We start from the raw sequence: 71,780 nt of genomic DNA on the forward strand, positions 1-71,780 counted from the left end.
AACTGCACAAGAGTGGATAAATCATTCACATTTGATAGCATTCCAAACTTGGTGAACATATCTTGGGCCCATATTTTGTAGGTTTGGTCTTTTGGTGAAAAGGTCACATGATGAAGTGAGTTTGAACTTTGAAGCTTCAATTTGCAACCACTAAAGACATGTTTAGGATCTAAGCACAGCATTTGAGTCATCCTTCTTGAAGTGCCTTAGAATCATGTTCTATTATGTTCCTCTTTTTCTTTGCTGGTGATTTTTTTTTTGGTACAACAGCGACTCACACACAACGAATGTGGGTGCAACCCATAAAATTAGAGAGGATAAGAGAATACAAGGATGTCGGAACTACGGAGTGGTTGTCCCAAATAAAACCCTTAGAATGCTGGGCCGCAAAGGAAGCCACCTAATTAGCCACACTGTTTGCTTCTCTTTAAACATGAGTGGCTCGATAGAAGGTGCACTCACCCAAGAGTCGACGGATATCATGGATCAGTCGCATCCTGCTGCCAGGATCTCTTGAATTCTGAATGTACTCGATCACTGTAGCATAATCTTCCTCAAGGATGATACGATCCGTGCCTAGCACTCGCCTTGCGTAGGAGACACCCTTCCATGCAGCTCTGGCCTCCGCCCCGACCACAGTCCGTTCAAAGATCCATCGACCTCTGGCCACCACAAGTCTGGCCTCCTAATCTCTAATGACAAACCCAGCACCTCTGCTGCTTCCTATCTTGCTGACACTATCATTGAAGTTCACCTTGAGAAAGCCAGAGGGTGGGAGCTCTCAGAAAATGGATATAGTCCTGGGCGCTACAAGAGCGGAATGAGAGCTCCAGATTTTCCTTACCAGCCCAAGGGATGACAAAGTGGCTATATCAAGGATCTCCGCCGCATGAGTGAGAGCCTGGTCCACCACCAACCTCTGATGCGCACCTCTGTTCTCAAAGACTCGGGCATTCCTACCTAGCCGGTAGTGATAAGCCAGATAAACTGTCCTAATCCCCTGCTCCACCCTGGCTGGCCTCCGAAAAGAAGTCCATAGGAAGGTCAGGAAGTCCTCAGTCGACACCCACTTTCATAGCGGACCGACGGAAGTTGCCACATACTCCCAAATCTGACTAGCCTGCTGGCATCTAAACAGAACATGGAAAATAGACTCCTCCACATCCAAACAAGTCCAACAGTCCGAAGGTACACCCACCCTCCATCGAGCCGGCACTTCTCTGGTAGACAAGGATCTCCAAGCCACTTTCCACACAAATAGGGCCACCCGGGGGTGGGTGCGCATCTGTCAGATCCACCCCCCCTCAAATTGTTTAGCCGGTGTCCTCCTAACCAGCTCCATGAGGTCCTTGGTCCTCACCTCCGACCTGCCCATCCAGCCCCATACCCTCCTGTCCTCAGCACCACCCACGGAGAGCGGCAGCGCCAAAACCTGCTCAGCCAACTGCTCGCCAAAGGCTCATCGAATGATAGACTCATCCCATCTCCTCGCACCTAGAACCATCAGGTCACCTATAGTAAGGCCTTTTAGGCTTTAGCCCACCAGGGTCAACCAAGCTAGGTCGGCCACCGGCGTAATGGTATATCTGCCACCCAACGATCACCCAATGCTGGTGATCTCTTCACATTGTAAGCTACTGAGTGCAATTTATCTGCCAATTTTTGGTTAGCAGAAGCATATTATTTCCTTTCCAAGAACCTGTTTTATCGGTCATAGTTTTTCGATTGGTGCGTGCGTGTGTGTTAGGGGTGGGGGGTGATTCAAAAAAATATGTATTTCTTTGTATACTTTGTGATGTGATGAGCTGGATCCCTCATATCCACTAGAATGATTCTCAGAATACTTTGGCAACGCCGAGATATTCTGTTCCTTTGTTTGCTTGCATCTCTGTACGTGAAACAGTATATTGTCCGGTTCGAGCATGAGCCTATTTTATCATTTTAGCTTGGCATTACTTTGTATAGGTATTTATACAAAGAAAGTGTAGGATTACGCTGGACTAACTGATGGTCGTATGTTTTGCAGCTCCTGAAGTATCTGATCCCAGTTATCGAGAAGAAGAAACCACCACGTTCTCTGAGGAGAGCTCACTCCATGCAGTGGTACGATGAGTGCTCCAGACATAATAATTTATAGTGATCCTTTTTTTCCCCCTCTTATAGCTAGAAGAAGGGGACAAGGGCATATTTAGCACTTGTTTTCCTCCACCAGCAATCTTTGCCGACTGTTTCAGAAGAATACATTTGCGTGTACAAAACTCACAGCAGCGCAAACAAAATAGTTAGAGATGGTGGCATTTTAGATTGGACATGGGAAGATGGTTGCCGTTCCAAGTTTTTTAGCAGGAAAAGTGCAACGGCATAGATTACAGTGATCATATCTCTGTTGGGTTGACCTATGTATTTTTTCTTTTTTTTGTCAGTTATAAACGTTGCCACATAACGATACAAGTTCGAGCCTACTACTTATATATGTTTCTTTTTTTTTCAGCTGGTTCTCTCTTATCTTTGCTGATGAGACAGTTATGACCTGGACTATTTCCTTGTCATCATCCCAGTGTTTTAGCTATATATGTATTTTTCCCTTTTCTGTTTATGCTGATGAACGTCTTGTCATCTGGAATTTTTCCAGATTGGGTTTACGCAGGTCTGTGAGTCCAGCACCCGATCATGTGTTCATTCTTGCATGCCGAGATCTATATTGTTCTCCCTCGATTTCAGTTCCAGGCCCATAAATTTTAATTGATGATGGCTTTAGTCATGGACGGTGCTCTCAACTACCTAAATTGACTCATCGAATTCCCAGCAGCATCACGTTTCGAGACTGATGCCGTATGCGTTGCATGGACCAAATGACAGAGAGATACAAACAAAAACTCTATCACGCCTCGCTGGACAACGTCTTCGTCCTTTGTCTGGGAGACTGCTCTCTGAATTATTTTGGAGTTAATAAACGAGTAACCGCTCCCTGACCAAGGCGATTACTTTAGAATTTGCTTAGATTAAATTCATTCCAACCACTAAAAGCTATTCACTTTAAACTTCGGTTCCCAATATCGATGCCCGACTTTGCCTTTTACCGATTCCCTCTCGCTTTTTAACTGCTCGGTTTTCGGAGCCTTCTCTAACTCCAACGCCAAAGTCTGGCGACAGGCAACTTTCGCTCGTACAGAAAGCTTTCGTCTCGACACCGTCGGCTGATTCACGAGAAAGTAGGAGTATCTATAATTCAGACATCAGAGGCTCATACTTCCCCTGTTGTACCACAATCCAGCAGCATGGGAGGAGCTCTCTCCATTTCCTTCCTCTTAATTCTCTCGCTTCTACTCTTCCTCCTCGCTCGGCCCTCTCAAGCCATGAATGCCGTTGTCATGGACGGCGTCGCCGAGTGGAAAGGCCTCACGGTTCGAGTTGGAGACTCTCTTGGTGAGTGCACGACCGTCATTGTTGAGCAATGCGCATCCCATTCTTCCTTTATTTCTCCGCGACTAATTTCACAGCTCCTCTCTGCTTCTTACCCCACTCTAGTGTTCAGGCACAAACACCATCTCCAAAATCTTTACCTCTTCCACAATAGAAGGGCGTTCGATCGCTGCAGCTTCTCCCAGGCTGCCCTCATCTACGACGGCAGCAACTCCACCCGTTTCACGGTACTCTCTTCTACTCTACTGTTAATACTCAACTCATATTACCTACTCATGTCATGTCCTCTCTCACACACACGCGCACAGTGGCATGCTGCCCGCCCAGGCTATTACTACTTCTCCCCTAGGGACAGCTCTGGAAGGAGATGTGAGAAGGGCGAGAAGCTCCTCGTGAGGGTGATAACCCCTGACCTCGCCCCCAGCTTCCCTCCAACAGTCGTCGCCCCGTTCCCCATTGCCCTGCCGCCCACCGCGGGCGGGGATTTGCCCTCCCACGGTTGGCCCATTAGCTCCCCGAGTTCTACCCCCACGCCCGCGCCGGAGGCTGCTTCTCCTTCTTTTTCCGGCCCATTGGAGCCGAGCAACGGTCACGCCCCCGCGAACGCTCCATTGCCGGACTCCGGCGGTGGGATTCCGTTCATCAGTAGCAATCCGGCGGTTCCTCTTCCCAGCGACGAGACGGATTCGGCTACCATTCTCCCTCTGCCCTCCCCTGGGAATGCGAACCAGGTGCGTTGTCTTCCTTCACCTTCCATCAACTTATTCCCCCCCCCCCCCCCCCCTCCTCTCCGAAAAATGATGATTGAGAAAATGAGTAGTCCTTTTACTCTTTTTTTTATTTCTTTCGCCATCTTTTTTTGTGTGCGTGCGTGCGTGTGCGTGCGTGTTTTTATTTTAATTGGCTGCAGGTGGTGGGACAGGGGTCTCTTCTCCGAGCTGGGACATCCTGGCTAATGGTGGTGATGATGCTCTTCTTTGGGCTCGCGGCAGAGAGCTATTTCCCTTTGGGGACTTGCTTTTAAACTGCTGACAGCCAAACTACTCTGTACAAATACTAGAACAACCTTCGTGGAGATGTTAATTTGCAGCTGTTGCTCGCTTTTGTTCTAATTTTCAAGTTTAAGATCTTGTTTAAGGAAGATCAAACATTTGATCATAATAGAAAACTGTCGTGGATCAGCTGGGTGTCTTATTTTTCTGATACACATGAGGTCCATCAGGATGGCCTAGTTCATAACTCATATATTTTTCAGAATATCTGTGACTTTTGGAATTTCCTGCACTCTAAATTTTGAGGATTTAATTCTTCAGGACCTTGGCTAATGTTGAAATAGCATCCTAATTGGTTGCAGCGATGCAATCAGGCCACCCTTACTTCTGAAAAAGACTTGTTTCTTTATCTAAAAATATAAGCTTGGACTCTGATTCAGGACCAATTCGATCATTTATGAGGTGTTGGAAATCTTGTTCCTTGAGTAGAACCTTTCTCTAGATTTCCCTATCCAATTGTGCAGTTGGCATGCATGAAGCTTCCCTTTCATAATTAAGCATGCTTTCATTCTCGCAGTTGAAACTTCCCAGCTCACCCCTCTCCAAAACATATGAAGGGGAAGGCTTCGAGGACCACGCACTTAGAAATGTTGATGAGTCAGTTTCATGGATTTTTATCCTTTCTTATAGATCCTCCCTCTCACTACCTTTCTTATAGAAATGATCAAAAGCTTGTCCCCCCCCCCCCCCCAAAAAAAAAAAAAAAACTTGGGAAAAGGTTTTCCCACTTTCTCTGATTGCAGTATTGTTTCAAATGGAAAGGGTTTAAAGTCATTATATATGCGACCGCTGCCCAGGTTAAAGCAGGAATGGGGGTCAGAGGGTTAACTTCCCTGGTTTTCTTGATCCATCCATTGCCTTTCCTGCATACTTCTTAGATTCTCAATTTTTTCTATAAGATAAACTAGTTCTTGCACTTCACCATTGCTTGATTTTGCATCAGTTTTATTTACAAACTTGAGGAACCATTGTAATGACTTACCACCATCCATGCACCAATCAGCTACAGCATCCTGTACCAAAAGTGTGCGATTGAACTGGACTTCACATGAAGAGGACCAATTACCTTCCTCAGGTTCAACCACACTTCATGCTTAGTTTCTAGTCTATTGAATAATGAACTTTCAATTGAGGAGTGGTCAGATTCTTGCATGGTCTCAACAAGATAAAGTAAAAGAAAAGGAGAAAGCAAAAGATTTCTTTTGTGGAAAAAGAGAGAGAGAGAGAGAAATTGCCTTGTGATTGGTTTGAAAAAAAAAATTAAGGGAACAGGAAAGCATGTAGATTTAGCGCCCTTAAGAGAAAAGCAAAAGTAGATAGAAAAGAGTACGGTATCCAAGAGTTACTTCAGAAAAGTTGGCTTCGACTTAGAAAAGGTGGGACTTCTTGAAATCATCTTCAAAAATTATACATTGCCAAAAGCGATAAAATTAAAATATAGCCTTATCATCCAAATTAGCTATTTGGAAACATCAATAATATTTCAGTCGTCTCAAAGAATTGCGAATAACACCATTTAGAATTTGGTCTTCTTATGAGAGAGAGAGGAAGGAGGAGGAGGAGGAGGCCGGCGAAGAGAGAGGGAGAGAGTTAATATCCTGCTGTCTCTGAAAAATTAAGCAAATTACTAGCCATCTACATCATTAAGAGCAAGACTATGAAAACTATTTTGATCTATACATTCATCAAATATACTGGAATCGAGATGCTCAAGTTCTCCGGAGGCACCCAATCTTTGAAAGGATCTAAGTATATTGCAACTTTTGTTTTGTATAATTATTATATCTTACCGTACTATACGCCATACAGTATAATCTAGAAAAGGTATATGTGTATGCCTATGAGTTATTGTCCATTTATTTTCCCTACCAACCAGCACTTGATGCGCACCGTCCTTGAAAAAAGGTTATAGTCTATGTGTCCAATTTAGAGCCACTAGCTAGATTGTACAAGATAATAAAATGAATTTATATGAGCTCCAAAAATAAATTGTTTTTTCAGTAAAGCATCTTGCAAGCACTAGATCAGGCCTAAAAGCAAATTGAATTGATTCAAGTCATGTATTTATGTCTAATACATATTAGATTTTAGATGCTAGTTTATTAAGTATAGCATTTATTTAATATGTGTGTATGCATATGGGTATAAATACCAAAAATCCAATAATCTTGCTCCATGCATTAAAGTCTGTTAAAAGTGACACAATTTAGTGATCTTTGTTCGATAATTTTATATGGCATCTGGCCAAAAAGCCTACTTGTACATAATAGCGCAAGGATAACTACTCATCCTAGCAATAGAAATTTTACTTTTATTAGTTACCACATACATTAATTAGGGTGTTTATTCTCGTGCTAAACATGATTCTACATATATTCACTCCTAAATCTACATAAATCACCGAGCATAGAATAACTATTCATGCATAGAAAAACTAGCACACGTACTTATCCTATCTCTATTCACCAACTAATTGTTTGATTATATGTCAATCACCTGAAAAAACAAAAAAGGATATTGTTACACCCGCAAATAATACAGTATTATACCCTTATTTTTCCCATGCCTGGAGTTACATTGCTCTCTACATTTTTAGCACGACTTCAAATCATGTGCTACATGTTATGATATAATATTTTATTAGAAATTATAATTAACCAAAATAATATTTTTAGAAAAATAGATAAAGTCCGGCAAAATAAATTTTTATCAAAAAATGTAATTATTATTGAACATGGATATAGATGGAAGTTCATTATTGCTTCCAAATAATATGATCATGGGGATATGTAGACCGTCATCATGTCTAGCTCTAGTATGATAGATTTAGAAATAGTGGTTTTTAAATTTGTTCATTGTATCTAAATGACCATCGCCTGATCTGTGTCACTAAAATATTAAAAATACCAGTCGTTAATATGTATCCGCTTTACTACTACCTGAAGTCTAAAGCCTAAGCATCCATTCATTGAGAAAACCAAATAGACGGTCAAGATTCGAAACATCACGGGTACAGTGATTTCACGGGAACCTTCTTTGGACGGTTGGGGATTCAGCAATCAATGCTCCCCACCGAAGAAACAAACAAGCGAACTTTTAGAAACAAAAGAGATGCAAAAAAAAAAAAAAAAAAAAATCCCCCCTGGCCCTCTCCGTCCGAAAGAATCTCTCACGGCAAGAAGAGAAACCACCCCGGCTTCGCCGTCTCTTCCCCCGATCACGGCCAAAACCCTAGTTTCTCTGCTGGAGAAGAGGAGATAGAAACCCCATAACGGCCTTGTAATCCCGATCTCCGCTTCGAACCATTGGAATCCATCGATTAAGGGCAGGATCTGGTCCATTTATCGGCGGGAATCGTCGTTCCGTTCCTCTTTCGGGCCGGGACTTAAGGACGCCGGAGAGGAAATAGCGGCGTTCTGAGACGGATTGGATCCAAGTTTCTTGAAAAAATTTAGGCGTAGGGATGCGAATCTCGAGGAGGACTTGGGGCGCTGATCACACATGTTTCGGCAGATGCGATGCCTCATCGGCCTGAATCCAAAAAGCCCACCGCCGAAGAGACTGCTTAATGCAAGACCTCCGACGTCGCAGCGGAGGGCTGTACGATTCAAGCCTCCAGATATGTTGGAGACCGTCCATGAGATCGCTATTTATATCCATCGCTTCCACAATCTTGATCTCTTTCAACAAGGGTATTGAAATCTTTTCTAATTTTTAGAAACGAGAAGTTTTATTTGCTTGTAATTTTAAAGTCAAGATCTTCTAAACGTCCAGCCTTTATCAAAAAATTTCCCTTTTTTGATTACAAAGTTATGCAAAAATTGATCTTTTCGGATGTTCGAATCACTATTCTTGACGCATATCTGTTTGAATTGCAGATGGTATCAGATAAAGATAAGTGTAAGATGGGAGGACACTAACCAGGTATCTTGTGGTACTCCGGCGAGAGTTATTCAGTATGAAGGTACTTATTTTGAATTGGTGAAGATAAATTGTAATATAGTGTGAAATTAGCTGATCATAGGTAAGGATTTTGTTACCATACGTATCATGATGCCATTTTTAGATTTGAAGACTACAACGAAAAAAAAAAATGTTTTAGATGCAAGGGATGTTTTTGGATCCCCATTTGCTAAGTCGAAATTGGAAGAGGTATTTACTGTGATCTCCATTGAATGTTTCAATATTGATGCATAAATATCATGGCGATATGGTTCAAGTTTTATTACAGAAGGAAGAAATCAGCTGCATGCTTGATATCTCTGCTTATTGCTGCATTTGCTAAAACCATCTGAAAATGATACAACCTGCTATCCATCCTCTACTTGCAGAATATTTGGATAGGAACGAGAAAGGCATCATGATTTCTTTCTTTTGGTTTAACTGTTGCCAAGTGTTTTGAAAATCTTTTTAATCTGCTGTTTGCTTTACAGTTTGAATATAATTTTTTTATATTTCAACCCATGTAGTTTTGAGAGCAAATGCGTATTCTTCTTGTTTGTTTTCTTACCTTCTCACCCACGCTCTCTCTCTCTCTCTCTCTCTGACTCCTTAAATTATGAGACTGATTTTATTTTTATCCAATTAGCATTATTAGCTAGTGGAGAGATAAAATTAAAAAAAAGAATAATTAGGCCTTCTCACCCATGCTCTCTCTCTCTCTCTCTCTGACTCCTTAAATTATGAGACTGATTTTATTTTTATCCAATTAGCATTATTAGCTAGTGGAGAGATAAAATTAAAAAAAAGAATAATTAGGAAGGTTTGAATGAGGTCTAGAAATTCCACCCAACACTCTTTTGTCTGCACTGATCTTTTACTATCTTGTACTTTTCTCCATAATTTGAACTTTAGCTAATAGGAAATGACATGCTAGGTGGGTTGTGCAGCTCCTGGTGTAGCCCCAGATGATATCTTTGGTGTTTGGAGGATAGATGATGCTGATCACAGTTTCTCTACGCAACCCTTCCGAGTCAAATATGCTAGACAGGATGTTCTTCTGTCTGTTATGGTCTCTTTTAATTTAACTACAGGCAAAGATGAGGTTGGCATGGTTTTTCTTCTTCTCCTTGGAGTTTATGTTAATTTTCTTGGTTAACAATGCTCCATGCATTTTGATTTCCAGAGCCCATTGACTTCTGCAGTAATACTAAAGTTTGAGCTCATGTATGCTCCAATATTAGAAAATGGGTGAGTGGAAAAGCTTAATCATGCTTTTTTGGTTTCCTCGAATAGTATCTCTGTCTTTCTTCCTATCTTCTATGTACGATTAATTATACATGCAATCACAGTGCAATTATGTCTGAATCCTTTCTGGTTCATGTCACAGTCCTGAGATGCAGGCTTCTTTTGATGCAGTTTCAGCTGCATGCCATGAATTCAGGATTCCTCCCAAAGCACTTCTGGGTTTGCATTCATATTGTCCTGTTCATTTTGATGCTTTCCATGCAGTGCTTGTTGACCTCAGCATACATGTTGTTTTTCTGAAAGCGGGTACTTACACCCGTGCCCAGAAGGTATCCAGGTTTGTGATGGTTTCAGTTTTTAAGGTGGATTTTCTACCTGCTAGAACATATTTTATGTATACTTATTATTTTCGTTGTCTTGTTGAACTTGAACATATCAGTACATCTCACATGGTGGTAAATCATGCTGATGAACATCATGAAGAAACCAATCAAGTACGTAACCATATCAAGTTCTTATTCTTCTATGTGTTGCATGATGATTTATACATGGAATTGACATGCATCATAACATCATTATTATACATCATACATGTATAGAAAATAATGTAACTCGAGCGCGTGTCAATCAAATTATGGGCTGTTAGTTAATAATCAGATCAAATCCTACCTTTTGATGTGGAATTTTATGCTCACTCAAGTTTCAGTTTTGTTGGAGCTATTTTCTCAAATATGATCATCATAGTTTACTCAAAAGTGGGATTTGGGCTGCTGTTAGCATGGTCTGAATCAGTCATGCACTGTTTCATGAATTTACCTAGTACAAATTAAAATTTGGTGTTTAGGACCACTTTCTTTCCCTCTTTGTAATCTCTTAGACAATGCCTTAACAAGAATTGGTGTCTTTTATATATCTACTTTTGTCAGAAAGTGGGACTGGAAATTCATGTGTTGATTGATTTTGTTTGCTTTTTTGTGGGGATTTGTGAAGGAGAAATAAATCAATATTTTTATTTTAAGGAAAATGGCAGGATAACATTTGTGTTGGGACATCAAAATAAGTTTTTTTTTAATAATTTATATAATAAGAGCAGGATTCTTTGGGATCTTAAGGTATGCCTGATTTTTTTTTTTAATTCAAGATTTCTCTGGTATCTATGTATACATTATCCCTGTTCTTTTCCTCTTTCTTGTTTCTTTTCACTTCCTAATAGTTTTAAGAAATGTGTATATCAGAGTTGACCCGAAGCTCACTATTTACTCACCTCAGTATAGGGTAAAAGCTTAAGAAATTTTTTTATAGGTAGGGTAGCGATTTTGAATCAGGATCTACCTATCCACCCGAATCCACCCCAAATTAGTGGATTTGGGTGGGGAATTTCTATTGGTTGGATATGGGTTAGTCAAGACTAACCAAACGTGAGACTGACCTGATTAGAAATGAATCAGGTAGGGTTCCAATCATCGACTTGGTGGGTCATATGGATTGAATAGACCTTTAGTATCCTACCAAAATTCTTCGGGTAGTGGTAATTGTGCAATGGGCTATGGCTTAGCCTTGGATTCTTTTAGATGATAGAAGGCTGCATAATTAAGGGTTAAGAGAATAAAAAACTCCAGGGAAAAGTGGAGACAACAATATGTTTAAAAATTACCATGTTTTTTTTTCCCACTTTAATTTGCTCTCCTTGCCTTTTACCTTTATTTGAATGCCAATCCTAAGTCCCTTTAATTTTGAACATATTTTATTTTCATTTACTATTGTAATAATGGAGATTAAAGTGTAAATTAGGTTTTATAACCATGTTTTTAGAGCACAAATATCTGGTTGTCAACTCTTATGTAAGAATTTCTACATGCTCTCTATAACAGTAATACAATACAATACTCTTTCTAGTGCTTTGAGATCAGTTCAAGTCTTCTTATTGAAAGCTAATCAGTAATATTTTTTCTCAGCATGTTCACTGTAAAAGCTAAACTTTAATATGTTATGCTCAGATATTGGGTCAAGGGTGGATCTCGAGTGCAATTGAACTTATCAAGCTATTACTAGCTTCCCGTGAATATCTTCTTGAAGAACTCCAAAAGATCAGCAAAGCTATTGATGAAACAATTGATGATTTAAATAATGCCGACTTGAATCTTGGTAGACTTGAATCAGTTAGCTCTTCAAGAACAGATTCTTCTACTGCCAGTTTGGACATTTCTGGAATGAATATGGGTGTGGGGCAATTGGTTGGCATTTTATACAATATTCTGGAGGTATCCTCTTTTTGTAATATTATGTTCTCCATTCCATTACTTCCATGCAGAATTTTCTGGTGTTTCTTATTTTTTGCTACAAAATATCTGTATTGCGAACTTGCTGGTTAAGTGTTACTTCTCTTTGTGCTTATGCAGAAATCAAATGGTGTGGTTGAGTTTGGGAATGATGTCATGCTCTACACTCTATCCCAGGAAGAGCTGTTGGATGTATTTTTCACTGTGGGCAACCAACTTTCATTTATATGGAATGCATTTTTGAAGTTTCATAGGTGCAGTACATTCTCTCAGTGACTGTTACTTAGTCCTCCTTTTGTCATATTGGAGAGTTTTGTACGGCTTTTGTTTAAACAGAAGTTATTCTTTGTTCAGAATGAATTTTCTGGAAATTTTATTTTAAATTTATTTGAACATCCATTTTTTACCTACAGTGCGAAACAATGACTATCAGAGTTCCAATTTATATTTCATTGCATAATTTTGTATCTGAATTCATGATTAGAACAACTTGGCTGCTGTGCCTATGAAAAAAGATGTTTACATATATTCTACTGCGAGATCATGTTATTTTCTAATGAGAGTGATGTCATTTTGTTGTGGATGTCAAATAAACATGTTTGATCTACAGTTCCTTTTCCACATGCCTCCTTTAGGAGGCATTATCTGTCTAAAATTTGGAAGTTTTTGCTCGGCCTTAGTGACTCCTGGACCATTGAATCATCCCATACTATTTCAGCTTCAAGTTTAATACAGCTAATTTATTATGATGATATACATATTGCCACTGGAACCAGCACTTGAGTCATGTCACTTTCACAACAATCACTGTCTGATTTTCAGTTTCACACACAAGACTCCTAATTCCTAACTATGCACTGGACCTGCTACAGGCTGCTACATATTGCGTCATTGAAACAATATGCTTTCTTGAATGAGATGACACCATGAAAACTTATCTCAGATATACTGTACACACATGAGCATGTGCACCCACACGCACCACCTACCTAGCTACCCACAAGCGCTGCACTGGAATTTAGATGTCATATTCGTTGTCAAGTACGCCTAAGACAAACTATCTCCATTTTGCAAATCCAGAATTTTACAGATGGAGATCTTGATTCATCATTTTTCATATGGAGTATAGATATTATGGTCAGCTTTGTTTATATGACATTTTGATTTGGTGGAAGCACATGTCCACGTTCCATTGTTTGACATCTTCATTTGATCTGTATTGATGTTAGTAAAGGGATGCTTAAGCCTTTTTGTGCAAGTTAATAAGTTCAACTTTGTTATCAAGGAGTTTAGATTGGTTAGAGAAATACCATAACAATCATCTAGGTTTAGTAATTGAATGGGCATATTTAGGTTTGCTGAATGCTTTGTCAAGTAACTTTATTAAAGCAGTTTTACTTGAGGTTATCATGGTGATGTGTCATGATGGTGTGAATGATGATGTTGATCACGATGTGTCCCCATTTGAGCATTCTTAAACCTATTTATGTTTGTTTTATAAGTATTATAGTCACTTTCCCCCTTATTTTACATATGAAGAGCCAGAGTTTGATTTAAATTCTAGTCTTTGTCCAATGTCTATATCCATTCGCCATTTAGATGTCTTAATGCTAAATCCTTTTCTGGATATGACAAATGCTCTGGATTCATGTCATACGGACATGTCTCATGGAGTTGGTCTTGGGCACTTTTATGACTAATTCTCCTCATAAAATAATGGATTTCAGGATACTGTTACACTTGCACTCATATGTATGGTTGTTTTGCACATAAATGCAGTGAGTAGCATATACACTTAATTACATGTCATGCTGCATGCTATGGTGAGACAAACTTATACAACATCATAACAAGTGAAAGAAACTTTTAGTCTTTAATGTTACACTCTTGTTTTTAGGATTCTTGGTCATTGAGAAGGATTTAAGCGCTAATTTTTGCCTGACATTAATATTTTAAGCTGATAAGAGCAAACAATAGAGCCTGGATATTGCTTTAAGATTTTAAGCTGCTTCTCAGTACACTTGTGAGACTAGGAAGCTTTAATTGCTTGATTTTCACTTAATACATTTCTACTCTTGCCCAAGATGTCCGTCAATCTATTTTGTCTTGAATTGCTTAAGTTGCATGTTGACTCAAAATTTTTAGATGCATCCATGCATATTGCATATGACATCACTAAATAGATCTTACTGAGTTTGGCTTTTAAATTGAAACAGCTCTTATAATAGAAATTGCTCTGTTCCACTTCAGGATAAACAGGATTAGGATAATTGAGCATCTATATGATGCTTGGGCTTCTGATCGAAAAGCAGAATGGTCTATTTGGATGGTTCATTCGAAGATTGAAATTCCTCACCGCTATTTGAGAAGTGGAGTGAATGATTCTTCTCACCATAATGGACTTGGAAAAGTTGGAACTCCACGAAAATCCAGTGAGGATGTAACTATGTCCCTGACCCCAAAACTTTCCTATCATTTTCCTGACATTAAATATTAAACTTATTTTCTGTATTTTCAAACTTCATAGAATTTCTTGTCAAATATTATGTGCAAGGTCATTTAACATTGATTAGTTTGGTTATTTGTGTTTGCAGCCTGCACAGAGTTCAATTATGCGAGCTGAACTGCATAGAAAAAGTATTGGACAAATGAAGGTGAGATATTTTTAAGGTTGGAAATGTTTTTAGCGGTCGAATATTTGATGTTTTCAGGGGATTCTAAAAATTGTAAGCTCTCTGCAGATTAACAATCGGTCTGTTCAAGACATGCAAATCTTTGGTGATCCTTCTCATGTTCCTGTCATTCTTGTAGAGCAACAGATCATGAATGTTCCACTTCATGGATCTGCTGACAATTCACTCTTGCACTCTCTGGATCGTAATGTGACGGCTGCAATACCTACACGGATTGGAGAAAGGACAGCACCGAAACTTGGTTTTGGTGCCCAAAAAAACGGTCGCATACTAAAAGTTGTTGTCTTTGTGCATGGATTCCAGGCACGTGCTCCACCTTCAATGGCACTTTTTTATTTAATATGCTTCTCATGTTCTAGAGATTAGTGTGTTGCATAAAACCATGGAGTTATTTGATTGCTCCAGCATGACTTGCCCTATTTCTTTGACTTTGGATGACATTTCCAATTGATTATTGTTACCCTTACAATTATCTTGTCATCTGCATACATAGCATATAAAATAAAGTCCGACTGACTCCTGTCCCCTGCCTGCATGTTCTTCCGCATGTCAGACATCTGATTAATTCACACATAGAGCTAAGCTAAAACGAGTTTGGAAAATCTGCATGCTTGGTCACAGCACTCCTTTTCTTCTTTTACGGCTTCCATTATCTAATTTCTTTTCAGTTGTCTAAAACTTGATGGCTTGGCCCTTCGGTTGCTACTTTACTGCTCTGTCTGACTTCTTTTATCCTAATTTTGTGGCTTGTTTTTTGAAGAATACTCGCATCTTTAATTCTGTTGTATTGATTTTCTTCATTTTTTCAGACATCTCCTTTTTTTTCGTTAAGAAAATGTCTTTAGTTACCAGTCATGGCACTCTGTTTTTATATCCTCCACAAATTAAAGACTTTTTTTGCACATGACACACTTACAAATTCTTCTTTAAGAATCAATTGCATGATTAAATGTCCACCATCATGCCACACATACATAATATTGCTTTCCTTTGATGCCTTTTACCTGATATTATTCAAATTTTATTGCCTGATGTGAATCTGATTTGATTTACCAAATAAATTCGTGAATGAAGATTTCTCATATAATGTAAAAAATGGGGGGATCAGCATGCCGTTCGACCTTTAGTGAACCTGCTGCAAATAAATGTATTTTGTTGATACAGGACTATATCACAATTGGCTCTGAAAAACGTTTTTGTTGACGCACTTCCACATCTTTAATGATTCCTATATATTGTTTAATTGATTTCTTGTACTTGCTGCAGTTGTAGATAAAAGTTTAACCTTTATTGGTAGGGGAATTAGCATTCTAAATTTAAATAATTTTTCAGTAATGGCAATCTGGTCAAGAAATTTGTTATTTTAAGTTCTGTTGAAGATCAGAAACTATCATACTCAATTTGTAGTCTTTTCCTTTTTCTTAAAATCTTTTTTTTTTAGGATGGGAGTTTGATAATTTTTACTGGAATGATCATGGACCCATGATTTTATTGGCAGGCTTGAAATTAACTTTTTTTTTTTGCAGTACATGTGTATGTTGACAAGTTTGAAGTTAATCTAACTGCTTGATATAAAGGATCATGCTATTTCTTCCTTATTAGTTGCACCTACTCCAAAACCTTTTAGTGGCGACAGCAATGAAAAAAGAAATCTGGTGAAGAAGATAAGTAGTAAATACTATTAAATTTGTTCCACTTATGCAACTATCACCACTTAAATATATATCAACTCTCTCCTTCTTACTATTATTTATTATTAATGTATAAATGACTCTGGTTAAAAGCTGTATTTTAATATCTCTTCGCTGACTGCTTTTAAAACTTGCACATAATGATTTTACAATCCAAAACATGTCATACAACATTTGACTACATTAGTATCTTTTTGATAATTTAGTCCAAGAATTCTTTTATGTGGTCAGAAAAGCTTGCTGAGATGCTACAGAGATGCCCCAAGTAGTTAGTCAACAAAAAAACTTCAAAGTAATTTTTTTTTTTTTTTGAATTTCGGAGTAAATCAAACATGCTACAAAAACAGAATGAACCATATGGTGAATCATATTCCATATCAATTCTGACCTTTGGATAATTCTTCACTATTTCAACATATCCTAACTAAGACATGCTAGCCTGCCGATCCAGTCTATCCATGATCAAGATTTTGTTATCATAAACAGATTTCTTCTATACCAAGATGAAAAGAAAGAAGAAGCCTTGTCCTTCCTACTTGAGATCTTTTTTACCATAGGTTCCCATCTAGTCAGCTTCTTGAAATGGAATATTTGTATAAATTCTGTTTAGTTATTGAATTTACTCTTATGCGGTCCTTCAGAAAGGATGATCTCTAAAATTTTTTAGCACGAAGTATGCAAGTTTTAGAGAAGTATTTTGAATGGCTTAGCTAAACAAAGAACTATAAGATCTATGCTCAGAACTCAGAATCATCTGCAGGGGAGTACAAAAGATGGTGCATATAATTCAGCCTTGATAAGATTTAATTGTGTGTGTTCATATTTTTATTGAACCCCAGTTTATTTCTATTTATGACCATGGTATCTGTGTATCTATTTATAGTGGTGGGTTAGTGAGAGAAGGCTTTCCATTTGTGAACATTAATATATCCACTGCATGTAGTGTGGCTAAGTTGACTCTTTTACTTAAATCTACATCAAAATAGGGACATCATCTGGATTTACGGCTTGTTCGGAATCAATGGCTTTTAATAGATCCTGGAGTCGAGTGTCTCATGTCGGAGACTAATGAAGAAAAGACATCTGGAGATTTCAGAGAAATGGGAAGCCGGTTGGCTGAAGAAGTGATTGCATTTATTAGAAGGAAAATGGATAAGCTTTCGAAGTATGGAGGCTGCAATGACATTAAGCTTAGCTTCGTCGGGCATTCCATTGGGAACATAATTATAAGAACTGCCTTAGCAGGTATTTGTTCATAACTTCTATGATATTCCTTCCACACACTATCCATATATCATTCTAATAGTTGTTTTTAAATTGACAGAGAGCATGATGGCGCCTTATCTAAAACACCTGCATACCTACATGTCAATATCCGGACCGCACTTGGGATATTGGTACAGCTCAAACTCTTTGTTCAATTCTGGGTTGTGGCTGCTGAAGAAACTCAAAGGAGCTCAGTGCATTCATCAGCTTACTTTCAGCGACAACCCAGATCTCCAAAATACCTTTTTTTACAAGCTCTGCAAGGTAATGCAACCAGATTGTTTATCAGAGGGTTGTGTTGGGATCTAGAGTATGGCACATGGTTGAACCAGTTTTTGTATAGTATTGTTTTCTGACTCACAAACTCTTTAGTGATATTGTTGAATCTACATTATATGAATACATAACTTAGAACTAATCCTTAAGTTTTATCTCTAGCAATGTTTATTTTCTTAAGCTGTCAAACCTTTAAACAGACAAATCATTTTCCTTCACAAGAGACTGTAAGTACTCTTCTGATGGTGCATTTTCTAGCTCATCATAATTATTCTAAACTCTAAAGATTGCTTGAACTATATTTCTCCTAAAAATTCTATTTTAGATAATTGCTTTCATTGCCCTTCACTACCACCATTTTAAAGGATCATTGTTTATGGCCTAATCTGCTTATTTTGTTATTTATAGATGGTGATTTATGTGGTCTGCTATTAGCTGGTTCAATTGTGACTGCTAGTGATTTAGTATATTATGTGCATTTGTTATTTTTTTCTTTTTTGGGGGCTCATGGCAGTGTTGTAAAAATCAGTGTTGCTTCATACTGCTTGCTGGTCGTATAGTATGACCATAGCAACACAAGGTACAATCAAGAATGAGAGTCCAGAACAGAAAAGGTGTAAAAACCCGAGTAAGCTTACGTTGTGGTATAGGCTTGATTCAGGGTTGGTTCACTATTGAATCGGTTTTGAGGATCTACCATGTGCCGGTACCTAGAAGGTATGGTATGTATTGTCTGGTATGGGCTGGTACGACCAGTAATTGAGTCCTTTGCTCAAGGTAGTAGGAAAGGTATATATATGGACATGTTTGGCTACATCTGGCTGGATAGGTTGGGATTGGAGTGCAGGGTGGAAGGGAGGGAGAAGGAGAGGGAGAGTGCATAGTTTCACGCTCCTCCTGAGGTCTTCTTTTTAATCCCACGAGGAGCAGGCTAGGTGAACCTATGTGTTCCCTCTCCCTCTCCCATTCCCTCCCTGCCACCTCGCATTCTTCTAGCTCATCCCATGGAATTTAGCCAAACAAGCCCTACGTTATGTGCATTGTTTTTCTTTTTTGGGGGCTCATAGCAATGTTGTAAAAATCAGTGTGGCTTCATACTGCTTGCTAATCGTATAGTATGACCATAGCAATGCAAGGTATGATCAATAATGAGAGTCCAGAACAGAAAAGGTGTAAAAACACCAATAAGCTTGATGCTGTGGTATAGGCTTGATTCAGGGTTGGTTCACTCATGAATCAGTTTTGAGCATCTGCCATGTGCCAGTACCTAGAAGGTATGGTATGTACTGTCTGATATGGGCTGGTACGACCAGTAATTGTGTTCTTTGCTCAGGGTAGTAGGAAAGGTACAATATATGGACCTGTTTGGCTACATCTGGCAGGATAGGCTGGGATTGAAGTGTGCAGGGTGGAAGGGAGGGAGATGGAGAGGGAGAGTGCGGGGTTTCACGCTCCTCCTGAGGTTCACAACTATGCGTTCCCTCGCCCTCTCCCATTCCCTCCCTCCCTGCCACCCTGCATTCTTCCAGCCATCCCACAGAATTTAGCCAAACATGCCCTATGCTATGTGCATTTGTTTTTTTTCTTTTTGGGGGGCTCATGGCAGTGTTGTAAAAATCATTGTGGCTTCATACTGCTTGCTGGTCATATAGTATGACCATAGCAACACAAGGTACGATCAATAATGAGAGTTTAGAACAAAAAAGGTGTAAAGACACCATTAAACTTGATGTTGTGGTATAGGTTTGATTCAGTGTTGGTTCACTCATGAATCGGTTTTGAGGATCTGCCATGTGCTTGTACCTAGAAGGTATGGTATGTACTGTCCGGATGGGCTAGTACAAGCAGTAATCGAGTCTTTTGCTCAGGGTAGTAGGAAAGGTATAATATATGGACCTGTTTGGATACATCTGGCAGGATAGGCTGGGATTGGAGTGTGCGGGGTGGAAGGGAGGGAGAAGGAGAGGGAGAGTGCAGGGTTTCACGCTCCTCCTGAGGTCTTCTTTTTAATCCCACGAGGAGTAGGCTGGGTGAACAGAACCTATGCGTTCCCTCTCCCTGCCACCCCACATTCTTCCACCCCATTACACGGAATTTTGCCAAACAAGCCCTGTGTATTTTTCCCCTCAAAGGGTTGGATCCTTCCTCATTATTCCACTTGTTATGACTTATAAACTAGGGATTTTGATGCATTTAGGAGGAGGCTCTGCGGCAAGCCTATTGACCAATAAAAGAGCTGCACGAACTGATCATAGCTAATCTGCATCACCGAAAGGCTTAATGTTATCATTATTATTACTCTTGGGTGGAAAATTATTTAGTTCTCATGAAAAACTTTATTATATAACTATGACAGTGGGCAGTCATTCTGTTGAAATGGTAATACTATGTTGCCTAACTACCTCTCTGATATCAATCTCTAACCAATCATATCTCTTTTAAATTTCTCTCTTCCAATCCATTCCGACTGTTGTATGATTTGTATTTCCCCCTCCTTAAACATCCATTTGCACACCCTTGGATACTAGTTTATGTCTAAACAAGTTTGACCAAAGGATTACATATGTCTTGAGTACTGCTGATATATTATCAACATAATTTTTGCTCAAAAATTAAAAAATTTCTTTTTGTTTTTCCTTTTTCAGCAGAACACATTGGCAAATTTTAAGAACATCATCCTATTATCTTCCCCACAGGTATTTCTTCTTCCTGCATTGATAAGAATGACTCTTCTTTCTCTTATAGTTTTAGTTTGTAGTGATAGAGATGGGATGATTATGTTGTTAACATACTCTTGAAGGCATGTCATCATGCATCCAAATATGATAAATCTGGAAATGTTCTCTTTTTATCACCTCTTTAATTTATTTCCTTTCCACATTGGGGACTCTTCACTTATTTTCCTAATTAAATATAAACAAATTTGGATAGGAACTAAATATTTTTTCAATTTCTTTTGAACTCCCTTATTAAATGTTTGGGAAAATTACAATTTGCCCCCCTTAAGTTTGGGCAATTCCCATACACACCCTCCCATCTTTAAAATTTTCAAAGTGGCCTTTCAAATTTTCAAATCAATTTAAAGTGGTCCTGCTGTTTATCTTCGTTAACAGAGAGGTGGCGCGTGACATCACGAAAATGGTCTTAGTATCTTATTGTTTGAGGTGAAAGTCCTTAACCTTCTTCATGGAGCCTTGGAGGGAGGCTGCCTATGTGTGCCGCTCCTCCGCCACACCGCCGCCTATCATCACCACCGGCTTCTCCCACCGCTGCTGCCGCATTCTCCCTCTACCGCCACCGGCTTTTTTTTCTACCACTGCCGGCTTCTCCCACCGCTGAATTTGCCAAACTTGCGTTACACATGATAGAAGGAGAAGAGGATGGTGGAGGAAAGGGAGGACGCCCAAGAAACACGAAATGGTCATTGTTGGCGGCATTGGAACAAGAGGAGTAGAGATTAGAAAAGGGGAGGGGAAGGCAGTGACTATGAAAAATAGGTAGATAAATTGATTTTTAATTTTTACGAAAATTGAAAAAATGATATTCATTTGTAGCTTGTTTGGAATGTCGATACGGAAAGGAGCGGATGGTCTGAACAAAATGATAGAAATTGGGGGTAACAGAATGGACGTTCGAAGATGTCTGAAGAGGTTGAGGGCATTTTGGACATTTTAAATGGCTGGCTAACTGCATTGGCTGGTTGGTGAGTCAGAGAACCGCTTTTCATTGATTTGGAAACTAAAGGGTCACTTTGAAAATTTCTAAAGATGAGGGTTGTGTGTGAGATCTCCCAAACTTGAGGAAGTTGAACTGTAATTTTCCCTAAATATTTTTAATCCGTTGTAAATAATCTAAATTAAAATGCATGTAATATTAACAAATGCATATGATTGCTCAATCTGACATTAGCTTCTGTTGAAACTTAAGCATGTCTTTCACTTTTAAGACTGACTGCATTCTCTTATGTGTTCATAGTCTAATTTAAGATTTCTGCATTCTCTTTAATTTTCAAGGCTGTCTGCATTCTCTTACATGTTCATAGTCTAATTTAAAATTTCTGCTGCGATTTGATAGTTACTTCTGTAGAAATGGCAACTAGATGTGCTAGATGCCTAGATATTATGATGTGCTAGAACAACACAAATAGATAAACTGGAAACTTCTGCTAGAGAAAATGTGTTGATTCATATGAATTTGATGCAGCTCTTAAGTATGCCTTCATTTCTACTGTATATTAGTTACCCTTTTTTGTCGCCTAATCATGTACATAAAATAATAGTACCTGTACATGTCTATGAAATTGCCAAATGATTCTTCTACCCGGCTGACTTGGCTTCTGCATGGATAACAACCTATATATTTTTTTTGGTTTATTCTACTGTAGAATGATTTCATAGGGGAAAAACAATCTCCTACAGCACAATTCTTTTCCCCTACCTTTACGGTCTAACCTAGTAAACTGTTGTCATCTAATTAAGAAACATCAAGCAACGTAAGAGTTACTAGGAATATAATTTGAGAACAGATATGATCTTGAAATAGGGTTCATATCAGTTTATCTTCTGGTAGCAACATATGCTATTTTTCAACATTATCTATTGGATGTTACTTCTATTGTGTCATTCATTTTTTGCGCTATAAATACAATTCTTTTAAGCTAAAAAAGTTTCCTGCTTTTCATTAGTAATATAAAATCAAGTTATATCACATAGAGCCAGTTCACAAAATCTACTATTAAAAAGTCCAAACCCCACCTCCCCCACCCTATACTAATGCTTGACACCAGATATTACAGTATCCAAGCAACCATGGAAGGGAAAAGAGTGGCGGATACATTAGTAGGGGGAAGCAAGTCTTTTGTTTAAGTGCTAATGCAGATACTTCTTTTAGTTTGTTCCCTGTTCATGTCAGTAACCCATCTTCCACCGTAGATGATTGCCATCACAAGTACTTACTATGTACAAAAGCCAGTTCTTCTGTTTGTTTGCATTTTCTTTGTAAATGTGAAATAAGTCTTGCTTCATGTTCTTTTTTTCTATTTTCTTTTTTTAAATGTTATGACCTCTCAAACTTCTGATTTTTGCTGAAGAGCTGATTCTTGTATTGCCAAATTTCCTTAAAAATATTCTCTCAGTAGCAGCAAATTCGGTGCAAGATTAGCACTACTTGTTGCTGTGTTTGACTTTTTCCCTTAATTTCTAAATATTATATATTTTGGTAAGCAATGCTTTACCATGAGTATAAAACATACTTTATGGCTTATTAGCACTTTTCCCCCACTAAATTGCCTTCTTTTGCCAGGATGGTTATGTTCCTTATCATTCAGCCAGAATTGAGCTGTGCCAAGCATCGTCTTGGGATCAATCAAAGAAGGCACAAGTCTTCATGGAAATGCTGAACAACTGCTTGGATCAGATTCGTGCTCCCTCATCTCAAATGCGTGTTTTTATGCGCTGCGATGTGAACTTTGACCAGTCTGCTCAGGGAAGAAACTTGAATACGATCATCGGCCGGGCAGCACACATCGAGTTTCTGGAGACCGACATATTTGCTAAATTCCTAATGTGGTCCTATCCAGAACTCTTCCTCTGACCATTACCCAAGTTTTTGAGAGGTTGAATCTTCGCTCTATTGCCTGCAGCTGCTTTCCATATTAACATTAGGAGTAATCCATTAGCTGCTAAGAATGAGAAGTAACACATTCCTTAGCTATTTACTAGAAGGAACTGGGCATAGCCTGATGCTGGAATTGAAGCATTCTCGGTGTATGTTGTAAATTATGCAGTTGGGAAGCTTTTGAACACAGAGATCAGTAATCATTTGTTAGCTTTAAGAAATGTAATTATGTATTTGTAAAGCTGCTGTTTATGTCTTTCCACCAGTATGTTCACATCAAAGGCTAGAGGTGAAGTCTAGGAAGGTCATATATGCTGCTGAGAGAAATGAACTGATGCTAGAATTAGCATTTCATATTTTTCCTGATACCCTTTGTTCATTTGTATTACATGTATTGCATCATAATGCTGGGAAGAGAATATCCTTCTATACATCTTGTTATCCATTTACTCTTCACTTTTGTGCTTTTGAATTTATTCGGATAGCTATTAAATGGATACTACTGCTGGTTTTATACATGACGTTGCCTTGTGACTGGATGATTTTTTTTTTTTTTTTTTGTAACTAGCTTACAAAATACTGACGAGTACATCATTGCAGAATTGCTTTTACAGCGTCCGGCTGTCAGCGAGAGCAGAGGCTGCTACTTTATAAAGCCAGCCAATCTTGATGCTTTAAATAAGTTATGCATCTGATTTTAAAATTCTATCTTATTAGGCTGTTGACCCTTAGGCCGATCAATGAGTTTAGACCCTCTTTGCTGTTTATTATTATTATTATTATGATTGGGGTGGGGCTGGGGGTTGTTGATGAGTAAAAGTAGATAGAAATAGTTGCAGGTCGTTTTATTTAACCAGGATTCCCTATGCCCGCAGGATCATACGCAAGCATTTATCCCTGGGATTTCTTCATAAAGCTGATCTGCGAGGAAGGCTCAGAATTTAGGAGACTTAACGGGCAGCCCTTGGTACAATTTTCTATTTACTGGGCACCAAGCACGAAGATCTATCTGGTGGCGGTATTGGGAGAAAACAAGGTGCGCTTTTCAACATCACCGCCATCCAAGTGAATTGGCCGCTATGATCCACTCTAACTCTAAAATGCAGTACAGCAATCTCGGTGCGTGTGATAATTTACAAAAAAGAACATCCCCCCCTAATGTAGACTCGGGATGGATTCCATCCCACCGACCCACCCCCTACCACCGAGCAAATTGAGCCCAGTGCTTGCGGAATCGAGGGATAATTTATCCCCTAATTGAGACTGGGGATGGATTCCATCCCACCCCCTACCACCGAAAAAATTTAGCACAGTGCTTGCGGAATCGAGGTACCACGTAAAGGGCTGAAAAAAAGAATCGACATCCTTCACAATCGAATCCCAAACACCGCCTTTACGTGGCAAGAGGTCGTATCATTCAAACTAAAATTCGGCAATGAACAGCTCATATATTAAACAACGATAGTTTTGAAGTCCTCTTGCATTCTGCAACCATCCCAATAGAACCAATCATGGTAGAACCAATCTATACATTCGCAGCAGATTAAATGCTAATTTGCTGCTGCCAAATTACCAATTACCTAAGAAGAGCTGTTGATTTGAGTGAAAGAAGGCTTCAGGTTGCTCAGAAGACCAATAAACTTTTAAGTTATTCCTTGTTACATGGGCTTTTTGCCATTCATTGATAAGGCTGGCATTCCCGGCCAACCAAGCAAAACCAAGCTGGTTGCTTGGTCACGAGAACAACTTCTGCTAGTAGAGTATTGAGCTAGGTGAAGGCTTGTTAAAAAACCCAAATATTATTTTAGAGTGTCGAGTGGATACAGATGCATCTTTCATGGATGAGATATTGCAAATATAAACAAGTCCAAGCCGACAAACGCGAAGTATTACTGTTTCAAGCAGTTACTATTATCAATTCAGCCATTAAACTATTTCACACAGAAACTAGATGTGAAACTTTGAATGATGAGGCTACGAGCTGCTCGCTTTTTCTCAAAACCAAGAAAATTGATTAGCTTCACAAATAAATTCTCTCTCCATAACTACTATATATTTTCGAATTGGTGATGACCATATGCTGTCCAGAACATTTATTTCAGACTCCGACGTGCACTATAAATTTTTGGAACTATGCAATACTTACCATCAAGGATGGAAGTCACAAAGCAACAAGATGACTTCAGGTTTCACCTGAATCAGAGAATAGAATAGAAATCTTAGGCCAGAAGAGGGTAGAATTAATGACACATCATTTATAATACCAGGAAAATTTCATGATTGAATCCCTAACTAATAAGAATTAATAAGCAATACTTGAGAGATTGAAAAGATCATGATAACCAAGATAGTTGGGCCAAAACATGGAATCAGGTACATATAATTCCTCGTATGATATGCAAAATAAGAAAGATCTCTTGCTCCTAAATTCATCTTGGTTACTTTTCTGATTAATCAACCAGGTAAAATTCAGGAGACAGAACACTGTTAAACTCACTAATGTACTTTGATGAGATAACTTATAAACTATGGATTCCATTGGTTATAATAAGTAATATGAAACGATACATTATTCTCAATATGATTAAAAAGCAAACTGACTAGAAGCAAAAGAAGACGGAGGAAACCGACTAGAAGCAAGCCACGGTCAACTAGAACAGTAAACAAGAATGTAATCTCATAATTTGGAGGTTTGCCGTTCTACTCTGTCGTTGGTTCCTACCCAAACCCCACTCCAAAATAAAAAGGTTTCTAAATCCGCTTCACCCTTCACGTTGTATTTGAGATGGACTGTTCCTGCAGGAGCAATTAGCACATTCTACAGATGCCTGAACCTTGGAATCTAACAAAATGCTATGCTCAATTTTCACTAATAAGCTCTGTCACAGTTTAATATTCTGCTCCATATGAATCATATTAATTTACATTAAGTTTCAGTGGCAGTGAAAGTAGTTTGGTTGGGAAATCTCTGTATCGCTGTATTCCTAATACACATTATCAATTCCTCCCATGTGTGACAGAAAATTTAATCCTGTACTCTGACAAGTTTTATGAAAAAGAAGCAGGCGTAAATTCTAATTGTCATTAAATTTTAATTCTATGTACAGTAGGCTAAAACTATAAGAACAACCATAAAGTTATTTAAATTTCAAATCAACCTATCTAAATATGATCATTCTTCTCTGAAAAGTATTGCAAAATTTCTTTTCTGAACAATGGGCCTTCATTAATTCCTTCAATAACATCAACTCCAATTTAAGGAACAACATCTAGCAAAGCTCAGCTTTCTTGAATCTCCTCTTACATCTTTGTTCCATGACATCTACGAGTGTGTTTACAGTTTACACACATGCTTACAATATTCAGCCATTCCTCTTAATAGCATTTTACAGTTTTTGCGAAGTTTGACTTGTTTCATTATCTATAATAAAGAATTCACTAATAGATGCAATGCTTTTCTTCAATTTATTCATTATTCTCAGCGACAAGATATGTAATTTGATCCCATAGATCCTTTAAAAGTTTTAGGTACTTCATCCCTTGTCAAGATTTTACCTTATCAACACACGAATCTAAGAAATGGGTCGTCCAAGACCTTGACAATTTATAGGACTCCACACTGCTCCTGTAATCCTCCATAAACATTTCACAATCAAATCCTAAGTCCATCCTCCTACCACTTTAGCCTTAGTCCACTTCTTATGATTAGCTTGCACATGTTGCATCATCTAATTGGGCATAACTCTTGACCCCAACTAAATATTCAACTAAAATATTTGGTAAACTGCTCCACAACTTCCACAATTTAATTTGATGCTTGCAATAAGAAAACATAAGAAATTTAAATAACACGAGCTGATTTATTGAAATGTAGCTTCTTTTTCCTCATTTCTTCTACTAGTTCATGTATTCAGATTACATGGTCTTCTAGCAAATCAGAACAAGTAAAATTGTTTTCCTATCCAGATAACCATTAGCAAGAAGGAGATGAAGATATCAACAATATCCTAGAGCGAAAATGTTCTGGTTTCTTAGAGAAAAGCAAACATTCAAGTTGAGAAATCTAGGGTTCTCTTCATGAAACTGTCACACACGTCATTTGAATCTAGAGGTTTACTGAATTCACTGCCTAATTCATGTGCTATTTGGTGTATGAAAAGAAATGGTAACATTTGGAGGATAAGATCTGGAATCTATTCAGATTCTCATCATTTTCTAGTTAACAATTGATGCTTAATATTTGTTTCTAAAAAAGCTTCACAAACTGCATTTATGAATAGGATGCATTTTTTAGACATTTTATTTCTTTTCCTACCATCTTGATACCACGAACAGGTTCTCCCAGGGTTTGCTTATGAATCAATTTAACTCAACCTCATCTAAATGGTTAACTTTTACAGGTAATAATATGTCCGCACAAACCATTGCCAACTCCCTTTGTTAGACTACATCTATCCAGGCTCATATGCTGTTCTTTTAAACCTAATGATTTTACAAACTGAAGAAAGCATTCATTTGGGATTGCATTTACAACCACAAATACAGTTTAGCATGAGACAGGAGCATGAATGGCCAAGAAAAATACTCTCACAAACATTAGAACTGCATTACTTTGTGACGAGATATGCACCCTATACAATGAAAATTAACCATCACAAGCAGCACATTTCTTAATATTTTGGATTCAGGAGTAAACAGACCTGCCCATCTTTTAATCACTTTCCATTTAAACATTTTTATCACGTCAAACTTCCCTTCTCTGAATTAAAAATGAAATGCAAGATTCACAAAACAACTCACGCAATACAAAATTTCTTAAGGAAATGAAGTACAGTTTTTTACAAGGTAAAAAAGCCGTCCTGCAATTGGCTATGTTCATGGAGGATCCAAGAACTCAGAAAATCAATGGAAGATTATATAGCAAAGACAGCAAAGCTAGACGTGGCATCATCGGTAACAGACATTTCAATCCCATCCTCCTTTTCTACAGAATGTATTTAAGGTAAATACACGAGCATTACCTGCTTAACTTATTTGGGTGCTGAGACATTTGATTCTTCTCTTCCATCACTTCTCCCTCGATCGCCTCCCTCTCTGCCTAGCAACTAAACACACCCCATGGAATTCAGAAACAATAATGGTGGCATCTTGATCACATTCTGAAGGAACCCCCAACTGGAGATTTCACTCAGGATTGTGAGACAAGCAATCAAGCCCCTCGGTTCGGTTGCATACAATCTTATGGAACACCTCTCTCACCTGGCGTTCCAGGGGGTCCAGCCCTCCCTTCATGGACTCGCAAACCTGGGCCAGCTCCTCCACGCTGTGCCGTATCCCTACCTCTTTCTCCTCCGTCACTGGAAACTGGATTGCATCCATTAATTCCATCAGGTGATGAGCGCACTTCTCCATCTGATGGATTTCCTGCAATAGACCGCTCGAATTCTTCCGGTCCTTTTTCTTGGACTCCTCGACGATCCGCTCGTGGAGCGACAGGATGGGGGCCGCCCACCGGTAGCTCCGGGGGATGGAGAAGTGGATACCAAGGCCACGGTCCTGGCAGGGGATCGCGGCAACAAGCACCCACATCACGAAGAGGAGCACCGAGCTCATGGTAAAGACACCGACTGCGAGCCCGCTAGTGGCCAGGACCTCGTGGCCGCGGGGGGCGGCGAGGTTGTTCCCGATGGCCTGGAGCTGGCGGGCAGCGGACCATGAACGGGAGACGCTCCAGGAGAGGGAGCGGAAGTGGCCGCCGGAGGAGCGGCGGTGGTGATGGTGGTCGCGGCTGGAGGAGCCGCTGCTGGAGGAGCCGCTGCTGCGGCCGAAGGAGCGGTTGCGGTGGGAGAGGACGGAGCCGGCGGCGTCCTTCTCATCGAGCATGAGGAGGGTGACGTCGGTGAGGGCCTTCCGGGCCCTTCGGAGCTGGCCCTCCCCGAGGGCCCCCCGCCGCTTATGCCGGGGGTCGGCAAGCGCGACGAGAACGATCTCCAAATGTTTCGACCACTGCCGGAGCTGATCGATTCCGTCGCAGATGGCGTTGCAGACGTCGAGCGCCTTGACGCCGCGCTCCAAGAAGTCGGCGATCATCCGGTCGAGCGGCGGCCGGCCGACAGCGGCGCGGTGGTTGAAAAGGACGATACGGAACTCCTCCTGGCACACGAGGAAGGTATCCAGGAGCTTCCGGACCCACGAGACGGATAGGAGTTCATCGCCGCCGGCGGAGGCGGCGAGGTCTTGGAAGAGGACGGCGACACGGCGCTGGAAGGCATCGAGCTCCTGGTCCAGGCTGGCGTAGTGGTGTTGGCCGGCGTCCATAGCGTGGACCTGATCCCGCCGTCTGCTCAAGATCGAACGGCCAATAAACGAGAACGGCGCCGACGATCCCTGGTATTCGATGGCGGGCATTGTCACATCCCAAGAGCCCTAGCTCTCTCTCCACACTCCCCCTCCCCCCCGGCGAACCACCAACGGAATCCTAAAAAATTCGCCGGAACCACGGCAATACCGAATAAGAAAACCCGGGAACACGATCGAAACCCTATAATCGGATCGAATTCGAGGAGGAAATGGAAGGAACCGTGGATGCGGATGGATCCAGAATCCCTAGGCAGAGCAGGGCTTTCATGAATCTCGGCCGACCGACTCTTCGAACAGCGAGATATTTATACCCCTTTTTAAGCAATTAATAAATAGTAAAAACAACTTCTAATTAAACAAGCTTTGATTAGACCGTGGGAATGACCGCGGTAGAGGAGAAAGAGCCGGGCGGACGCGGGCGAGACGCGATCGGGACGCGAGAGGGCACGTGGCTGAAGGAGGGAGCGGCCACCGCGGCGCACGCTTGCAGGTCTGGATGCCGGAGTCCCGGAGGCGGGGGCTCACACGTGTACGGGCTAACCCGGGATGGGGAGGTGAAAGAGGACCGCGTCCGGGTCGCCGCTCGTGCGAGGAATGTTGTACGAGTTTATGACAACAATGCCCCCGCTGGCCGCAACCTGCCGGCCGGCACCGTGCTTTAAAATATCGCCGTTATATTACTGCTCGCTTACCGGTCTTGTAAGAACAAAGTTATTAGAAATAGGTTTGCTAATATAATTGCACCTTGCAATATTTTGTTCTAAAAATTCTTTGCAGCAATATAATAATATTAACTTCATTATTATTTTATTGTAGAGCTAAATTTTATCATTTTTTTTTTTGCTAAACAAAAGGGGAAGGGGGAGGAAGGGACAAGCCCACCCCCGCGTAGCAGCCCCGACCACTGGGCCCCCATTCCGCCAGGAGAATGTTCGATGCGGGTAGACCGAGTCGTGTGTTGGGCACCCCGACCTATTTTACTCATACCTTCCCCATCCATGGGTCGGCTCGGTTACCCGATTCGACCCTCCATGTAAGTACGTCACACCTGGCACCACCCAAGCTACCAGCCGATCAGTAGCGCTTCCAGACCCCGTGTCCAGATGTGATATGCACACCATATAAGTAGTTAAAAGCCATGCTTCCATAAAAGTAGTTGATACAATCTCTCCCTACTTTAAAAAAAAATATATTTTATATTTATTTTAATAAAAAATTGTGTATTGATACCAGAGTTTGTAACGGTATTTTAGTGGTACAAAATTTTTTTGACATATCGAAAGATCAGTACACCATATGTATTGATATTAGTACCAAAAATAGAGAATTGGTACAGTATGTTTCGTACCATTTGGCATGATATGGTACGATATACTATAATTTTAATTTAAAAACATAAAAGATATAAGGTTATATCTGCGGTGATTCCGGAACATTTTCGCTATTCTCGTTTAAAACCAGGAATAGTCGAAACTCCGGTCGCACGAGGGCAGTTTAGGAACAAAACAGTTTGGCTTCCGCGGTTAAGAAGAATAGAGGGCAGTCTACCATACCGTGTTCGCAGGCACCAACTCCAGGACCGGCGAACCGAATCCAACACTGGACCACCGAGAGGACCACGGTAATAAGATTCGAGGTGCGGGGGCGCATGTTACCGAGTCTAGGTCCGTCCCCCCTAGTCCTGTCCTAAACTCCCACAAATAAGTAGGTCCACCCTGGCAAAAAAAAAAAAAAGTAGGTCCTGACAGGCGCGGGGTCAACCACGTCGGAATAGGGGAATAAAAGTAAGAATAAGATTATAAGAGCGGATGACCCCGGAGCGGATCAGAAAATATGGGTTCTTTTTTCCGTCTGACCGTCTGATCGTAGTGCGAGGGAAGCGAACGAGTCAACGGGAGTTTTCGGGTTGTATCAATCGCACGAAAGAAGAGCATTCAGAACATCATCATCCCTCCGTCTACACAGATCTAAAAGCGGCTGCTGCGCGATCCAACGGTTCATTCATGCGACGGTGAATCTTTCCTTCGGGCGAAAGATAAAATCGCTGTCCTATTATTATGGTGAGGAGTTTGAAATATAAGCTCGTTGAAGAGTGATAGGGTGTGCGTTCACATTGGAAGGACAATGATTGGCCTTTTCTTTCAAATTTCTTTTTTTAATATAATATTATATAGTTAAACTTGGTAAAAAATGATCGCAAGAGTCACCAAGAGATGGCGACCATTTTTTTGTCAATTGAAAAAGATATGGGGCCCAATTATTGTACCGAATGCCCTCTCCACAATTGGCACGACATGTGGCCTGCTGAGATTGATATTGGATCTCACGTCTTTCATCCACCTCCTCACAACTAGAAAGAGTTGGGGCCCAGGTTGAGTACTGGAATATTTCTTTTTTTTATTATTATTTTTTGGTATATCAACTGCTTACTGCCATTGGAGTTAAAAAAAAGTATGCAACATACAGGGATAGGAGAATAGATACAAGATGGGTACAAAAAAAATTTACAGAATAGTGGGCGGCAAAGGAGGCCGCCCAATTTACAGCTTTGTTCGTCTCTCTATAGACATGCACAGCCTGAAAACCGCTATATCATTCAGTAGCCTTCTGATGTCCTCTAGAAGCAAGTGGTCTACTCCTCCGCCTCTTCCGTAGAATCTGCTCAATCACTTTTACTGAGTCCCCCTCAAGAATGATGTTGTCGGCCTGTAGTATTCGCCTCGCATAGGAGATTCCTTCCCATGCTGCCCTGAGTTCCGCTTCTGAAATTGAAGCCTCAAATGTTTTCTACTTTCTTATATTGTCTTAAATTGTTTAGTAATTAGCCTTCTTTTAGATCTCCCCCTTTCCAGCTTCCCTTAATTATAAATTGTTGGGTTTTGACCCACATGACCACGTTGTGGTCAGTTACAGAATGAATACCGTAACTGACTCCTAAGGAAGTGGGAACTCCCTTATCCTTGATGGAAGGATAAAACTTATGGGTCTCACCCTCTACCGATTGATCGACACAGAACCAGCCATCGGGGGTGTCATTAACGCAGGGTCAAGAGGGAGAAACAAGGATTTATTTGTGCAGATTACTCATGGATCCAGGTATGCTTCCTTGGTTCTATTATGATCCTATTTACAGATGCTTTTAACATGTGGTATCAGAGCCTGGTTCATCCTAAAACCAGATCACAATGAAAGGATAGATCACAGTGGACAAGGCAATGGTCGTTTTGGCACCATAGAGGCGATCTCATCATCGCCATCTTGACCGGCCGTCACTGGGACGCCGGGATATTGCGCCGAGAGCCGACCATTGCATTGTCCCTGGATGGGTTTTTGATGATTCCAAGTAACCCCAATGCCGGATCAAAGGATTTGAGAACCAACCCCACCAGGGGTTTGAACCTGCTGACGCCAGATCTGGCCGGCATATGGCACCGTGAGCCTTCAGAGGATCCGGCGTAGCCGCCGGCCATGGTCTCCCTCCCACTCCTAAAAAAAAAAAGGGGAAAACTTACCGGATGATCGTCGTCGGTCGGCGTATTCCTGCGGGTGACGCCGTCGGGCGGCGTTTCGTCCGGCGTCGGGCCCATACCGGTGGCGCCGTCGGGCGGCACTTCGTCCGGCGGCATGATCGCCGCCCGCCGCTCCTAAGGGCCGACGGGCTGGGTTCGGTGGAACCCTAGCCCGCCGGCGTTGCCCCTGCTGGCGTGAGACCGCCGGTGGGCTCGCCATCGGGTGGCGAGTCCACCGGAGGGAGGCGGCGCGCTCGCCGCCCCGGAGATCGGAGGCAGGCGGGCTGGGTTCGGCGGAACCCTAGCCCGCCGCTAAAAGAGGAGGAAGACGGGTCGGGATTGACCCGTCTTTAGTTCTTTTAAAAAAAATATATATTAATTTATTTATAACGGGTCCGGGTTTTGAGTTTTGACCCGAACCCGTAATTGGTAACCCGTCTGCATTAAAAAAAGGGCATAACGGGCATAACAGGCATAACGGGTTCGGGTTCTTGGGTTCGATCCGAAACCCGAGTTCGTTTGGCCAATAAAAAAAAGGAAATTTTTGGTTAAGCCCCTCTGCATAGTTTATTTGTGCTAACAGTCCTTCCAGGGCTGTTAGAAGGACGAATTATTTTCAATTCAGTCCCTGTTAAATGTTAAACTTATGCATACAGTCCTTCCAGGGTTGTTAAAGAAAGAAAATGTTTCTGTTAAATTCCTGTGAAATATTTTATTTATAGTGAAGTCCTTAGAGGGCAGTTAAAAGATGAAATTGTTTCTGTTAAGCCCCTGTGAAACATTTTATTTATGCTGACATCCTTCTAGGGCTATAAGAAACAAAATATTTTGATTTAGTCCCTGTAAAGCATATCACTTATTTAGAGGTCCTCAACATATGTTAATTTAGTCCCTGTAAAACATATTATTTATGCAGAGGTCCTTGTAGGGTAATGTGATAAAATTTTTTGTCATTTATTTTACATTTTAGTATACTTGATAGCATGATATGACACATGTACTGATTATGTAGATTAGTAAAATATTAAATACATGTTTTATTTTAATTTGTCATATTATTAATTGTCAATTATGTGCAATGTCATTATTTTAATTTGATGTCTATATTATGTAATGGTTTGGTAGTTACCAAAGTAACCCAACTAGAATGTTTAATAGACATTAAGTCATCAAATACTCTAATCCCAGGTATTAAGATAATGACTTTGCAAATTATGACTTACAGTTTTTCAATCATGAGATATTATGGATTGGCCCAAAGGTGCACCACTTTCAAATGATTGATTTGCTGAGTTAGGATAATTAATGAGTATCCTTGATTTAATAGGTATTGGATGCTCAAAGGCAACAGACCTATTTGAATTTTGGACCTATATCATTAATTATTCCTAGGTGAATTGGGAATCACCATAATAGTAATTTAGTGTTTCATAATTACTACCCAATGGTGTATTATGGTAATACTGTTTATGTTATTCATCATTATTGCTAACTCAAAGTGTTAATGTTGTAAGCATTTTCTTATTGTTAATTTTCTTATTGCAGTATCTATTCCTGTTTCGCTTCATTCGCAAGCTTCATCTGTTACAATCTTTAATGGAACTAATTTCTCAGAGTGGAATGAACAAGTCCAGTTTCACCTAGGTGTTTTGGATCTTGATTTAGCACTCCGATCTGAGAAACCGGCTGACATTACTGATTTGAGCAGCTCGGAAGAAAGGTCTTTTTATAAGACTTGGGAAAGATCGAACAGATTGAGCATTATGTTTATGCGGATGAGTATAGCGAACAATATCAAGTCAACGCTTTCTGAATGTGACGGTGCTCAAGCATTATTGAAAACTGTGGAAGAACGTTTCCGATCTGCTGATAAGTCTCTGGCTGGGACATTAATGGCTAAACTTACCACCATGAAATTTGATGGTACTTGTGGGATGCATGAGCATATCCTTAAAATGACAAATATAGCTGCTAAGCTGAAGGCTCTTAGGATGGATGTGAATGAATCTTTTTTAGTTCAATTTATTTTGAACTCCTTGCCTCCTCAATTTGGATCATTTCAAATTCACTATAACACTATTAAGGATAAGTGGAATGTGAATGAATTGACCGGTATGCTTGTTCAAGAGGAGACAAGACTTAAGCAACAAGGATATCATTCTGTCAATCTTGTAAGTCATGGAGCCAAGAAGAAATGAAAGAAGCCAAGAAAGGGCATGAAGAGTGGACCATCCAAGGGTAAAGAGCCTCATCATGATACCGAGATTCATAAGAAGAAACAAAACAAAGATAGATGCCATTTTTGCAAGAAATTGGGACACTATCAGAAGGACTGCCATAAACGCAAGGCATGGTTTGAAAAGAAAGGTAAGCCTTTGGCTTATGTATGTTTTGAATCAAACCTTACTGAAGTTCCTTCTAATACTTGGTGGTTTGACTCAGGTTCTAATGTTCATGTTTCAAATACGATGCAGGGATTCTTTACAACCCAGATGCAAGATCCAAATGAGAGTTTTATCGTTTTGGGGAATGGGGTTAGAGTTCCTGTAACAGCTGTTGGAACCTATCGTTTGCTTTTAAATACTGGTTGTCATTTAGATTTGCTTCAGACTCTTTATGTTCCTTCTATTTCTAGAAATTTAATTTCTGTTTCTAAACTTGATGTTGAAGGATATTTCTTTAAAATTGGGAATGGTAGTTTGCGTCTTTTCAAAGACAATGTCTTCCTTGGTACTGGTGTTTTGTGTGATGACTTATATAAAGTAAATCTTGATAATCATTTTGCTGAAACTCTTATGACCTTGCATCGTAATATTGGAATTAAACGAAACCTGATAAATGAAAAATCTTCTAACTTGTGGCATAAAAGATTGGGTCATATATCCAAAGAAAGGTTAGAGAGATTAGTAAAGGATGGAATTTTGTCAAACTTAGACTTTACTGATCTCGGTATGTGTGTAGACTGCATTAAAGGAAAGCAAACCAAAAACAAAAAGAAAGTTGCCACAAGAAGTGAAGAACTTCTTGAAATTATCCATACAGACATTTGTGGGCCTTTTAACTCCCCATCATTTGGTGGAGAGAAGTATTTTATCACCTTTATTGATGATTTTTTACGTTATGGTTATGTCTATTTGTTGCATGAAAAATCTCAGGCAGTGGATGTCCTAGAGGTATACATTACTGAGGTTGAAAGACAATTAGATAGAAAGGTGAAAATTGTCAGATCTGATAGAGGTGGTGAATATTATGGTAGGTATGATGAAACAGGACAACACCCTGGCCCATTTGCTAAACTCTTAGAAAAGCATGGCATACGTGCTCAATACACTATGTCGGGAACGCCACAGCAGAATGGAGTAGCTGAAAGGCGTAATCGTACACTTATGGATATGGTTAGGAGTATGTTAAGTAATTTTTCGTTACCCATATCGTTGTGGATGGAAGCCCTTAAGACCGCTGTATACATATTAAACCGGGTTCCTAGTAAGGCAGTTCTAAAAACTCCTTTTGAGCTATGGACAGGAAGGAAACCGAGTTTAAGACACCTGCATGTTTGGGGTTGTCCGGCGGAGGCCAGAATTTATAATCCACATGAAAAGAAATTGGATTTTAGAACGATTAGTGGATACTTTATAGGTTATCCCGAAAAATCCAAAGGGTATAGGATTTACTGTCCTAACCATAGTACAAGAATTATAGAGACCGGTAATGTCAAATTCATTGAGAATGGTGAAACCAGTGGGAGTGATAAACCACAAAATGTGAAAATTCAAGAAGTTAGGGTGCAAGTCCCTTTACCCATGACTTCTAAGAAAATTGTTGTTCCTACAGTTGTCACACAGTTTAATAACAATGAACAACAAATTAATGATCAAACACTCCATAATGAAGTTATCACCACTGAACAAGTTGTAGAAGAACCACAAGGGATGACATTAAGGAGATCTCAAAGAGAAAGAAGATCTGCCATTCCAAATGATTATATGGTTTATCTACAAGAATTTGATTTTGATATAGGGACAAGAAAAGATTCGGTTTCTTTTAAACAAGCCATAGAAAGTATTGATTCTACTAAATGGATTGATGCCATGAAAGATGAGTTAAAATCAATGGATCAGAATGAAGTCTGGGATGTCGTTGATTTGCCCGAAGGTTGTAAGACAGTTGGGTGTAAGTGGATCTTTAAGACCAAGCTCGACTCAAAGGGTAATGTTGAACGACATAAAGCCAGACTGGTGGCCAAGGATTTCACTCAGAAAGGAGGCATTGATTATAAAGAGACCTTTTCTCCTGTATCTAAAAAGGACTCATTTGGAATTATTATGGCTTTGGTTGCACATTATGATTTAGAATTGCACTAAATGGATGTAAAAACTGCTTTTCTAAATGGGAGTTTAGATGAAGAAGTCTATATGGACCAGCCCGAAGGTTTCCCATTAAAGGGAAAAGAACACATGGTTTGCAAATTAAAGAAGTCAATATATGGTCTTAAACAAGCTTTCCGACAATGGTATCGCAAGTTCAATGATACCATCACTTCCTTCGGTTTTAAGGAAAACACTGTTGATCGGTGTATATACCTGAAGGTCAGTGGGAGCAAGTTTATCTTTTTGGTCCTATATGTTGATGATATATTGCTTGCCAGTAGTGATCTTGGCTTATTGTATGAAACTAAGGTTTTTCTCTCAGGGAACTTTAAAATGAAAGATATGAATGAGGCAACCTACGTGATAGGCATTGAAATATTTCGTGATCGATCACGTGGATTGTTAGGGTTGTCTCAAAAGGCATATATAGACAGAGTTCTAGAGAGATTTGGTATGGAGAACTGTTCAGCCAGTGTTGTTCCAATTCAGAAAGGGAATAAATTTAGTCTCATGCAATGCCCACAGAATGAATTGGAACATAAGCAGATGGAAAATATACCTTATGCTTCTGCAGTTGGTAGCTTGAAAAAAAAATTTAAGGTCACGCATGAAATATTGACCTTTCATTTTTTTTTCTTATCATCATCAAACAAATCTTCTAAGCTAAACACAGCATGATACCCTTGATCGGTTATTTCAATTTCAAAAATAAACCACACAATAGCACGTATCCTGTAGGATAGTGATTACGGGTGTCGGTCCACAGGGATTGGAGACAAGTTATTTTTCCAAATTAAATAATTACTTCAAAGGGGATAAGCTAGAGTAAATGATGAAAACTAATCATTAATATGGGTGTAGTAGTATGAATTATCTACGGAGAGAGGTGTTTAGGGCTAGATTCCACCGATATATTTATATCCGTGACGCTTTCAATGATTGAGTTGTATGTAAGACTTGATTGCTTCCGACTACAAGCCAAAGCAATCACAAAAGAAAATTATAACTAATTCCCAGCATGAATCATCTAAGTCTAGCACAAACCATCTACTCTTACGATAAGCATGACCTGTCTAACCTAGCATGATGCATCTGATCATTAAGTCATTAAACATGAAATCGATGTCACATGAATATCTCCTCCAAACCACAGGTGTTGGATTCGATGAAATAGATCAATCTATGTAAAATATTTTATGCAAGATAAATGATTCACATAAATTGGATAAATCATAAGATCAATTGATAAATTCTTCATCATGCAATCATCTTACAATACAAACTCAAATCAATAAAAATGAAACGAATACTCCTCTATGGCTTTATCAAACCCCTAAACCGAGGCTTAGCTGCTCATGGTGGCCGGAAGTCCTCCCATCTTCATAAAAAAAATCGTTCTTCACTCCCTTCGGCTTTCTTCTTCTTTTCACTGAAACAGGGGGTCTCCCCTGTTTCTTTCTTCTCAACCGAGCCCCTCCCTCCCCTTCTCCTTCCTCCCGTCTTCTTCTTATAGCTCGCCGAAGACCAGCGATGGATCCCGAGAGAGAAGGAGGGCGTGATGCTGGGAGGATGATCTCGCGGAGGCTTGATTCCTGTTGCACGCGAGGGCGTGATGCTGGGAGGATGGCATGATCTCGGGCGAAGATGGGGATGAAGCTCGAAACGGGCGCCGATCCGGAAGGAGCTGGGTTACCGTCTCGTTGAATGCAGTTGGCTGGGATCGCGGTGAAGGCTGAATCACAGGGATTGGAGCTGGAAATCGATGGGATCTCTTCTTGGAACGAATCCGGGTGAAGCTCCGGATGGCTGGCTGATTTCCGACTGCTGGGAGGTGGAACGGGCGGCGGATGGCATGCGGTTGATGCGGCTGGCACGGAGCTGATGCGGTGGTGCTGGATCTCGGCTGAAGACGCGGGCTGTGATGGCGAAGGGGCTGGATCTTCGCTGCTGGGAAGAGTCGACCGCACGGGCACGGTGGGCACGCGGCTAATTGCGGCCGACTGGAATCACGGAGGACTCGTCGCCCGCAGATTTGATCGCGGGATCGTCGGGAGGGAGCCGCGGACGGTGGGCTGCCGCGGGATCAACGGGAAGACGCCGGGGGGGGGGGGGGCTTCAGTGGGCACGCGTGAGCTGTTCATCGGGGGAGGAAGAAGATGAACAGTGGCTGAGTTTTTTTTTATTATTATTTATTATTTTATTTTTTCTCTAACACTGTTCACATGAACAGTGTTTTTACAGACAATGTTCATATGAACAGTGTTTTCACGGACACTGTTCATATGAACAGTGTTTTCACGGACACTGTTCATATGAACAGTGTTTTCGGCATTATTATTTTATTTATTATTATTATTATTATTATTATTATTATTATATTATATATATATATAATTTTTTAAGCACTGTTCATATGAACAGTGTTTTAACGGGACATTGTTCATATGAACAGTGAATCGTGAATTTTTAGTTATTATTATTATTTTCTTGTTTTAAATTTATAAATTTTATATGAAGGCAGGTAACGAATTGGTTGGAAATTGGCTTTGGGTTTGAGGTGGGTCATGATCGTTGATTTGCTTGAACTTACTCTCGAGCCCAATATCGTTTAAATTTAATTTATGCTAAAATGCTTCAGACCGGACTCAATAAGGCTAAAAGTAGGATCGTGACTTAATAAAGAGAATCAATCAAACCTTTTTCCTCATACAAGAATAATTATCTAATCAGGATCAAAACCTATTTAATCATAGCCTTAGCTTGATTACAACTCCATCAGGTTACTAAACCGGGTCAACACAATCTCCTCCTTATATATTTTCATGGAAGATTACAACCAGAAGAGAGACAAATTCAGAGTCTGTTTTAAGAAAAGTATTATTTACCTCTTACCATAATTTAAATTTATTTCATTGTTTATTCAATTTCATGGTAAAACAAGTAGTTATCCGTTTAAGAACATTGATAAGTGCTGGAAAAAGAATATTAAATTATAGATTAATCAGCACTTATCAACCCTTCACATATAAGATCTAGTTTCCAAACTCACGACACCAACATATTTCCAAATTTTCACTCACAAAATAGCTGAGAGATAAAATAGACTCCTCAAACAAGTCAAGCAGGCAAAGAATATTTATTCAAAATAAACGTTATCATCTACTTCTAGAGGCACACAACACACTGATAATATCATTGACTTGTGTATGAAGTCAAACAGATCATTCGCAGGTCAAATTTACATTAGGTTCCTAATAATGAACATATAAAAGTTAAATCTTGTGCATATATATGGAAGCTTTGCTGCTGAGATACGTCTGTTTAGCATTGTAGATATTATAATACTTTCTAGAAGTTTTGATTATGTGGGCGAGCTGGTCATGATGTCATATAGCAATGCCGGATAAGCCACATAATTGTAGACTTTTGTTGCGGGTTTCCATCATTTATACCATCCGCTTCTATATCACCATCATGTATCCATGTATTCTGAAAGTTATCTTAGGTCTCAATGCATTTTTTTCTCAAGCTGGTTGGCATACGTTTGCATCAGGCACAAGTAAGCACAATGCAATCTAGTTCAAGAATGTGCAAGTCAATATGGTTGGAGTTAGAAAAATAAATATCTAGTTTGGTTCGCTCACAATTCAATGCAATTTGGACATGGTTTGCCATAGATGGCTTAGTTAGATGCAGTCAAATATCGAGTTTGGTTCGCCAACAATTCAATGCAATGTGGGCATGGTTTGGCATAGGTGGCTTAGATGTCATTTAGTACAATTTAAGCATTGTTTCGCATGGACCAACACTACAAAAACATTAGAGAAACTAATGGGCAAACAATATGCAATTTATGGATGAATATAGTTTGTATATTTATCAAATCTATTACGAACATCTTAATAGATGGAACTATAATCATCTATCAGATGATCCTTGGATAAGCTACAAGATTGGCAGGCACCAAGATCCCTAACCTTCCAATTTCTTTGCCAAGTGATCTTAGTTTTGTGTGGTCACTCATATGAGGGCAGAAAACCCGTACTTGTTGCTTTCTATTGAAGTCATGCTGGACCCACAATACAATAATATGAACTCTATCTTGATCTTGATCAGAAAAATGATCATTTCTTCGGATCGCTGCCCAAACCCTCGCCTTGATTTAAAAACATCCTATTCACTGAATTTATTTTCGGTAGACATCCAATGCTTTTATTAAGTCACCAAAAGTGGGCGAAGTGCCTTCTCCTTTCTCTGCTGTTTGATCTTAGCCATCCCTGAACTTGGCCAAGTTGCAGGAAAAAATGCTACAACTAACTAAATGCAAGTTGTTGTTGGCTTTGATAAGCAAATGGGCATGACCCGTTGAAATATGGAATACTCTTGAAAGCTAATCATGACCTCAGCCAGCCATTGAGATTCTCTGCTGGTGTCGAACTCCAAGACTGGTGATGCAGGCCATAAAGAGCTCATCTAAGTATTCCAAGTTGGAAGAAGGAGTTCAGACAATTACATCCACAGCCAGAACTACTCAATTTATGGTGATTGGGCTGCTGTTGATGGACCACCTGTACAAGGAGTAAGGGGCATAGAGTGTATGGATTGTCCAAATAAGTTAGTGTTAATATGTCCAGTAGTATGAAGCACAAATTGAAGCAAACCATCATAGAAGGCAGGAGTTGCCATGAGAATAGTCTGCTAAAGAATGCATAAGCTAAACAATTTAGTGAATCAAAAGTATAAATGATACAAACAAGACATATAAACTACAAGCTAGAAGCAAAGTAGTTTAGTTTTCGAGCTAGAGCGGTGAAGTCGATAAACAAATTAATTCTTGGTGTAGTTTGTGCTAAATTACCTTGGTTTGGATCATTCCGATCACATCAGTCATTGCATTTCCATGCCTGCAGCCGCAGCAAAATTTTACTGCATCCGAACAATTAATTGAAAAATCTTTACTTGCTTTACCGACAAATGGCCTTTGACCTGATTTAGATGTTACTACACATACAAAACAAAGAAACTAAGTGACAAACTAACTTTGAAACCTACTTTTGTTGGTAAGAAGTATTATAGGAATAGGTTGGAAGTGTGAGCAGGAATGCTATAACAACATTTATGGTGGGGAAAGAAGCATTCTGTTGGCTATGCTTAAGTGGACTTAGACAAAATGAAATTGAAGGAAATTGAGGGTTTGTGCGACTGAAAAATGGATCACCTATGCATGACTACATCTTAGGGCTTGTACAGCTTGTACTTAGCTAGAACTTGCAATGTCAGAAAAATATGAACACAAATGCCTACAGATACCTGTAAATCGAGAGTTGACACCAAGTGGTTATGCAAGTTGATTGAAATCAACTAACGACATTCAAATTCAGGAACTTCATCGAACTCAACAATGGAATCGTCAATGCAACAACCATGATATTGAACATATGGTTCCAACTTGCAGGCCTAGGTTTCAAACTCATAAGAACAATAACCCAATGTCTTGTGATCCATGCAATTCTGACCAAGCGCCGGACAAAGTATTTCCTAACCTGTTTATTTCAGGGAACATGTGATAAGTCTGTTTGCTAACATGCATGGCTTTTATTAATTACTTCACCAACTACTACACATCATGACCATTCCAACACAACCACATTAGTAATTTACTATGCTATCATCAATGACAAGGCTATCTCTCGAGTGATCTCGAAGATGAAAGACACACAATTGTTCCCAAGTCTTTTTCTGTAGAAATTGGCAGAGCATCTGTTGTCTGACTCTTTATTTCATTCTCTAAGCTAATTATTTGTAAAATTATTAACAGCATGAAGTTATCCATAAATCCTGGCATTGGAAATGCTTGACCAAAATTATTCTTCCTGCTTCGATGTCACATCTTCTAACAATGTCACATTTCAGATCCTGCGACATCATCCAGTTCATCTAAACTTTAAAATGTCTCCAATGACTCTTTTTTCAACAATCAATCAATAGATCATGATATAAAAGTCTCTTTTCCAATATTTCTCATGTCAATGTGTAACGAGAAGCAAATCAATCTTTCTTTTGCAATATAAAGACTGCAACTTATTCTCTTGAAATTGTTGATATTACTCGAGGAATAATAATTAGTCTAGATCAAGCATCCTATTCCTCTGAGAGCCTTTCGTCGCTAAGCAAAGGTGGTAAACCAAGATGCATACCCAACTATCGACCTACTAGATAACTGCATGGTCCCACCTAATCCGAAACCAAATAATGCTCAGCCTATCAACCAAACAACACAAATCAGTGTTTATTGCAATGAGTATGCCGATAAGAATCACAACATTACAGTTTGGATGATATGATGTATTGCCTGTAGTAATTGGGATACAATCCTGCCAGCGGGTAATAGTAGTTAGTTAGCATACGATCCTGCCAGTGGGTAATAGTAGTTAGTTAGTGTTGTGGGATGGGATTCCCAGTTTAGTCCCACATCGGGTAATCAGTGGAAAGGTCTGTGCCTTAAATGGGGGGTACAAACACCTCTTCTCACCGAGGGCCCTTTTGTAGGACAAAACCGTGAGGGTAGGGGGCAACCTCCGCGGACCCCCGCACCGTCAGGGCTCGGGACTGTCATTGGGCCACGGCCCTGGGCGACCTCCCGCAGACCCGAAGCGGCAATCCCAGAGCGGACAATACCTCGGGGAGGACGCGGATGCTTTCCCTGCTCGCCCGGTGTGCGGGCTGGTGTCGGGGTTCCGACCCCACATCAGATGGCGCTAGAGGAAGGGCCCCGGTCACGCACAGACCTTCCCGCTGGGGGGGCTGTGTTGTGGGATGGGGTTCCCAGTTTAGTCCCACATCGGGTAATCAGCGGAAAGGTCTGTGCCTTAAATGGGGGGTGCAAACACCTCTTCTCACCGAGGGCCCTTTTGTAGGACAAAACCGTGAGGGTAGGGGGCAACCTCCGCGGACCCCCGCACCGTCAGGGCTCGGGACTGTCATTGGGCCACGGCCCTGGGCGACCTCCCGCAGACCCGAAGCGGCAATCCCAGAGCGGACAATACCTCGGGGAGGACGCGGATGCTTTCCTTGCTCGCCCGGTGTGCGGGCTGGTGTTGGGGTTCCGACCCCACATCAGTTAGCATACGATCCTACCAGCGGGTAATAGTAGTTGGCATACGGCCGTACCAACGGGCAATAGTAGTTGGCATACGATCCTGCCAACGGGTAATAGTAGTTGGCATATGATCCTACCAACGGATAATAATAGTTGGCATTTGTCGATTACAGTTGGCGTAACCAAGGCCCTTTACGTGGTCGATCCATAACTGACTAGAAATTTGGATGGATAGAAAATAGCAGGGTCTCGTTTTCTTCAAGAAAAAGAAGCCATAATTATGGTCACCATGCTATCACAATACAAGAAGTTCATTGTCTTTTTCTTCCCTTCAGCAAACAAGTCAATTGCTTATCGAAACACTACTGCATATCACATTTTCTGAGCTGCTAATTTAAAGTTTAAATACTAAATTGCTGATTTATAAAAACCTCAAAAAACCTTATAACTTTCAGCAGTCATTGATAGCTAAATCTCTGATTTTTCACAACGAGCATCTTTGACATGCATAGAACATGATAGTGATGGTGATGGCGATGATGATCATGCTGATGATGTTGATAGCGGTGGAGATGGTGGGCTGAGGTGGTGGTGATGATGATAGGATTAAAGCATGCAACCGGTGCTCTAAAGGAAAAACTAAGAAACCGCTTCAAAATCAATAAGTTTGCCATCATTGGGCATGATATGAATATCACCTCAAAAATGTTAAAAAATAAAACATATTTAATGATAAGACGATTCAACTTTGTTGGTATTTAAAAAATAGAGATAGAAGTCTAATTTTATAAAACTTATGACTAGAGAGAGGACGAGGAAGAAACTTTACAGAACCCTAGTGTCGAGATGCGACTATGTGTGTAACTGTGTATATATAGAGGGAGCATCATCTTACAATTCCACATGATTTTATATTAATATCAAAATTGTATTGAGAATTTTTTTCCTTTTTTGGTAAATCAGAATTTATTAAACTAATTTAAAATAAATACATCCGTAGCAATCAGAAAAAAAATAAAATATTTAACAATTGAGAAGGAAATTTAGTCACAAACATCTACAGTATAGATCCTATATGAGCATCAATATATGATTCCATTCAGTTTGCAACACTATTAGCTTCTCTAAAAATATATTTTGCTTCAAAAGATTGAAGGGATGCATCTATTCTTAAACAATTCTGAATTTTGAAGATGTTGAATCGGTCAGCGACATAATAATTGTCAAGAAATCTCCCTCCAGGATGATTTGAGAGGCTTCCAAGATTTTAATTACAAATAGTATAACTTGCCACATAGCATGCAGCTCTGCCATAGGAACCGTGTTGTCAAACAATCTAACTCCATATGCTGCCACTACTGCACCACTCGCATTTCTAATAACAAAGTTTACTCCTCTTAACTCACCTCTATTAAGGATACTACTGTCAAAGTTCAGCACAAGTGTCATGGCCTTGTGGGGACTGAATGGTAGTAATCTTGTTTTGATAGCATCCTGTAATAGATTTATGAAAAAACTTAATCTTTTTGTCTCCTTTCTTAAAGAATTCAATTCAAAATTTTTGTCTCTAGAAGATCTCCTGCATCTTTAATTTTTATTATAATCTTTAATAGTAGCTGGTAGATTAATGTGCTCAAGCTGAGATAACTGCCCTAACTATGCTTCCTTTGTTTGTAAATTCAATAGAGTTTAATATAATGCCTCTCCATTTTTGAAGTGCCAATTTGCTATTTTGCGGTAATAATGCTAACCGAACTCTTGGTGAGTGAGCTCCATGACAATGTTAGGCATGGTGTATTACTTGATGAATGCCTCGGCAAGATAACCAAAACTTCTCAAACCTAAAAGGTTTAGATCCAGAATTTTTATGGGCTATCATTTTGTTCCAAATGAGATAGTGGTTAGAGGCAAATCTAGGAAGATTGAGCACTACGGATTCAAGAAACTTGTATATCCAATCATTTGAGGCAAATGCCCTATCTAGTTTTTCCCAAACCCATGCAGAACCTTGCTGGTTATTACACCATATATATGAAGGCCCCTAAAATCCCAAATCTATAGAGCATTTGTTCTAACTAATTGGGAATATTCCCGAATATCCATGTTCATATTAAATTGTCTACCAACTTTTTTATCAGAAATATTTAATATACAATTAAAATCCCCTGCTAGCAAAAGTAGTAGCCCTATAGATAACACTTCTGATGTTGATGTTCACACTAGATGAGAGTTGAGGGAAAGATTTTTTCATTTCCACTTCTTTGAATCTACATCATGTTTACAAATTTATACAAGTATCGCATAACTGATACAAGCTTGAACGAGTTTGAAATTCAAATTGTCAGCTGTTGTGACAGTTAAGAATTCCTAAGATCGGGCTCCTCCTTCGCTTAAGCAGCAGACAAGCTGAAACAAATTTGAATAAGTTTGAAATTCAAATTGTTAGCTATTGTGATAGTTAAGAATTCCTAGGATTGGGCTCCTCCTTTACTTGCATAGAAGACTCAGACTCTTCTAGTGAGTCTGTTCCAATACACACTGCCCGGCAGGAGAAACCATTGGTACTAGCATACAACCCCCTTAACACACATGAGGTTCCATTTAAAGGGTTTACAATACTATAGCTAGTTCCCCCACTGGTACCCTTGCCACACGTATCTAAGGTCCATATATTGGTTTTGGAGTACCTTCTACGGATGTAGGAGTACCCGGACAGGTCCGAGATAGATGCCTCAAATGGCCACAAATATAACATAAGTCAGGCAAATCTTCATACACAAAGTCCTTTCAAATATCTCCATCTTGAGTCCTGATTGTAACTCCCAGGCAAATCCGTCGTGTTAGATCCAAACTGATATACAATTGTAGCTCTAGCTATAGTTGTTGTGCAATTATCTAAAAACAAAGGGATCCCTGCCTTGGTCACTACAGTAGAATTTTATTTTTGTCCCACAGTTCAATTGATAAATCCGGCATATGCATCAACCAACAGATTAAGGAGAAAGTTCTCTTCCAATACACTCTAATGCTTGGTCTGGTTTAGGTTAGGTTACCTACCTGATTGACCCGAGAGCGCGAGGTCTACTTTTACCTAGATACATAGAGCTTGCGTTACCACTATTTCAAACCCGATACCTTCCTTAGAGGGGAGTGAAAAAGAGATTGATTTTCGAATTGCCAAATTAAATAGCTCAAAAATAGGCAGAGTTCACCCTTTCAAGCATAGTGAAGTTTAGCTAGAGGGCATTGCAGCTTGGGAGATAGCGTCTCCACTTGGTTGAAATTTAGGCCTCCATTTCTAAAAGGACAGGAGTTGGCCGGCCGGAGGCTCCCTCATCAAGACCTTCTTCAGCACCTCCTTTGATGATAATTTAAAGAGAAGCACCCCTTCAGAGAGCAGCATGATCTGGAGTTCATTTTCTAGGCCCCTCTTAGCTCTTTGTGAACAAAATCAAGCGGAGATCATGGCCTAGAAAATTACCAATTAGTGCAGAACTCTAGCTTGAGTAGTCCGGCTCTAATTCCTTAATAGAGAAGGCAACAAGCTCAATGAGGGCGAAGTTGGAACCCTAGTTGCCTTCGCTTTCCTTTTGTCAGTCATTTTTTCTCTCCTTTAGTATATCTTCCATGGCCTTTGTTATTAGGTGGTGCTTCTTTTGAAACTAAAGGTAAAGGGCTTAGGAACGTCCAAAAATGGAACATGTTCTTCTACAACAAAGTTAGTGCCATGACTTTCTTTATTGTGCATGCCCCACATAATTCTTGGTAGTTTTAGGATATGCGTATATCGTGGCATCCATAACAATTTATGGAACCATGCATGAAAATGTTGCTTTAAGCTTTTGCATCTCCGCACACACAAACAGTGTAATTTGTACCTTTGTTTTGATAAGTCATTCTTAATTTACAATACCAATATCCGTGATGCACAGTTATTGGCATAGATTAGGTTCTGACGTAGTACAACATTAAAATATTTTTTGATTTTAGTTTTTTTTTCCCTTGGAATTACCAATTGTGTTTTTAAAGGGGCGAGCATTTGTTTTTTTTTAAAGAATTTTATATAAATTCTAAAACCATGAAACTGGAATTTCATATTTTTATTTGAATATTTCAAATTCATTTTTTTAGCTGTCCTCATCTTACATTTCTAGAGATAGAAATCAAGCAGCAAGTTCAAGGATTCGCTACGGAAAGTGGTGGTTGGTGGTATGGTTTTTCCTAGAGCTAGTCATATGATTTTTTATCATCAAAAATGTTATTAGCAAAAGATTTACCTTTCTATCATCTATATGATATCTAAACTGCTAGCCAAATTTCATGGTGAAAAAAAGAAAAAAAAAATGACAACTCGTGCTTGCATATAATAGTTCATATTTGTCTAGTAACAACACCCTTCTATTGGGAGGAAGGAGGCTTCATATTTAAACTTCTGAGGTGCTTTCCTTGTGGTTGGCATGGTAATTCTTCATTCGTTTCTGCAAATAATTGGAGTTGTTGCCACCTATAACTCAATTTTTTCCAAGAAAAATGATTTAGGACACTTACGGCCATAGTAGATAAATAATCTCCGAAGTAGCTAAAATACCTTCTCCCTGCATTTCGGAGCAACACTCCATAGTTTCCTCAGTAACAACATTATCTTAATTTTATTAGGTGCTATCTTTTATTTGTTATATAATATCAGTGCAGTAGTTTTTCTCTCATTTTCTCCTGAGTTTTAGAGAAAACCACAAAAGCGAACAAACTTGTATTATTGAATTGTAGATGATGTGCAGATGACATGCCCACCATGTTCCTCTATGTGGCAAGACTAGAAAATGCTACTCTTTTTCTTCTTCTTCTTCTACTTCTTTTTTCTTTTCTTTTCTTTCTTTCTTTCTTTCTTTCTTTCTTCTTCTTTTCTTCTTCTTCTTCTTCTTTTTCTTTTTTCTTTTTTTTTTTTTTTTTTTTTTTTTTTTTTTTTTTTGGGGCTAGATGGGTGGCCCATACAATACGTATACGGACGCATTTAGAGTGGTGAGCGGGTGTTTCTGCCTCGTGACTGCAGCCAAGTACTTTCAGCGAGAATGCCAATGAGGAGGAAGTGCTCGCCTCTGTGCCCCTGTCGAGGCATCAATGCAAACAACTCTTCCGTGGAGTCGGTGCGTCTGCAGCTCGGTCCTTCTGAAGCAAACCGGCCTGCCGGGCATGGAAAGGACAGCTCAGGTGCATTCTATGTGATGCTTCCTGGCAGCATCCCGTGGGCCTTCTTCACCAAATACACACACAAAAAACAGAAGGAAGGAAAACTTCGGGCATGGCAGATATGGAATCGATCCATGCTGAATTCTTGTCTTATTTTTGGTAGATTACATCTTGCATGCATGCATCATGCATGCAATTTAAACAAGGCTTGTTCTGCAATGTGATGAGTCAGTAGACCTGCACGACTGAAGTATGTGTAATTTATGACATGCAATTAGGCTTGTTCATCATGTTTATGGAACATGGACATGGACTAGCCGAACCCAAATTGATGGGATGGGAAAAAGTTCAAGTCATTTTCATCTGCGTTACGCTTGGAGGCTTTGAATTTTGATTTCACAGTCATGAGTTTACCCTCTTTTTTTTCGAAGGACCAAAAAAAGGCACTGAAAACTTCCAGGCTCCAAGAGCAACATAGCTCATTTTAACCTTCAGCGAACAGTTTGGCTCCCAGAATTTTGAGGGCAGAAGCTAATGCTGTTTACCAACCGGTCATCACTACCATAGATCATGTGATCTAGCAACAGTCGCAAAGGTACCACCGTTAAAAACTCCAAACAACTGTATTGGTTTAAAGGGCGAAAAGATAGCGATGCAATGAGGAAATAATAAGAACCGCATCCAATGGAATATTTTCATACAGAACCTCGGAAAAGAGAGAGGTGAAGGGGGGAAATAAATGCTGCAACACAGAAGAAGGTTACAGTTGATGCATCAACCAGCTGCTATCGATAGCAAGCAAACAGACACCAAGAATTTCTTCTAACCGTCATATTAGTTTTCCAGCATTCTTCTGACTGCTGCTCTATTCACAAGCCAGCTTGGTGTCGAAGCTACTCAAGCAGATGGCAAAAGCCTGGAAGGCTGACAGCGGATACCGAAAATCCATGGTGAACATGTCCTTCGCAACCTTCCCAAACTGCAGTAAGATCTTATCATGCTCGGGTGGTGCAGGCTGCGACGGTGTTGGAGCTCCAGCGGCGGGCTGCGTCGCAGCGATAAGCTGGAAGTTCTTGACTGATGCAACAGTCACCCGGCCTCGGAAGTTGAGGCACCAGCATTGCAACTGCTCGTGCCATCTCGGGGCCTTGTTCCGAAGGATCAGAGGCCTCTCTTTAGCCTCATCTTCCTCATCACCAATACCCCTGGGTCCTCTGGCGATGTCACAGAAGCGAGAGCTGCTGAAATCCATGGACCGGTCCATGATGGATGACTTAGAGAAGGACATGCTGCCGAAGGAGTCATCCAAAGAGCGGGGGAGCAGATGGTCAGGCTGACCAGGGACGGTCCCTCCGGCATCAAGGGCTGATGCAGGAATAGAATGCATGATACAGTGCATCCGCCTTGGGCCCCGGGTGCCCAGGACATTCAGCTCGTAGGTCACTTGCGCAATGACGTAGCTTCCAGACGGAACTTTAGGAGACACTTTCTTGGAGTAAAATCTCCTGCTTGTTTTCCCAGGTTGGGAGAGGGCTGCTCCGTTGTGTGCGGGTTGCGTGTCGTAGATTAGGAACTTAGTACCAAGAAAATTAGACCTGAGACGAAAGTCAATCAGGTTTGTAGCTTTTTAAATTAACCCAAAATGAAAAGAGTTTTGAGTCTTCACAGTTGTAATCACCTTAGTTTTCCAATATAAGTGTTGCTTGATCTAGATATATTGTCAGCATCCATAGATATTATGTATTCTGTACAGGTTGTGCGGCGAGTTCTTTTTGCTGATAGGAGGAACTTCCCATTTTCAACAAGTACTGCTGCAACAAGGGATCAAAGTGGATACAAATTAAAGGACATATCATAATCATCTCAAAAGCCCAATAAAACAAACCCTACCAACTCGATGACATACACCGGAAACACCTAATAGTGAATCAGGTGCCCGATGTCCACAAAAAGAAAGAACCAAAATGGAAAAAAAAAATACAAAAGCAGGAAAGAGAGAAGAGAAAGAAAGGAAAAATATTGAAAATGCCAGGATAGGTAAGATACTGTACAAATGAGTATTGTTTAATGTGAGAGTACAATAGAAATGTAACTGCAACTGATTTATAAACCACTGAAGCTGGAAAGATGATGGCCCATACAAAAACTATTCAACTTAGAATTGGAGAAACTCCAACACAGGCTGAATCACTACAAAATACGTAGCAGAAAACAACTTCAATGTTGGTGAACATTCTCCAGCGATGGAAGCAACTTATATTAAGAAAAATTCTCAGTTGTACAGGGAAAACAGTCAAGCTCGTTAAACATGTAGGAAAATACTAAATTCTCCATCATAAGGATGGAAGAGGATTTCCTCGCCAACTAGAATTGCAATTCAAAAAGTTCCTCGAAAGAACAGATATTGAAAAAAGCAGCAGAACAATGACAAATATTCAACACATAGCAGAGAGGAGTAAAATCATAATTCTATCGATAGTTTAGTGTTTCGAGAAAGTTAAGCCCACAGAGTATACAACACTCATTAGGATATACACACATAAACCCAATTTGGCATTTATTAAAACAGTAATTAGACTGAACACAATCATTAAAAACAACAGCAGCTGTATGGATTGATACAACGGAAACAAGCTCACCAGGGCTAAGGCACAGATAGAGATGATAAGTTAGAGTTGATTTATCCCTCTTGATAAAGCATTGAATAGTGCCATCTCGAGGTCCAGGCTGTAAAAGGCAACACAACTATAAGAAACATTTACATCAAATATCACCAGCAAAACTAATTGCTTGTCATATCTGATACTAGCGACAAAATCTCTCTGACCACTCAAAATCAATAAATAAACAAAATGCAACGAAGAACGTATCATAATGGTAAGAAACAGAATAACAAGGCCATGATTAACAAAATGGAAACAAAGGGAATTAAGGACACAACCTGCTTTAGGGATAGTGGAAAAGTAAGCTTTCCACAAAATTCTGGACTTCTGACAATCTCTTTACACATTTCCCTCCATGACCTGCAAACAGCAGCACAGGCAACTACGTTTTTGCGGGAAGGCCAAGTAATCTCACTCTCCTCCAACCTTTTGATCACATCACGAAGTAGTTCAGGAGGAAGACTAGCCCAGCAGCTGTTCTGGATTACTACAGGTTGGTCATGCACTTCGTGCACAGCACCCTGAGATTTCCCCCTGTGATGACCTGAGAGCCTCACCTCAAAGCCCCTGCGAGATAAGCTGCCAAGGCCATCTCTCAAATCCCGAACAATGCTACTGAACGACATCTACGCCAGCTCAAACTCAAAAGACAATCCTCCAACAGGCATATAATTGGCAGCCCACTATCATGCAAACATCAGATGCCAGAGATTTCGAGTTTGGGATGACAAAACTGCACACAGTAATAATCTCATACCGCAGCTCTCACGCATTTCTTAAGGCACTAAACTGAATCATGTTCTGAAAGAAGAAATAATGGGAAGCAAAACCAGTACCTATCCTCCTAATCTTATTGTCTTGTCACATGTTGAGGAACTTGACAGGACCTCAGATGCACCAATAAGCGATGCAAATCCCTGCAAAACAATATTTATTACTAATAAAAAGCAAGCGTAATGCCAATACATAAAGCAATTAACTCCACAACTCATCCCATGATGAACTTAAAAAGTCCAGAGATGTATAGTTCCTTTATACGTGCCCACGAAGGCAGTCACCAAAGAAAACAACTTTAGCATAACTTTTTCTAGACCCATTTAAATCATATGCTGACACCATTAATTCAGAAGAATTCATTAGATTTGATTAAATGACTCCATAACCATGGGCCTGACGTCAATGCAAAGTATTTTTTGTGTGTCCTTTTTAGAATACACCACAGGCTTCAATTGCTTATAAATAGAGAACCAGTTTCCAGGTCCAGATGATGAATAATAAGTGCAAAACTAACTTCAGAAACTCAGTAGGCAAAAAGGGAAATCCCTCGACATGGCAACTAAGTAGCTCCTCTAATGGGATTCAGGGAAATGAAGTAGATCTTCGTGACAGAATAGGACACCCACTAAAAGATACGTCCCAGAGACGTCTCAGAAGCCGAAGACAGATCGAGAATATAGAAAGGAGCTCGTTCGAGAAGAGCAGTCCATAAAAAAGCACTAAAAATGAAATTTTTCTCTAGCGCTTCCACCAAAAGGAAGAAAGAAAAGGACGAGACAAACAAACAAATAAGAGAACTTTCATCCTAAATAACGAAAACAGTGCTTAATAAACAAAAAAAAAAGTCTTCTTTTGTACTCGAACGATACACGGGACAGCATTCCTTCATAATCTCACGACAACTTGGAAGAAACCTAGATCTTTACGAAGATTCATACAGAGAACCTCCCAAAAACACAAAATGCCTCCAAAGAACTCGAAATTCAAAACCTACCCGCAGAAATATCCAAACTTAGGTAATTTCCGCAAACCCCCATCCTTCGTTCTAAGAGAATAACAAAAGAAACACCTAAAATCACAGATCTACCACGAGTCCGTGCAAAAAAACCGCCCAAATTCCTCGAGATCCCATGCAAGCCAACAAAAAACTCAACCCCCATCAACAAATCACCAAAAAATGCGAGAAAAAAAAAATCAAGAATCCGGCGTTGACCTCTCAAATTGAAGCGGAAAAAGCCAATGAGGGCCTCGGAGACACGAGCTTAAAACCCCAGACCACGAAGAGAGCGCAAGAAAGGCATCAAATCCCCAGCATCAATCTCGCCCGCGCTAAGATCTCGGCCCGATCCTTTCCTTCCATGCCGCCGGAGCCACCGGTTTTGTGCCCCACTCTCCCCCTGACCTCCACCTTTTGCTTTCAAGAAGCGAGCCGGATCTCAAATCCTCATGAAATGCACTTCAGAACGAGTGGAAAGTGGGCGGAAGAAGGAGAGAACTAAAATAAATAGACGACTGTAGCTTTTATTTTATTATTATTTTATCTACCCGCGGTCCGTCCACGCTCGCCGGGCCCCTTTAACTTTCCGTTCCGTTACGTAACGGCTCCTCCTGACGCCGTCTCCTTGCTTCGTTCCCGTGTACCTTCGGAACCTTCTAAGCTTGCATATGGTGCTCGTAAAGCTTTAGAAAAGCCCTCTGCACAGCAATCTCTCTATTTCTGAAATTACGTAAAAATAGCTATATTTTCATTATTACAGCCAATTCCTCGCTCAGATGTCATATGATGCATAAAAAAAATGGCTCATTTGGTTCATGAAAAAAAAATTAATTTAAAAACCTGATGTATGGATATATGATGTTTAAAAAAATAATTTTTTATATATTTAATTAATTTACAAAAAATAATATATTTTAAAATAATTTATATTTGATTGAATATCTACTTTGCTGAAAAAATATGTAAAGCTCTGTTATATACTTAGTAAATAAAAAAAAATATTTCATTCTATCCAAAAATTTAAAAGTATTGAAAAAAAATTTAATTTCCAACCATAAAGATTAGATTTTCTCATATCTTTTATAGTTTTTTCTTTCGTATAAAATATCGAATACTTTCTCATCTCTTTTCTTAAAACTTTAATTAAATATAAATTATTTTTTATTTTTTTATTGATCATATTTTTTCTCCTCTCTTTTTCGTAAACTAAATAAATTGTATATATTATTTTAGAGATATGTTTGAACTAATGTTAAGGTGATACGCATGTACAGGTAGGTAAAAAAAAATTAACTGGTTGGGTGGCGATTTACATAGCCAATCATTTCTGGGACATCCAATGGAATTTGTGCTCCTCATTTGGGAGAAATTTTATCTTATTTATTATAAAAAAACAAAAAATACTATTTAATTGAAGTTGGTTGAGGAGTAGCTTGGAATTTGTCCCGCTAGGTTTGAGAACATCTTTTTGAGACTCTTGAGGCATAACTTGACCAACCATCACGAGGTCCCTTGAGGGGGGTGCAGATTATTAAACAAAAGAATGAATTGTGTCGGAAAATTATGATGACGACCGCACGCTCCATCATGAAAGCTTAAGGTTGACAAAATGACTAATTACGCCCATGTAAATTTGTTATTGTCAGATGTGTCCTACCAGAAATTTTAACCCAAGCCACTACGATTTTTTTTTCTAAAACAGACATTTCATAAATTACAAGCACGGAAACACCCAATAAAACCAAAAAAAAAATTCTTTGAGTGTTCTAGACAACTCCGTCTTCCGAGTTCATAAGATACTCGAAGTGGTAGGTCACATAAGAAGCTACCCAATCTACAATCTTATTAGTTTCTTTGAACACATACTTAACCTGAAAAGCCACTTCGTCATTCACCATCGTCTAAATATTTCGAAGCAGAGCCATCTTGGATCCAATTGATTATGGTGGTCGAGTTGCCTGTATTAATATATATATATTTTTAACCAAGAATTGAGTTTTAAGTCCGAGCGTCCAAATACGATCCAGACTTTACTCAATTTGCTTTGCATTAACGCTTTCAGGTGTCCAACCGACTCTAATATTTCATTGTGAGTGTAAAAAGACAAAATTTGTGGTTTTCTTGGGATTCAAATGGGAGATTTGGACAAGGTAGGTTGCATGAGCTACTTTCCCATTGTCATGAAGCATTGGATAAATTGGATGGTTGTGGCTCGTTGGATTTGTGATTGAGACCTGGCCTAATTCATGGGTCCCTTCCTTTAGTAGGTTTTGAATGGACTCAAAATTGTCTAAAGATTTTTGGACTTGCTGCGTATGCAACATTCTTCAAAGTACTCTAAGGGACTGCGCACTTGGAGACATAAAAACTAATCTTGTTTTGATCTAGGGTCCAATTTGTGAGAACTTGGACCCAACTACTATTCTTCCTTTTTCTTTTTTCTTTTTCTTTTGTATCCCCCCTTCAGTCCCCCTTTTCTTTTCAATGGTCCAACCTTCAGAATAATTACTGAGGAAATAATAGAATTGATCAATTAAAGAGGAATCTAAATAGGTTGGCATATTTTTTGCACCATAGATGTTGGAATATTTTGTAATGGACCCCATCTACTTGAAAAGTAACATCAACATGATGGGTAAATTCCTAGTGCGCGACACAAAAAGAGATGGTAAGGAACCATGTTTTAGGACCGATTGGATTTGATGATGGGAATTGGATACCGAATTCCAACACCCGCAAAGTTAGAAGGTGAGAGAAGATTGGTTTTTAATGCTGTAATGTCTTTTGGGGATCTGTCTGCACTTTCTTAGCATGCTCACTTGGCTGAATCATGCTGCTTTGGATTTTTATTTTTATTTTTCAAAATCTTGATCGCTTGTTGCTTGCTTATTTTCCTCTGAATTATTAGTGCCACTATTTAGCAATATAAATGCTGCTAATTTGGCTGAAGAATGTAAAAATTACATGACTGCACAAATAAGTAGAGGCACCACAAACATGCAATCTCATTACAAGTTGACGGGTAATTTTTTTCTGCAAAACTTAAATATCGATTTTAGGTCGTAAACTTTGTTGTGCCATGCGAAGCCAAAGTTAAATCCAGGTTTCACATATTTGATTAATCGAAACACCTATTATAAAACTTATAACTTCTTGGCAGATATAATTGGATGTTGAAGGCCGCTATAATTCGAAATGATGCTACCAAATACGCTTTGTTGTTGTTGGAAACTAGTTTGACCCAGACGCCGAGTTGGCGCTGGTCGTTGGAGTTTTCGGCCTGTCTGCTATCTAGATCAGAGAGATCGGATAAGATCGCTATATGCTTCTGTGGCGATGCTTTGGTAAAGTTGGATAGTGAAGGAACCGTTTTGGGTGATGCTCCGATGCCGGCTCCAACCTGAAACAATAAAAACAAAGAAGTCCTAAAAGAGATTCCCCAATGCCTAAATCAAACATGACTATCGAAAAATAGAAGAAAACCGAAAGAAGCGATGAGCATATCTCATCCATAAATCTTTTCTGCATTTTTCGATAATAGAATTTGCTCGAATATCGAATTCGCTAGAAAACAGATAACGATATGGTTGAATTATTGCCATCTACCAAGGGAATTCGAGATGCATAAGTCTTCCTGCATGCCTTTTGGATAGGTCATATGGTAACTACTTTTATCTCGGGTTTTACACTCCAGCTTTCTCAGAGCTATAACAATACCTTCCTAGAAACTTAAGATTTTCTCTCTCCTTTTTTTTTTTTTTGCTAGAAGCGGTGATTCATACTATGCGAGAACGAATACACCTAGAAGAGTCTGCATACAAAATATCCCGGAATGCACCAGGCAACTCATCCTCACCAACTCATAGGGAGCCGCCTGAGTGACTCGCAACATACGCCGCCACCTAGTCTGCCGCCCCATTGGCCTCCCGATATACATGCCCAGCTCTAAAGAGAATCCCTCCCCTCACCATCAACCATATATCCCGGAGTAGTGGGTGAACTCCCCTGTCGCTGTGAAGCCCCTGATGAACCCAACCGATCACAGTGGCCGAATCTCCCTCCAAGAGGATGGAGCTCGCCCGAAGCACAAATCGTGCATATCGCAACCCCATCCAAGCCGCACGCAGCTCTGCACCTGGGACAGAGATATCAAAGATCTGACAGCCTCCAGCTGCCACCGTACTGGAGTCCGGGCCCCTGATGACAAACCCAGCTCCTCCCCTACTGCCTCCATCCTGGACTGAGCCATCAAAATTGACCTTGAGGAAACTCGGAGGTGGGGGCTCCCAGGTAAAAAACACCAGATGAGAAGCTGCCGAGGCAGAGTGGGGGCCCCAGGTGTCCCGAGCTATCAAAGGTCCATAGTCCATATCTGCATGACAGAACTCTGCTGCCTGAGCCCGTGCCCGCTCCATCACAAACCACGGGGACAGACTGGTATCACCAAAAATGCGACCATTCCTGGCCAACCAAACCTGATAAGCTATACATGATGCTCTAATAGCCGCAAAACGCGTCAGAGGGGAACCAGACAGACCCCGAACCTCCTCCAGGAACCCGTCCCTACGGCTCCAGATGCCCTCCGAGAGCCCTGACAGACTCCAAATCCTCCTCGCCCAAGCACAGTGGAAGAGAACATGATCCACTGACTCATCCACCTTACATAGCGTGCACAAGGGAGAAATGCTAACACCCCGTCGGCACAACTCTGAGCTCGTCGGCAGGCGATCCCAAGCCACCTTCTAGAGGAATAGTGCAACTCTCTGGGGTAGGCCAAACCTCCAGACCCAACCACAGTCCCTACCCAGCTCAGACTCCTGCAGAAGGACCCGAGAAACGTCACCAACTCTGACTCTGGTCCTGCAGGTGGTACTCCAGACCCTGACATCTGGAGCTGCTGATACCGGGACGGGAAGGGCCCGAACCCGCTCCGCTAAGTGCTCCCCAAGTAACTGGCCCAGCCTGTCCTCATCCCACTCCCTCTCCCCTCGAACGAAGAGATCAGATACCCGGAGTCCCGCAGCCCTCTCACCACTGATCATCGTAGGCCACAAGCTCAGCGGGAGAGCATCCACCCATGGGTCCTCCATCACGTCAATGGACCGGCCGTCGCTGATCAACCACCTGGAATGTGCATGAGCCATAGGCAAGTACCTCCGAATCTCCCGCCACATGAAGGAACACCTCCTGCTACCCACCACCTGGCCCCCCAAGCCTGCTCGACCAAATCTCGCTATCATAACCTGACTCCAGAGCCCGTGCGGCTCCAGAACAATCTGCATCGCCCGCCTCGCCAGAAGTGCGTCTCGCCTCGCCAGGAGTGACTGTACCCCCAGACCGCCCTCACTCAGAGGCAGGCAAACTCTCTCCCAGGCCACTAGATGCATCCCATGGCCTCTCCCCAAGGAGCCCCATAGGAAGCTACGCATAAGGCGCTCAATCCCCACCAGCACAGTCTTTGGCACAACTGTATGGGACATAATATAAACCGTCATGGAACTAAGCACTGACCTGACCAGCGTCAGCCTGCCCATCATAGAGAGCGATGAGGCCCTCAAGCCTACTCTGTACTCTCTGCACCAAAGTGGAGCACTCTGCCACCCGCAACCTCCTCCCAGTAATGGGGACACCAAGATAATCCAATGCTCCCTGCTCCTGCATCCCCAGTATCTCCCTAATCTCCCGACGCACCCTCCACTCCGTGCTCGGACTGAAAAGTATAGATGACTTGTGGAGGTTAATCCTCTGCCCAGATGCAGCACAGTACTCCGTCAACACACTCTGAAAGACATGGGCATCCCTCCCTCTCGCCCTAGCAAGCAACAGACAGTCATCTGCAAACAACAAGTGAAAAATGGGGCGGACACCAGAGGCTGGACTATAGGCAGCCATCCCCTGGTCCTCGCAAGCAACATGTAGGCAGCGAGAAAGCACGTCAGAGCAAATAATAAATAGATATGGGGACAGAGGACATCCCTGGCGAAGCCCCCTAGTGGCTCGGAAGAAGGGGGATGGCGTTCTGTTTACCAAGATGGAGAAGCTAGGCCCTTGCACACAGCCAAGGACCCAGTCAATCCAAATCTGATGAAATCCAAAGCTCTCCAATGCACGTCTGAGGAAATCCCAGCGAATCCGGTCGTAAGCACGCTCCATATCTAGTTTCACAGCCAACATCAGACATCGCCTCCTCGAAGCTCGCTGCAAGTCTCCCATCATCTCCTGGGCCAGCAAGATATTATCCGAGATACTCCTTCCCCCCACAAACGCCCCCTGCTCCATACTAATCATGCTAGGCAACAAAGCCCTCATCCTCCCAACCAAGAGCTTCGCAACTACTTTGTACAAAGTGGTACACAAACTAATAGGCCTATAGTGGCCCGGCTCCGCCGCGTCCTGACGCTTCGGAACCAAGGTGATATAAGTGGTCTGCCAGTCATCTGCCATCACCGCCCGAGTGAAGTATAACTGCACTGCCTCCACCACTGACGACCGAATGATACTCCAGTACCTCCGAAAAAAGAATGGCGGAAATCCATCCGGACCTGGTGCCTTGTCCTCCCCCAGAGCCCAAACTGCCTCTTGCACTTCTCTATCTGACACTGGCTGGATTAATGCTTCATTTTCGGCATCCTCAACCCGGACTGCCGGACTAGGGAACTGATCCAGCACATAGGGCCCATCTGCCTCCGTCCACCTGGATCTGAAAAAATCAAAAAGAACCTGCCACACTGCAATGTCCTCCACCACCTGCTGGCCTGCCCCAATCCTCAATGATCGGATCATATTCCTTTGCCTTCTGATGACCGTCGATCGATGGAAGAAGCTGGTGTTCCGATCACCCTCCTTGACCCACTGGACCCTCGACTTCTGTCGCCAAATTACCTCCTGTTGGTGCAGCAAGGAGTGATGTGAAGATAAATAGCGTCGCAAATCCGCCATCTCACCCTCCGGTAGCTCACCCTCTCGATCCTCCCTCCCCTGAAGATCTGCAATCCTGCCCTCCACCTCCTCTAGTCTCCGGAAAATGTTACCCACTACCTCCCGGTTCCACCTGCGGAGACGACGCTTAGCAAGCTCCAACCAACGTGACACCCTCTGCATGGCATCACCCTGAACTGGCAACCCCCAAGCCTCTCTAACTATTCCCCAAGATTGGGGGTAAGACAGCCATAGCTTCTCAAAACGGAAAGGACTATGATAACTGGAATTTGAAGCTGTGGAGATTAGAAGAGGACAGTGATCCGAAGCTACCCGAGCAAGATGACTAACCTGGTAGGAGGGAAACTGCTGAATCCAATCCGGGGAGGCAATAGCCCTGTCAAGCCGCTCCCACACTCTCAGTCTACCAGACTGGTTGTTACACCAAGTGAACCGCGGTCCGGAGAAGCCAAGATCCACTAAGCCCGAACCATCCAGAAAGTCTCGAAACTCCCTTCTGTCTACTGAATCAGAATAGGCTCTGCCTCCTCGTTTCTCAGAGGGGCCAAGGATACAGTTAAAGTCACCCACCACCATAGTCGGCACCCCCTGAGACAGCAAACATGACAACTCACTCCAGAGGACTCTCCTGGAACGATAATCCGTGCTAGCATAGACCCCACACAGGACCCATAGGGGTTCATTCGGTTCTGAGATGACCATCACAACCTGCTGCAGGCAGTTACAAAAGACATCGATAGAGGCCACTCCACGTCTCCACAACATCACAATACCTCCAGAGAACCCCTGAGACTCTATCACAAAGGACTCCCAGTCAACAGCCAACCGCCGCAACACCCGGCGCAACCCTTCTCCAGAAACACGTGTTTCACAAATAAAACAAATCTCGGGGCGGTGAAGTTGAACTAATCTCTTGAACGACATCAAGAATGAAGGCTTAGCCGCCCCCCTACAATTCCAAGCTAAGACTTTCATTTAACACCATGAGATGGCGATGAGGCTCGCCCCCGACACATTGGGCTAACCGCGCCCTGTAAGGTACTTGAGTCTTCCCCGGACTCCACCCCACCACCCTGAATCACCGCACGCAGCAGGTCAACCACCATCCCGTGGGAATTAATCGGGGACCCCTGACCAGAGCTGCTTGGGATGCCTCTCAACACCACTTTAGCAGCAGCACAAGAAGAAGACTCTGCGGGCGCCCCAGGGAATGAGACTACATCCACTTCTCCCGTTCCTGGCATCACAACCGGTAACAATCCTTCAGATGACCCACCGCACTGTAGCGACGGAGACGGACACCCCACCGACGACGCCGTCGATTGGGAAATCCCACCTGCTCCACCCACATCCGCCTGCGGCCGAGGGACATCACCCAACTTCCCACCGCCACCAGCCACAGCCGCTTGCGCACGAGGGACTGCAGTGGTCGCACCACCTCCTACATCCACAGCAGCTTGCGGCTGCGGGGCTAAACCCACCACGACCGGGCCGCTCGACGAGTATGGGACAGCCGCCGCTGGCCGCACCGCTCCAACAGGAATGGGTCCACCCCCCGTCGCCGGCCGGACGGGGGCCCTCACCGGCGGCAGGGAGGCACTCCGGAAGTGCCTTCTTCCTTCCTCCCTCCGCCGAAGCTTCGGGTCGTCGAAGGAGGACGACGACGATGACCGAGGTAGCAGAGTCGGCACAGTCCGCTTCTCCCCTGGGCCCTTGGTAGCCTTTGCCGGGCTGTGGGCCCGCTTCATTGGGCTTGGGCCCTGACCACAGGCCGGCCCAGAAGTACTGTCCTGGCCCAGACCATCCTTAGGTAGGCTCGGAGGGCCTGGATCCGGCCCAACCGGCTCGACCCAACCCAGACCCGCTCGGCCCATGCCCTCTGCAGTCGATGCCGAGTTCGACCCGAACTCCGGTCCGAGTGCAGAGGACTCAGTGTCCATCACCACACCCGCCGCCTCCTTCCCCGGCGACCTCCTCCTTGCTACCTTGGCTGGCTTCTGCCAGCCTTCCGTATCCGGGGGGGACTCAGGGAGAGACTTACCAGCCATAGGAGACTTCGGCCCCAACCCGGAGACCTCCCGCACCGGCGTATGGTCCGCTTTCGACTTGGCCGCTGGCTTCTCCTTCAACTTGCTCCCCTTCGGCTGCCAGACCTTGGATGTAGACAGCCACGGACCGAAGGGCAGCCGGCTTCCCTGACTGTCATCCTCCTTCACCACCGCCTCCGGCTCCGGGGGGAGAGAATCTCCCTGTTCGGCAGACGTCGCCGGATCTGTGGAGGGAAACGGACAGTCTCCCTCACCATGCCCAAGTCTGGCGCACCTGTAGCAAAACCCCGGCAGGTTTTCATATCGAAACTCCTGCCAGTGAGAATCACCACCCACCTGGATGAAGGTCCCCGGCCGGAGTGGTTCGCACACGTCCATCTCGACCTTGACGCGGGCAAATCCCAATTTCCGGCCTTGGTCGGTGAATTTGTCCAGTGCCAGAGGCCGACCTGCCTTCCCCGCAATGTACCAGATGAGTTCCTTTGACCAGTACTCCATCGGCAAGTTCGGGAGCCGCAGCCACATGACCGCCCGACTCAGCCTGTTGGCCCCCGGGACAAAATTAGGCCGCCATCGCTCCATAGCCAGGAGCTGTCCTGCCACGAGCCAGGGACCGGCCTCCATGGCAGCCTCCCGATCCTTCTCGCACCGGAACCGGAAGGCATAAGTCTCTTCCGCCATCACGAAGTCCTCGACGTCATAGTCGAGTTTTCCGACCACCCGCAGCTCCCTGCGGATCCATTCACCGGAACACGGCGGCCCAGGCAGCGCATGATGACCGCCGTATCTCGCCAAGCCACCCTAGCAACCTCCATCTTCTCCGGCGGGATATCCACCACATCCGTGAACCTCCGTTTCAGGGTCTCCAGCTCCGAGGGCGAGATCTGATGGTTGGACCAGATCGGCACCCTCGAGTGGCCCTTCGCCACATCCGCCCACGACCGACTCTTCTCGCCCACTCGCTGCTGTTGCTGCGTCCCCTTGACGCCCCTGCCTACCTCCGGATCAGGTGCCCCCTGCGCCGCCATCCTCCGAGGGGAGGAATGCAGCAAGAGATGGAGTTTACCCGGCGAGGGCTCCCTCCCCCTCCCCCCTCACAGTCACTCACCAGGCGTTTGGCAGAATTCCCCACCCACTCTCTCTCTCTCTCCTCTCTCTCTCTTTCTCTCCTTTTGCTTTATTGGTTATTGTTCAGCAAATTGATGGACTCTGCGGTCGACAAAATCGTGACCGGAGCCGGAGAACTTTTGCAGGGGCCATGTATATCTTATTTTCACACAAGAAGCACAGAGTCTACTTCCCATGTCCAGGATTCAATAATTAATGTACAAAATGTAAATAAAAACAAGCAACGATGGCCTTAAGTGCTCCTAGTTGCAGCACTCTTTGCATTGCCCGGGGACAAGCAAACCATCGTCCCCAATGACAAAAATGAATGCATGCCCATTGCGGAGAAATCATATCCTCACTGCATGCATGCACCAATATGGCAGTGCACCGTATCGATCACATCATCTCATTTCTATGAGCCATTCATTAAGCCAAATGAGATCCATGAAAATGAGTTGATCAAATTAGTATAATATATAACCATATGATGCACACAGTGTAGAATATATGTACGAAACAAAGGGTTTCAATTTATGATATTAGCATTACATTGCTAAAGTTATGGCACATTCTATATTACCAACTTATCCAATTTACATCTTCAAATTTAAGCTAACTATTATTCTAAAGTGTGGCATGTGTGTTTTACATATGATTTGAAAATTTTGAAATGCCTAGAAAATTGAAGCCGCATATGTTCACATAAGTCAAGTATCTCTTAGCCTACTCACGCTCTCTCTATGGCCAGAATAATAGCATAAATCCTGGGAGTTGGCTCTTTTTATTGAATTTTCATTTATTATTCGGAAGCTTTGAGTCCAGTCTCCCATGCCGACCTTTAGCCTTCATTTGGGAGTTTTGGGGAGAAAAGAAAAGAAAGAAAAACTTTAATGAGGAGGGAAAAGAAAAGAATGGAATAGAATAGACTTTCCTCTCCTCTTGTTTGGAAGTTTTAGGAGAAAAGAGAAAATACTTTCCTTTCTCTTGTTTGGGAGTTTGAAGAGAAAAGAAAATAAAGCATACTTTTTTAACACTTTTACTAAAATATCCTTATTATAAAAGGGGCATGCTTATGAGTAGAGGGTAAAATAGGTATTATAAAAAATTTATTAAGTTCCAATTCTTTTCTCTCCAAATCCTCCCACTTATGGGAGGAAAAAAATGAGAGAATTGGAGACCAAAATTTTTCCTCCTATTCCCTTCTTTTCTTTTCCTTTTCCTTCACTAAAAAACTTCCAAACATCAAAATTTTTAACTTTCTCTTCCCTTCCATTTCTTTCTCCTCAATTTCAAGTTTTCAAATGGAGCCTTAAAGGTCCTTTTCATATCTTGTACCCAAAATGGTTCTTTTTGTATCCAAAAATCAAAACAATCCTTGTGTTTTGTGGCTTTGCCATTACGTGGGTGTTGACCTAATGATCGTCTTGCACGCACCTTGTGGGGCCAATTGGCAATCTTGCCCACTTTTGGATGCATAACCTACGGTTTACGGTTGGAGAGTCGGAGGAAAGCATAGGCCCGAGTTATTGATGGTCACATAAAACACTAGAAAGAAAAGGATTGTTGAAGACTCGAAGTCTTGACCTAACAATGTAAAACACCAGGAAAGGATGGATTGAACTTTGACCCAAGTTTCCCTGCCAACACGCGAGTCACTAAGACATCTGTAATGATATCGAGGTTTGGTTTCGACGTAAAAACCAAATTGGTTTGTTTCTGAACCAACCAGAATCATCCAAAACTATTTAGTTTCAGATTGTACCGTAGCTAAAAATAAGAAAAAATGTTGAAAGCTACCTTGGCACGACGTATGTATGTACCATATCAGACCGGTAATATACCGATACGGTTCTCGGTATCGATTTTGTGACCCTTGCTTTGACCCTAATTTCTGGCATGGAAAAATCGAAGGCCCGTCCTCTCAACAAGCTTCGATATACCTCTAGCATTCTCTGACCGGATACACATACATGGCTTTGCTGGAAGGCTTAACTCTACCTCAACTGACAATACTCAAAACACAATAATAGATACATTTCAGTTGGAAAATGCAATTGGATGCTTGAGATACTATAAGTTAATCGGTTACTACTTATTGGATACACCCAGGTGCAAAAAGAGGTGAGAGGAGTGAGGGTCCTCTGCAAACCCAGTTGTGCGAAAATTTCCTCCAATCAGAATATGCAATAGATTTTTATTGGTCCGCAACTCTAGTTTAGGCTTTTTTTTTTATCAAATTCTTGGTAGATTGCTTTAGTGTGGAACTGTACATTCACAGCCTAGCGTAGGCCTGTGAAGTGTCAATAAGCTGGACCTTGGCGCAGGTTCTTGGCTCAGTTAGAATCCGTTATGGATGGAAATTCCTGCTATATATATATATATATATATATATATATATATATATATATGCAGCAGAATAGGGTGCAATACACACCAGTCCTTGAGATTCGTGTTTGGGCAACATGTTGCGGAATAGGATGATTGATTTTTTTTTTTTTTTTTGCGATGCCAACCATTGGATCACACCTTGCACAAACTTTAAAGCATGGGAATCATTCTTTTGTGCGAAAGGTACAACTGAATCTCTCCTCTCATGTCAGCGTGGAGGTTGTATGCTTGTATCTATGGTCTAATGGTCTATGGCCGGTTCAGGGTTAAGTGGCCAGGTTTGGGCTCAAATCTGCTTCCAGTCCGGCCCAGGGTTGAAACATAAACCCCATACATTATTGGGCCAGAGGGCTCATAATGGACCCATTCACGGCCTAGCAAATCCTACTAATACATGCTGCCCGATCCAGATAATAGCCAAGGATAAGTTCGGGTTGTATCTTTCGCGCAAAAGAAGTATCCACCTTCATTCACACGATTTCACTATTGGATCGCGCAATTGCCACTTTGGGATTTTAGCAGACAGATGATGAGAGAGTTCTGAGTGCTTTGAGATCTGTGTGAGATACAATCCCATATTTGACCTTATGAAAAGAGATCAATGATTATTTGGCATGGAAGATTAAACCTGAACCCTCACAGGACAACTTCTTGCATTAATATCACAAATCCCATGATGAGGCAATATTGCTGCCCAAAATATACATGTGTTGAGATGAATAGTTATGGAGGAAACTTGGAGTGGTGATATGCCAATTAGTGTATCTTGGCAAACAGCTTGGAAAAATGAGGGTCATTGGCCCCTTGAAGCTGCTAATGTGATTAATTTCGCACTAAGTTTGATTTTGTTAGAAATGCTTGGGGATGTTTTCTTTTTGCTCATAGTACTTGCATTGCATGACTGCATGGCTTTCTATTATTTATTATCTCATTTGTCTTGATGGTGTCAAGTCGACACTTTAAAATATGATATTTTTTTTTTGAAAAAGAAAGATAATGCTAGCATTTTTGTAACTTTATAGGTTTGATGAGTATAAAATTAGGGCCTAGTTTTGAGTTTTGGCTTTCCATAATGCGAGTTTATAAAAATCAATTTACATTTTTTTAAGAACTAAGGAACTAGAAATTTTCTACCCCAAATAGGTTTAGGTCTATTAGTTAGATCAAGATCCAACCCAATATGTATATATACATATCAAATTCAAAATGTGATACCTCCACATTTTCCTTTTTCCTGCAGGATCATAACGCTGGAGTCTTGTTAAAAATTAGTAGATGTAAACTTAGACCGAACTCAATTTGCGGTTTGAGTCTTGATGGTTTGGGTTGGATGTCATTGGGACCGATAGAATTAGATTTAGTATAGTTTTTAAGGTACGATTTTGGATTCAGGTCTTGCCAACAACTTGTGCGCCTGGATTCATACGATCTTTGGTTGGGAATCTTTGTGCATGTCAAACTGATGGGACAGATACCAGACGATCTGAAATTGAGTTAAAGCTGACAATTATCTTAGCTATTTGGAGCGGGTAAAGGCAGAAGAGGACCTGGCAAAGATAAGCGGCGGGCGATGCTGCTTTTGCCCCATCAGAATCTTTAGCTCTTCCGGCTACTTTTGATGCTTGTGGCTATAGACCTCGTTGCCAGACATGTTTCTTTTTCTCTTTTGAAACAAGCCAGCGAGAGATGAAGCACTTGCTTCTGAACAATATACGGCGGATGACATAATAGTTTGAGAGGCAAACCAAGCTGCTGACTGGATCACCTCGTTTGCTGTTCACCATTTTAGAGAGTTTTTCTAGACTTAGCAATCTTTTTTTTTTTTTCATTGTGTAGTCTTTTTGCTTCTGATATAGCTGAATGTGCTTATGTTAGAGCAGTTTGAGCAGGCGATTCAAAAAAAAAAAAAAAAAAAAAAAAAAAAAAAAAGCCAACTCTCCCGCCTATATCCACCTTGAACCATTACTGATACACAAAAAAGTTTAGATTTAATTTAGATGATTAAGCTAAAAATTCTATAACATTTATGAGGTAGATCAACATAATCAGCAAAATCGTAAGTTTATAGGTTCGACTAGGCCTATATTCATAAATATCCAAAAATAATTTTTAAGTAGGTCTAGCCCATTCTATAATCCTACAATTTTATTGATTGTATTAGTCCAGCTTATAAATCTCATAAAATTTTTAGCCCAATCACCCAAACAAGTTCATACTTGTGTTGTTTCACCATTTGAATCATGCGCATTATGCTCAAAATAATTCTATTATGGGATAATGCATGTAACATTCTAGCTTTCCGCAATTCCATATCATTCACTAAAGTTGTAGCTGTAGCTGTACTTTTCTTTTTTATTTGTTTTGGATAAGTTGTAGTTATGAGAGGAAAATAAACTCCAACAAGGAATTTCCCCAGCAGGGAAACACCCTGTTTGCTTATAATTAATAGGAAAGAAATCGATAATGATTAGCAAAATAGTCTTCTAAACTCTTTCTGGTCGCATTCATGCCATATTGGCTTTTGAATTGTAGAACTTTGTAAATTACGGGTGGATGGCTTCTAGAATGGCATATGTTTTATGTGCCTTTTAGAGTAGAAGTTATATCCTACACGGTTTGCACCATTCAGCCATGCATGCTATGCATGTCTTATTCATCAAGCACTCATTTTGGTGCACTGTTATAGAAACAAATGATTGTGGTTGGCTGCGTGTATGCCATAGAGAATATAATTTTTTCTTCGAGAGGGACCAAACCACCGACCCTATTTTTCTCTCTCTTTGTTGAGTAATTGGTTCACACTGCAGCTGGACCCGGGACATGGTGGTCCAAATGTGAATGGTCCATGCATGAAGCTAGCTTTCTCAGATTGGTGATTAGATGACCATGGGGTCCTTAAACTTGTTTATAAGACGTGGCTAATGGATCACTTACATATTTCCTTCTCTCTTAAACCCAGGGAGGAGATCAATCATTTAGATTTTGTTTCTTAGATGGTTCATTTGGTCTAGTTTTGATGAAACAAAATGACACTTCCCTCCACGTTCATGCGAATCCATGCTTGCATATGCATCCATGATGGTAGGTCCACAATTTTCGGGGTAAAGTAGTGGTTCAAAAGTCGCATGACCAAGATACCATTGAGGCAGGGCAAAGTTTTTCTGAAGGAAAGAGGATGTTTGAATAATAATTTAGACTGCTGTATAAATGTTATCCAATCAAAAGTTGCATGCTAAAGTTACACATTGCGGCTGACAGAAATTTTTGAGGGTACCACAAAGTTAATGAAAAGAAATAAGAAGAGCTACCTATGTTTAGATAATAATTTATACAACAGTGGAAACAATAATGTTTCATCAAAAGTTGCAGGTTCGAGATACACATTGAGGCAGGCAGAAATTTTTCAAGGAAGGCAACAGTATAAATACTGATGTTTAATCACAAGTTGCATGCTCAAGATCCATGTTGAGGCAAGGATTTTTTTTTTTTTTTTTTCGAGGGAAAGAGGCGGGGCAAAAGTGATAGTTCTCTTCCAGCATACTAATTAATCTCAATATATACATTTGTTCGTCAAGAAACATCCATAATTAATCTCAATATATATATATATACATTGAGACAGCTGACATGGTTAAAATATAGGTGTTGGCTCACAATATAGGAAAAATATTGAAAAACTATTCACATATAGACAAACAATAAAGCCAGTTCTTGTATCTCCCTTCACTATCCATGCAAGCTATATGACCCAAATGATACCAAAGCACCATATTTTAGTTTGAGTTCTAAATGGATTCCAACTCTCTGAACCAAGATAGAGACATGCTGGCCAAAAAGAACAACTTTGAGCAGTAAAGCCTTCACACAGAAAACAGATGCAACTTCTGTTAGTGAAGCTTTTGGAACGTCGGAAAGGTGGCCAAACTACTCATTGCCAACGTTAGAGATCGTCATGCCACTGGCCAGTCCAGCGAAAGACTGATTCCCCAAGTGGACCAAGTTATTTAATGCGCCCGCTTTACATCGTCTGACGTCTTAAACAGTAGCTTGGTAGGTGCAGCCATTTAGGAGACCTACATTTCCTCTCTCCGTTGTGACATCTCTAAGATTCTGAACACAGTGGATCATAAAAATGTGGATGAAATATCGAATGCAGTCTAAGGAGCTAGATATATTACTGGTGGAGATGGGACAGGATATTTTTTTTTGGTTTGTTTTATTCTTTTTACTTTGGTGGATAAGTATAACATGCTATATATCCCAGGAGGGGGCTCAAATGGGATCCCAGCTTCCATGTTTGATGCATGCAAGTAAAAGGGCCGCGACCACAAGATGGAGCTACATGGAACTTTTTGATTGACGAATAAAAAACTCCCACGTACCTATATGATTGAACTCCTCAAGAAACTCCAGTTCCACTTTTTGAAAAGAAACATCAGATGTGCAAGACAAGTAGCATGTGATGTTTCTGATCACGATAAGAGAGGTTCACACTGCAAATCTCTAATGCACAGTTGGAATTGGATTAATTTAAGCCAACTTTCTAAAACCAAAGCTGAAACCAGATCAATTTATTAAAAAAATGGTTTAACCCATTCTGAAAATTAGATTCAATTTATTAGATTGATATTCAATAGATTGGATTGCATGAAATAAGTCTAAATATAAAAATTTTATTTTATATAGCACTGATGTTCGATAGACTGGACTAGATGGACTGAACTAAATATGGGTCGGATCAGGTTGGGTTGGTCTGAAAATATATTTATAGATTTTGGGTCGGGTTGGTTTGAATAAATTTTTTGAAAATTCAAACCAAAAATTAACCCATTTTATTTTGGTTTATAGAA

At 41.1% G+C, this 71,780-nt stretch overlaps 3 protein-coding genes and 1 pseudogene across 14 annotated transcripts; 2 read left to right on the forward strand and 2 right to left on the reverse strand.

The window, feature by feature from the left end:
* Positions 1-3,128: 3,128 nt before the first annotated feature.
* On the forward strand, positions 3,129-4,699 carry LOC103703179 (uncharacterized). Of its 2 annotated transcripts, none has more exons than XM_008785949.6 (4): positions 3,129-3,426; positions 3,529-3,650; positions 3,732-4,154; positions 4,346-4,699. In XM_008785949.6, exons 1-4 carry the CDS (start codon positions 3,279-3,281, stop codon positions 4,445-4,447), a joined length of 795 nt encoding a protein of 264 aa, XP_008784171.4. In that variant the 5' UTR covers positions 3,129-3,278; the 3' UTR covers positions 4,448-4,699. The 2 variants fall into 2 exon arrangements, with proteins under 2 accessions (XP_008784171.4, XP_008784170.4); XM_008785948.6 differs by having other exon boundaries at positions 3,140-3,426; positions 4,334-4,699.
* Positions 4,700-7,539: 2,840 nt separating this feature from the next.
* On the forward strand, positions 7,540-23,999 carry LOC103703178 (uncharacterized). Of its 8 annotated transcripts, none has more exons than XM_008785943.5 (15): positions 7,540-8,167; positions 8,354-8,439; positions 9,365-9,519; positions 9,601-9,665; positions 9,805-9,999; positions 10,102-10,156; positions 11,660-11,923; positions 12,062-12,195; positions 14,192-14,381; positions 14,536-14,595; positions 14,683-14,937; positions 17,312-17,570; positions 17,650-17,855; positions 20,513-20,563; positions 23,169-23,999. In XM_008785943.5, the coding sequence occupies exons 1-15, from the start codon at positions 7,977-7,979 to the stop codon at positions 23,457-23,459; spliced, it is 2,457 nt and encodes an 818-aa protein (XP_008784165.3). In that variant the 5' UTR covers positions 7,540-7,976; the 3' UTR covers positions 23,460-23,999. The 8 variants fall into 8 exon arrangements, with proteins under 8 accessions (XP_008784165.3, XP_008784166.3, XP_088566269.2 ...); XM_008785944.5 differs by having other exon boundaries at positions 20,516-20,563; XM_008785947.6 differs by having other exon boundaries at positions 7,543-8,167; positions 9,352-9,519.
* Positions 24,000-25,252: 1,253 nt separating this feature from the next.
* Positions 25,253-30,122, reverse strand: LOC103703177 (protein BYPASS1-LIKE pseudogene; annotated as a pseudogene). Its single transcript, XR_015972814.2, has 2 exons — positions 28,505-30,122; positions 25,253-25,676 (listed from the first exon to the last, which is right to left on the reverse strand). The product of XR_015972814.2 is annotated as a protein BYPASS1-LIKE pseudogene (transcript).
* Positions 30,123-50,612: 20,490 nt separating this feature from the next.
* Positions 50,613-54,958, reverse strand: LOC103703176 (tubby-like F-box protein 8). Of its 3 annotated transcripts, none has more exons than XM_008785940.6 (6): positions 54,662-54,958; positions 53,508-53,588; positions 52,950-53,404; positions 52,648-52,735; positions 51,687-51,819; positions 50,613-51,603 (listed from the first exon to the last, which is right to left on the reverse strand). In XM_008785940.6, exons 3-6 carry the CDS (start codon positions 53,295-53,297, stop codon positions 50,874-50,876), a joined length of 1,299 nt encoding a protein of 432 aa, XP_008784162.4. In that variant the 5' UTR covers positions 53,298-53,404; positions 53,508-53,588; positions 54,662-54,958; the 3' UTR covers positions 50,613-50,873. The 3 variants fall into 3 exon arrangements, with proteins under 3 accessions (XP_008784162.4, XP_038986639.3, XP_008784163.4); XM_039130711.3 differs by having other exon boundaries at positions 52,950-53,238; positions 54,662-54,924; XM_008785941.6 differs by having other exon boundaries at positions 51,687-51,816; positions 54,662-54,924.
* Between the last annotated feature and the right edge of the window lie 16,822 nt (positions 54,959-71,780).

Source organism: Phoenix dactylifera, chromosome 13, assembly GCF_051530095.1.
Source record: "Phoenix dactylifera cultivar Ajwa chromosome 13, Ajwa_hap1_PhDact_Kaust_v1.1, whole genome shotgun sequence".
NCBI classification, from domain to species: domain Eukaryota; kingdom Viridiplantae; phylum Streptophyta; class Magnoliopsida; order Arecales; family Arecaceae; genus Phoenix; species Phoenix dactylifera.

Excerpts from the sequence above, each read along its gene's own strand:
- LOC103703179 (XM_008785948.6), top strand. The coding sequence starts at position 3,279 with ATGGGAGGAGCTCTCTCCATTTCCTTCCTCTTAATTCTCTCGCTTCTA. Across the intron at positions 3,427-3,528 it reads TCGAGTTGGAGACTCTCTTG|TGTTCAGGCACAAACACCAT; the intron begins GTGAGTGCACGA and ends ACCCCACTCTAG. Across the intron at positions 3,651-3,731 it reads GCAACTCCACCCGTTTCACG|TGGCATGCTGCCCGCCCAGG; the intron begins GTACTCTCTTCT and ends ACACGCGCACAG.
- LOC103703178 (XM_008785943.5), top strand. The coding sequence starts at position 7,977 with ATGTTTCGGCAGATGCGATGCCTCATCGGCCTGAATCCAAAAAGCCCA. Across the intron at positions 9,520-9,600 it reads TAACTACAGGCAAAGATGAG|AGCCCATTGACTTCTGCAGT; the intron begins GTTGGCATGGTT and ends TTTGATTTCCAG. Across the intron at positions 11,924-12,061 it reads TTTTATACAATATTCTGGAG|AAATCAAATGGTGTGGTTGA; the intron begins GTATCCTCTTTT and ends GTGCTTATGCAG.
- LOC103703176 (XM_008785940.6), bottom strand. The coding sequence starts at position 53,297 with ATGTCGTTCAGTAGCATTGTTCGGGATTTGAGAGATGGCCTTGGCAGC. Across the intron at positions 51,820-52,647 it reads CTATCTGTGCCTTAGCCCTG|CAGTACTTGTTGAAAATGGG; the intron begins GTGAGCTTGTTT and ends CCCTTGTTGCAG. Across the intron at positions 51,604-51,686 it reads ACTTATATTGGAAAACTAAG|GTCTAATTTTCTTGGTACTA; the intron begins GTGATTACAACT and ends CTTTCGTCTCAG.